Below are 60,948 nucleotides of genomic sequence, written 5' to 3' on the forward strand. Positions count from 1 at the left end.
AGCTTAGCTGTATGGCAGGTTTGCATCTACAATGCTGGAGATTCCTGGTAATTTCCAAAGGGACTCCTCCTCCTGGGAGATGATCCTGCACAGGTGGAAGGAACACTGGATCAGCAGAAAGCCAAGCTGGGGCCGGTTATACTAGGAAGAGGAACTTAAACTTTTTTGCAATTATGAGGAAGATGTGTTTTTTTGGCAAGCAAACCAGAGCATCCGAGGCTGTTGCGTGTCACAGCCAGAATAACGTTGAGACATGTATCATCATCATGTCTTGCTGAGAACGTTTATCCCTGCCTGTTGAATGCGGATGAAAGGAGTTTATTGTTTGAAAAAGAGAGAGAGAGAGGAAGCAAGAGAGAAAAAGCCGTGTGATTTAATATTTATTCCTTCTTCCCGTTTTTATCTCACCTTTCCTCCGATGAGCTCAGAAGAGGTCTGCGGGCTCTCCCTCTTCCCTACACGATCATCCCAATGGCCCTGTGAGGTAGGTACAATAAAGCAAGATTCGAACTCTCTTCGGCCTCAGTAAGGGTGGCAAAGGATGTCAAGGACGAGGGGACGGATGCTTCAACATCTGGAGGGCCACAACCTCCTTTCGTCAACTGCCTCGTTTAATGCCACTGCGTGCCTGATGGTATAATTAGACCTCGGAATATAATCACAAATACTGTTATCGTATGCAGGCTTTTGGGGGGGATTTTGTGTCTCTTCACAGCCTTTGGGGTTTATGAGCAGATTTTCCCTCCATATCTGTTTTGCTTCCGTTTTCCTGTGTGCCTTTTAAATTATTCTTTCCGCATGGTGTTCTGATTTTGGAGCAGCATAAAAAAAACTATACAGTGGTGCCTCGCTTAATGGTCGCCCCGTTTAACGACGAATCTGCATAGCGATTAAGTTTTTGCAATCACTTTTGTGATTGCATTGCGATGATTTAGATAGGAAAAAATCGCTTTGCGATGATCGGTAAGCTGTTTCGCTTACCGATTTTCCCATAGCGATGTTTTCCTAACAGCTGATCAGTGGTTCCATAATGGCGGCCGGGTTAAAAAATTGGCTGCCCACTGTGTTTTCGCGCTGGTTCCTCGTTTACCGGGCAGCGAAAATGGCAACAATTTTTCCGGAATGGATTATCGCTGCTATGCGGGGCACCACTGTATTAATAAACAGGATCAGGGCACAATACTGCTGAGCCACGTATACCTTAGCCCTACACAGCTTTACTGAGAGATTGCTCAGTAAAGTCGTACTTACAGGTATGGATGCACAGATTTCGCCACCAGAGGCCAATGGCAAAAAGAGTGTCATTGTAGGGGTAGCCATAGGCATCGGAGTCCTCCGCCCCCCTCACAAAGAGGGCACAGACTTGTACAAAAATCGCATAGGCCAATTTAGATGCAACTTTGGGAGTGATTACTAACCCGTAAATTGAAATACAGTACACACCATCTGAGGGGACAAGACTAGGCCCAGATGAACCTCCAGGTTGATCCGCTGTTCAGGTGCCACTAACGGTGGATAGGCAACGTCTAACTCTTCCGTCTTGGCGGTCTCTTTAGGCAAGAGGGGAGAAAAATATGTCACTGTTTTTCTGGTGAGATGACAAGAGAGACCTGTGAGGAATCTCCAAATTGCTCCAGGAGTTGTTATCCCCAGAAGATTGGGGGAGGGGGAGCGAGGGGAGAGAGAGTGAGAGAACTATTTTTACCTATCCACATTTTGCACAAAATCTCTAGGTGCAAAAGTGATGTATTTTCCTCTTTGGTCTAAATGGGTGGCGGAGAAGTCCAATAAAACCAACCAACCAACCAAACCAACCAACCAAACCAACCAAACCAAACCAAACCAAACCAAACCAAACCAAACCAAACCAAACCAACCAACCAACCAACCAACCAACCAACCAACCAACCAACCAACCAATCAATCAATCTTATAAAGTAAGCAAATACTAGGTCGGGGGACTGGAGTTATGGGACTCACTGTCAACTTGGACTTAAGTTGCACCAGTAACTCAACTCAACTCATAACTCGGAACGCACCCACCTTCCCTTTTTTTCTGGGGGGAAAAGATTGTTTTTTTCCATAGGAACCCGGACTTGGGACTTCGGAATCAGGACTTGGTACCAAAGACCTGCCAACCTCCTTGGTAAATAAATATACGCAGCCCACATGGATGTACAGGCTGCTGGATCACCGAGACGCAAACGAGGCCTCGCGTGCTGCTCACCCAGAACTATGGGGATGTAGCAATTGGGACACACAGGTTCAAAGGACACCCCGGGTGACTTTCGACCCTCACGCTCTCCCTCGGCTCGACCTACCTCGCAGGGTTCTTGTGAGGACAAAGGAGGGAGGAATCGAATCACATACATTGCTTTGACCTCTCTTGGTAGTAGTGGGATCAAATCAAAACGAATAAATAATAACATGTTTGGTACTTACTACTTTGGCCAGTAATGTGCCTTTTTACAGAAATGTGCGAGCAGCAATCTAAAGCCATGCAAGTATCTCCCTGAAACAGTCACAACCAGAAAATCTCTTGCTGTTTCGAGATTATTATTTATTAATTGCATTTTTTCATTTTACAAGTGAGAACAACACAGGTCAGGATCTCCTACAGTCAGTAAGACCTTCTGGGAGAACTGCCACCAGCTTGTGGTTGCGTGCTCTCTCTCTCTGTGAGTGTGTGTGTGTGTGTGTGTGTTTTCTCCCACTGGCGCCAGGGCTACTGGAAGGCTCATGAGTCATGATGCCAGCTCTTCATTTGTTCACTTTATTTTGTATTCAGCATCTCTGCTAATAAAGGGATTCCCTGTTTTCCTCCCAAATGGCACGATAGCCCCCCCCCCGAAGCATTCACCAGCCATTCTCTTTTCATCCCTGATTTTTTGGGGCGCCCGTTGTAAGCGAGCACCCACTGAGAGTCGGTAGAACTGGGTGCAGAGGCTTTAAATCCACTTCACTTCACACAAACACACACACACTCAAATCCACCACTTCACAGCCGTCACCCTGGGATCCAGCAATCCGTGTATCCTCAGGCAGCGTAATTCCTTGGGCCAGCCCTGAGGGGAAGTCACCCACCACAATTGATTGATTGATTGATTGATTGATTGATTGATTGATTGATTGATTTGATTTGATTTGTATCCCGCCCATCTGGTCTATATGACTACTATAGGCTGCTTGTGTAATGGGACACCCAGCCTCTTCCCCGCCTTGCCCACTTCTTCGGTAGGCCAGCTAGAGAGGAAAGCCCTCACCAGATGTGAGCAGCTTAAAAGCCATGGAGGAATTTCCGGCCCTCCATGATTTCACAGAGTAAAGCCACATCTGGGGGGGGAAATCGTCAGTCTGATTGTTGCTATGGCGATACATTCTCCCCAACATTCCAGAGACATCATCTACACACACAGACACACACACAGACACAGACACACACACACACACACACAAACACATATACAGGGAAGGTGGAGAATGAAGAATTACTGAAATAAATGAATGTTGTTGTTGTTGTTGTTGTTGTTGTTGTTGTTGTTGTTGTTGTTGTTGTTGTTATGAGCCGTCAAGGACCCCCTACCTTATGGCAACCCTATGAAGGAGCAATCTCCAAAAGATCCTGCCCTCTAAAGCCCAGCTCAGCAATTGCAAGCTCAAGACCATGGTTTCATTTAGGGAATCAATCCATCTCATAGTTGGTCTCCCTCTTTTCCTGCTGCCTTTTGCCCTTCCTAGCATCATTATATTGCCCAGGGAATCCTGTTTGCTCATGATGTGCCCATGTAGAATGTCATTGAGTGAATAAAGACCAAGAAGTCATATAATGCATTAAAATCAGAAAAGCAGAGTGCGGTGGTAATGGATTGAGAAACAGAAGGTTTGGATTGTTACAGCTGATCACTCTAGGCAAAATGCAGAGAAAAAGGTCAAAAGAGCTATAATGATGTTCAAATTGGTAGCATAAGAAGATCTGACAATTAACCAGCCACCCGTGTTAAAAAAAAATAATGGCAAGGATAACAATATTAATAGAAGAATTTATTGATTAATTAATTTAAAATATTTTAACCCATTTTTCTCCTTAAAAAGGACACAAGCTGGCTTACATAATTAAAAACGCAATACAGTATTAAAAGCTAAAAGCAGCACATTGTTCAGATATTAAAGAAAAATTAATAATATTATATTCAAATGTTAGGGCAAACCATTTCAAAAACAGATTTAGAAGCAACAAAATATAACAAAATATAAACCATCCTGTTTATTGTCTCCTAGACAATCAGTCACTATGGAAAAGCTTGCCTGGAAAGAGAGGTATCTGCCTGCTTGCAGAAGGACAAGATAGAACCAGCCTGGCCTCCGGTGGGAGGGAGTTCCAGAGTCTGGGAGCAGCCACAGAGAAGGCCCTCCTCTCCCATGTTGCCACCAAATGCACCTGGGAAGGCGGTGGGGCCAAGATAAAGGTTTCTTCTGATGATCTTGATACCCTGGCAGGCTCATAAAGGCAGATGCAGACCTTGGACCTAAGCCATTTAGGGTCTACGAACATTTTAGAAAGAGAATGTTTGATTCACGGATAAATAAAGTGGCCGTTGGTGCACTAAGGCATCAGTTAAATTAGCTAAGATCACCAACTACTTCTTCCTTCTTCTTTAACCACATTTTTGCACGTGGTGGGCGGCTGATTTCCATGCCCTGAGCTATTTTTGCCTGTTGATTTCTGCAGACTAAACTGATTTTAAAGCTGCACACCAGGCCACTTCTTAGAATCCTAAATTCTAAGAAATTCCATGTATTTCTAAGGGACCTTCTCAGCAAGTTGGCATAGAGCATTGTTTTGGCCGCTGTTTGGAAGAAAGCAATGTATTTTCCTGACCCATATGGTCTCAGCTTCTAGTTTCTTTTAAAGTTGATGATGACGGTGTGGCTAAAGTTTGGATTACAGTCGCCACTTTTTCTCTTAGCCTTGCTCATGTGTCTTTTACCAGGAGCCTGAGGCACAAATTTATAGTGACATTTTTCTCCATCTGTTTATATTACGGATCATCCATCTCTCAGAGTATTTGCACCCATGCGTCTGCTTCACATCCATGCCAGAAAAAGTTTTCCCTCCTAAAACTGCATAGTAGGTATCAATCCCTGGTTTGCACTTAACAGGTATGTCTTAGCTTCTCCAAGCCTTTTAAACTTGCAGGTTTTTGATTGAACGCTTCTACTTTATCCTTTTATCTTTGAGCTGACTTTTACACCTGACTTTTACATGGCTTCACACTGTTGTTGGTTTTTTTTTATTTAATGCTTATATTTATTTTCAAACTGTTGCCTGGAAACCTTTTTCTATAGAAGAGCTGGTAAAGACCACAAACAAAACACATTGATGGTAGTTGCCAAAAAATAAGAGCGAATCGTCAAGTCAAATTCCGGCAAACGCAGCACTCCGTTGCATGTCATCCTGTGCCTTTCGGGGAATAAATACCCTTGCATGTCCACCCTCAAAATTCTGTGTAGTTTCACTTGGAAATCATATGTCGTACTGGGAAAGCATCATGAAAATAATTGGACTTGGCCGAGAAAGGATTTGGGTGGGGCGTGGGGCTCCCAACCTACAACCACTCGTAAAATGACCTGCCAGAATAGTTCAGATTCCAGCCTGACCCAGGGCCCGCTGACCTTTCCCTGGCATCCTCATAAAGATGTTGGCCAGATCTCACCCCTGGCATGGGGGGCCTCATCCGCAGCACACTCTAGATAAGGCAGCCTGCCCTGGGGCGTTGCATCTGGTTTTTGACCGTTTCCAGCTGGCCACGGTAGGAGAGAGCCTTCCGTAAGCAAAGGGCTGGCAGTTTTACTAACGGGGAAAAAACAACAACAGCAGCAACCCTTCCTTTAGGAAATCTTCCCTCTGCATCCTGCAGCGATCGTCCCTGTAGCTTCCCTGGTCTGTTTTCCAAGAGGAGCTGGGATCTCAAATGAAGTGCCTTCGGCCAGCTGCTCCTGCTGAACGCTGCTGATTCTACCTCTGCTGGTTTGTTAGTCGGATTTGCTATACTGTGTATATATACCGTATCTTTCCACGTATAAGACTATACTTTTGTCAAAAATCTTTAGACTAAAAATTGAGGGTCGTCTTATACACGGAAGTAAGCTGAGGAGAGAACAAAAACAAGTGGAGGGGAAAGCAGGGCTCAAAGCGATCCTGCAGCACTTTGATCCCTGCTTTCCCCTGCACTCGCTAAGCCCCACTTAGATTTCTTAATTTTGGATTAGTAAATTGGGGGTGTCTCATACATGGGGGTGTTTTATACACGGAAAAATACGGCATATTTTTCTTCCAGGAAGCTGAAGGCGGCTTACCTGGCTCTCCTTCCCACTTTCACCTCAGGGCAGCAGCAGTGGGGAGACAGCTGCCGCCTTACTCCCCGGCTTTTGGCCTTGTCCAGGGAAACTGGCGAGCCACCGTGAGTGCAACGAGGGGCACTGGGAAGTCCTGTCTTGTGTTCCAATGGCCACTCTTTCGAGATTGGATTATTTCTTTAACTTTTTTACCTTTTTAAAAACGGAGAGCTGGTGTGGTGTCTAGTGGGTCAGACTGCAATTCGGGACATCTGGGTTCAAACTCCCAGGAAACTTAATGGATGTGTATGTCAGTGGTAAATCTGTCTCTCTCTGGGCCAAAAGGTAGCTGAGATAGGATGGATATTCTGGTCTACAGTGGGTGGCTAGTTAGTCATAACCATCCCCAAATTACTTATTTCTCTCTCTCTCTCTCTCTCTCTCTCTCTCTCTTGCTGTCATAACAACAACCAACACGAATGTTTTGGGTAAAGCCCAAAGGGGAAGTTGTGAGTAATTCTCTTGTGTGTGTATGTTTTTTTTTTGTTTTTTTTTTGGTACAGTCATAGAACTGGCTTCCGTTATAGCCTTCCTTGAGGGCTGGGTTGCTGCGGCAACCCAAGACAAAAGCATTTCGATATAACAACAGCAGTCCTGTGCCCGGGCAGGCAGCGCCCGGCTTTCATGAGTCATCGCCAGGACGGATGCGAGCCCATGCCGAGTCACTGGCCTTGTCAACGATGGAGAACCTCTGAGCCGTGCATGGAGGAAACGCCTCGTGGAGAAAGGAAACCGTTGCCCAAGGACTGGAAGGAAGGAAAAAGAAACTAATAAATAAATAAAAGAGAGCAAAGAATGGAGAAAGAGGTGCGTCAGGCTTCAGGCTGGCATGGAATTCACATTCTTTTATCCCAGTTTGTGTGGGAACCTCCTGGGGCAACTGAGGGAGGACGGCCGCTCGCTCTGCACATGCTCAGAGGTGCTGTTTGTCCAGTGATCCCGTCACATTTTTTGATCCGTCTGCATCGCTGGAAGGCCCTGGGTTTTGCGTGGCATGAGAGAGCTGTGGTGTACAGTGCCTGTGAACACACACACACACACACACACACAGAGAGAGAGAACACAATCAGGGCTGGGCTCATCGTGAAGAAGAGGGAGGCTGGTGTCTCAGGCAGAAGATTTTTGGGGGATCACGAAAAGGTGGTAAATTACTATTAGTTTTTTTCCCTGCCAGAGCAAGGAAGAAACATTTGTGGGATTTTTTTTTAACTTCAGGTGCCAAAATAACTTGGCTGCTGGGTAGGTAAGGGAGAACCAAACACTCTGGACTGCCTCTGAGTAAACCATGGAAGTGGGTTTTATACAGTTCTGGACAAATCAATTAAGAGAAATATCTTTGGATTAGACTGGGCTGCTACCTTGATCCTTATCCCAGAAGAGCAAGAATTTCCCAGGATCAGCTGACACGCGCCAAAGGGACTCCATTCCACTACCATTTAATAATAAAAAAACCTTCCATATGTTACCCCCTCATCCTATCTTAAAGAAACACTCCAAAGCTAAACCTTACAGAGCCAAACCAAGAATTTAGCAAGTTAGATCTGATGTGAAGATCTTAAAAAATATTAAACATTTTTCTTTTTTTGCAGGAACACATTTCCTACGATCATATTCAAGACCAAAGAGTAGACTCTGTCTAGAGGGGCGGGGTAGAAATCGAATAATAAATAAAATAAATAAAATAAACCTATTTTAAGGCATGCGTTAGCAGTATTCTCAGTCCACCTGCAGCTGATCTCTAGCAAAGCTTGCCTTGGCCCAGAGTGGCTTTGGCCAGATGGGTGGTATAATAATCAATCAATCAATCAATCAATCAATCAATCAATCAATCAATCAATCAATCAATCTGCAGAACAGCTCTTTCTGAAAGCATAGGCTGCTCAAGGGGGTGAAGAGCTTACACAGAAAAGCATTCAGTTTCAGCATGCCAAAAATCCATGTTTGCATTGAACCGCTTGCCCCTTGCAAAGTTCATCTTGCTGGCTTTAATTGCTGCCTACTGGTAAATATGAAAGCTCTTTGTAGTCTTACGTGGAGAAAGGAACGGAAGGCAGGAAAAAGCACCCCCAAAATGTAAGGGACGTTCTCCAGTCCTTGTTAGAGGTAAGGCTACCAGCCAAAGATGGGGCTGAGCCCCATTCCTCCAAAGGCTGATAGCCACCTGCCTCGTTTCTCTCATCGGATGATCTTCTGCTTCCTTGTAAACAATCTGGTGGCAGAAAATGACTCACTCCAGCGTGCCCAACATTTTAATTTAGCCACCGCAATAACTGGTTCTGCGTTTTGGAGGAAGAAAAAGAAAAAGGCTTTCCCCCCCCCCTGGCGTGGTGGGTGTAGGCGAAAGAAACCTGTGGGTGGCACCCCAAAGAGAAAGGTTTCTAAAAGGGGGGGGGCGTCTGATGGTTGCACAAGAGGGCCTGGCTTAATCCAGATGATTGTCTTGGCTCATATGGGTATCTCTCTGTGGGGGTGGCTGGGTGGGTAGTTTTACTGTTTCAGACTAGATTCATCCATTTTTCCTAGCCTGCCATACATTTCGGAGTTCTGGGAAATGTGTGTGAACAAATGCTTGTCCTTAAGGGACCACCGTCACAATATATGATTTGTCAGGGGGGTTCTGTTGGAAGAAAAGGTGGCAGAACGCTCCCATAAAAGAGTATCTCAGCCCCCCGACCTAGCCTACAGAGGACCCAATTCATTCATAACCCCTACCCTATCCATGTGCACTTACCCTGTTTCCCCAAAAATAAGACCTAGCCTGAAAATAAGCCCTAGTAGGATTTTTCAGGATGCTCGTAATATAAGCCCTACCCCAAAAATAAGCCCCAAGTTAAGTGAAACCCCGCTCTCCACTCTTGTGCAGCAACCAGAAGAAGAGGACAGGACTGTGTTTGAATAAATGTTGATTGTTGAGCATGAAAAAAAATAAAACATCCCTTGAAAATAAGCCCTGATGCAATTTTTTTGGAGCAAAAATTAATATAAGACCCTGTCTTATTTTCGGGGAAACACAGTAGTTGCATGCCTGGCGTGACAGAAAAGGACTTGCTTTCTGTGTAAAAATTGTAGAACAAGAAGGATTATTGATCTATAGGATTTTTTTTAAAAAAAATCAGAAACCCAACAACAGCCAATAAAAAACTGTGCTAGCTTTTGAGTTCTACAGAATTCTTCATCAAGCTAGTTTAAAAAAAAAGGGGGGGGAGAAATGGGGAAAAGCCACAGCTTTTATGCTCTTTATTCTCTTCTCTCATATATTGATGAATTCTGGACCACTCTGTAGTGTACCAATTTTGTGTAGTTACAGTGGATCCTAAGAAGAGCGTTGCCCACCTCTGGGTTTGGAATTTTTTGCCAGAAAAATGCCTCCAGGCCTATAGTAACCCCCTGGTCGGCCACAACCGACCACCACGTTGCTTATGTCCCTTGTCCTTTGCTTACCCCCCAGGTAATCTAATCATCTTCCTTGGTTAAGCAGCCGGAACCTGTAGGATGGGGTTCCCTTTTTTTCACAAAGGTGACCTATCTGATCCCCATCTACTGATGTAGGTGGCAGGATACTTACCAACCCTCTCATTAGGCAAAACAGCCACCTCTGAATCTTCACCCACAGAAGAGATTCTGGAAGGAGATTTGAGGGTAGCTATGCAGGTTTCCACCATCCGGTTAGCTAGGACGGCCAGGGTTTTCTTTCCCACAAACATATACAACATACACACACAAACACATATTTTCCCCAGTTCCTGCGCAGATGAACAGCAACATTTTGGGTAGGAGAAGAAAAAAAACCTTCCCATGCCAGGAAAAACTAAACATTGCTCGCTTGCTACCATCTCGTGCAGCTATATAAAAAAAGAGAGAGGCCTTGTTTAGGTTTTAAAACTTGGCTGCTTTGTGAAAAGTTGTGGCTTGGCAGCGAATAAGCTCGGAGCCGGGATGGAAAGGTGCCATTCCTTTTGTCTCGAAAGGGCAGTAAGGTTAAAGGGTTAGAGCAGAGGACAGACCGTTAAGTGGTAGCCTGGGAAACGAGGGTGGGTGGGTGGGGGAGAATGGACGAATTGTACTATTGTGTGTCAAAAGCAGGAATGGGACGGCGGAAATCCAAATTTTGGAGCCATGGAATTCACTTTGACCTTGCCCCTCTGGCCTACCACGCAGGGTCGTTGTAAAAACAGAAGGGGGGAGGAGGAAGAAGACCTAACTGGAGGAAACGTCTGATACAAATGAAATGGAATACATGAGATGGATAAACAACAGGGAGGAATCAAGGCAGGGTTCCCCCTCACCCCTCAGCTGCAAGGAAAGCACCAAGATTTCAGCTTATTATGCAGTTATTAAAGGCCACAGGAACTTTGCAAGGTGGAAAATTCAGAAACAAGAATTCTGAGCTGCGCGGAGAGGAATGAGGATCCTGGAGAAAGCGCGTCAGAATTAGCACCCTAGACTAGCACATGGTATAGCACATCAGTCCTTACTTTCTTAAGGTCCAACCTTCTATTTCCTACAGGAGACGGCAACCCACCACAGGAAAATCTACAAGCAAGCCAGATTCATTTCTCCAGAATCTGCCACTCAAGAGGTGGACTGCCCCGGAATATGGAGGCTCTCTTGTTAATTACTGTGGCTAACGCTTGCTCCGTCCCTTTCCCTCCCCTCTCTGAATTTGTAAAACCACTTTAAGGGCTATCTTTAAACTGGTACAAGTTGTACAAGGTGATTAATTATACAGGTAGAGTTAAAAAGGGCAACCGGTTTGGGCTGCCGCGAGGGGGCTGTTCCATCCATCTTGTCTGAGCCGTAGGAGTCAAGCCGACACGCACCTTTTTCCTGTTGCAATATAAGTTTTGCCCGCATTTGTTCCGGCGGCAGGAAGCTGCCCCAGGGCAATTTGCCACCACATCAGTCACGTGGGCAAGGCAAAGACATAGACTGGCCACCTAGGTCTGTCAGCTTTGGGTGACCACTTATGCATCATCAAAAAGAGGACATGCCTCCCCTGAGAGAGAGAGAGAGAGAGAGCATGAAAAGAGGATGCAGATTGTGCAAAACGTTACATATAGCTGTAAAACTGAAGGTGGCTTTTTGAAAAAGAATTTAAACAGAATTACAATACAGTATACCGTATTTTTCTGTGTATAAGACGCCCCTATGTATAAGACACCCAGTCCAAAATTAAGAAATCTAAGTGGGGCTTAGCAAGTGCAAGGGGAAAGGGAATCAAAGCCCTGCAGGATCGCTTTGATCCCTGCTTTCCCCTCCACTTATTTTTGTTATTTCACAGCTTACTTCCGCGTATAAGGCGACCCTCAATTTTTACTCTAAATATTTTAGACAAAAGTATAGTCTTATACACAGAAAAATACAGTAGCTCACTGAGTCAGAAAGTCTTGTGACTGGGTGTGCTGGCAGCTTCATGTCTAACTATCCACCTGGACTGTGGATGATGGAGAATTTCAAAGTCCCTGATCTGCCTCCTTCTGTATCTTTAAGAACAGATTTCGACTTGCTTCCAAAGGAGGCCTGCCCTCTGTAAAAAAAGGTCACAAGGCCACCATCTTTCAGCTTACTGGGCCTTTCTATCTTGCTGGTTTTAACTGGATAGTCCTCATAAACTCCCTTCAGCAGGCATGAATGGAGAAGGTGCCAAAGCAGTGCTTTTTATAAAAAAAGGGAGGTTCAGAAAGAGATAAATCTTGGAAGGGAGCAGAGGCAGGCCTGCCAAGGGGTTGGCCAAGACGCCTCTTAAAACATACACATGGTTGTTAAAGAAAAAGCTGTGTGGGGAGAGGGTGAGGCGAGGATGTGTGGGGGTTGAGAGCTGGCGCAGGCTCCTGCTTCCGACAGGTCAGGCTGGCTAAACCACGCTCTTTCCATGTTCCACTGAGGGAAAGAGAGAGAGAGCGAAAGAATTTGCTGTTGTTACATGCGGTTAAGTCTGACCCAGTGAATGAGCCATCTCCAGAAGGTCCTGTCCTTTTACAGCCCTGCCCAACTCTTGCAAACTCAAGGCTGTGACTTCTTTGATGGAGTCCATCCACCTCTATTTGGTCTCCTTCTATTCCTGCTGCCTTCAACTTTTACTAACATTATCATAGTCTTGCCTTCTCATGATGTGCCTGAAGTAGGAGAGCCACTGTGACGAAATGTTGGCCCATTGTATCACGCTCCATTCCTTTGTCCTTTTGGCAGCCGCTGTATCAATTAATGCTTAAAACCTTTTGAGCATCAAACTGTTAAAATGTTCAGAAGTTTCAAGCCAAAGAATGATAGTCTCTCCCCCCCCCACACAAAAAAACAAAGCCCCTACTTTAACAGAATGCACTCTTGTCAGCTCACAAGAATTGTCTTAGAAACCCATTTTTTTTCCACATGAGTTTTATGGGGAAATGCACAGCATGTGTGGCAAAGTAGTCAGGAAAAAACCCACATAAATGTTTTTAACATACAAAGAGGTTTCAGAATCATTGATTAATTCAGATGGAAGGGGTATATATAAGGCAACTGAGGCCAACCCTCTTCTCAGTGCAGGAATCCAAATGAAAGCAGATCTGACTGATGGCAGTCTAATTTTCTCCTGAATGCCTCCAGCGTTGGAATGCTCACCACCTCCAGAGGTTATTGGTTCCATCATCCTACTGCTCTAACAGTTAAGAAGATTTTCCTGATATCCAGCCTAAGGCTGGCTTCCTATAGCTTAAGCCCATTATTATGTGTCCTGCACTCTGGGATGATCGAGAACAGATCCTGCCCCTCCTTTGAATGACTACCTTTCAAGGATTTGAAAAGCGCTATCATTTATCCCCAGTCCTTTCTATAGTTGCTGTTCACCTTGAGCCCCTCCTGACTGGGCATTTTCCAAGACTCCTTTGCTGGCCATGCGGATGAAAATGTTCCCTACTTCCCTGCTTCCACTTTTTCAAAGTTCAGCCTTAGCACAGAAAACAGCATCCTTCAAGATTTTCATGTCTGCTTGGGTGAGAATTTGCAGATGTGAATTCTTGGTTAGGCCTAACTCACATGGGTATTAAGTGTCTCACTCACATACAAGTTGTCCCTAAATTTGCCACAGACTCCCATTTTCTGGTCCCTAAACTTTCCAGGTCAAAAGCACTCCTGGTCCTAAATACAATCGCGCCTCACTTTATGATTGCCCTGCATTACGATGAAACCGCATTACGACGATCTTTTTGCGATTGCAAAACGATGGTCTAAATAGGGCAATTTCACTTTGCGATGATCAGTTCCCTGCTTCGGGAACTGATTCTTCGCAAAATGACGATTTTCCTACAGCTGATTGGCTGTTTCAAAATGGCCACTGGGTAAATAAAATGGCTCCCCGCTGTTTCCTGGGACAGATTCCTCGCAAGACAGCCACTGAAAATGGCTGGCCTATGGAGGATCTTCACTGGACGGTGAGTTTTTAGCCCATTGGAACGCATTAAACAGGTTTTAATGCGTTTCAATGGGTTTTTTATTTTTGCATTATGACATTTTCGTTCTATAGCGATTTCGCTGGAACGAATTAACGTCGTAATGCGAGGCACCACTGTACAAAGTTTTTGTCCTTTGGCAAAGTTACCTTTGTGACTTTGAAAGGCTGAGGTTGGGATCAGTCTCCCAAGTCCTTGGTGGCTTTTTAAAAAACACGACCATAAGCATCATAAGGTTTTATGACATGTTGACAGTACAGTACAAATACATGGTGAATGGTTTTGAAAGGCGTTCCTCAGCAGGTTAGAGAGAGAAAAAGTATGGTCTAACACCAGTGTCTCCTTTAATGTAAATCCAATTCAAGGTCGTAATGTTTCAGGTTTTATGCCTTTATAACCAAGTCCTTCAGCATTTCACCCAGGAAAGGAGAGAAAGATGTTGTATGTCCTGCAAACTCAAGGCTGTGGGTTCCTTTTAGGGAGTCAATTGTCACAAGGAACGGAATGATTGACTACAAAGAGTAGGATGGACCATTTTATAACTGCTTTTTTGGGGTCTTTTCGGGGACTGGATTGCAACCATTTATTACACCGGGGGGGGGGGTGGAGAGAAGAGCTTGAGAAATAGCAGAGAACCACCACCACAAGCGAGCCTCGGTTTTTCCTCCTGCAAGATGGATGCGGTTGGAGTGGGAGCTTTTATTGACCGAGAATTTCATTTTAGGCACATTTAAACATGTAACAACGACCAGGCCTCCAATAAGAGGCTGCAGAAGACCTTGTGACTCTCTCTGCAGGCCCCTCTCTGTTTGCCATTGATCTACAGATGGCCAACGGGACCCTCTTTCCTTTCGCCAGAGGGCCTTGCCTTTCTGTTGCTGGTTAGGAGTTGTCGGCTGTTTTTCATTTTGTTGCCTCTTGTTTATTTACTGGTCTTGTTTACATTTACTGATTTTTTTACTTGAGACGTTAACTTGTTTCATAAGACTTGCATTTGGGTTATTGGTGGCTTGCTGTGTCAGGCCTCTAGAACAGAAAAGAGGTGGTCAGGAAAATTGACGACATATGGTCTATGCTGAAAGAGCATAGAGTGTCTTTTGGGAGAAGGTCAAGATTAAGTAGGAGTTAAGCACTTCTGCCTTTTCTTTGTCATCTGTGATCACTTTTCAGTCCCCAGCTAAGCCACTGTTTCTTTTCTCTGTCTTTTGCTATGCACGTATGTATCTGAAGAATGCTTTTTTTTGCTTTTAGCATCTCTCGCTAACCTCAGCTCATTCTCAGCGTTTGCCTTCCTAAGACTATCCCTGCAATTCTTTGCTACTTGCCCCAATTATATTAATCCAGATTCTCTTCCTTTGTAGCCTGGTGTTACTTCCACTTCCGATATGTGTCCCTTTTTTGTTTTCAGGTCCTCTCGGAACTTTTTGTGAAGTCACGCTGGCCTTTTTAAAAAATTGCTATCTTCCACCTTTATTTCTTGATGGAATTGTTTGTAGTTGTGCCTTTAGAATTGCCTTTTTAAAGAATTCTTCTATCCTCCCACTCTTCCTATTAGAATTTCCTGCCATGGGACCTTACCTATCGTGCTGAGTTTACTAAAATTGGCTTTCCTAAAATCCAGTGTATATGTGTGGCTGCACCCTGCTTTTGTTTCTTTTGAAATCACAAATTCAAGTACTGTAGAACATGGTCATTTCCCCCCAGAGTGCTTCTGGTCGCCACTTCTTCCACCAAGTCACCTCTATTGGTTAGAATCAAATCCAGGATAACTAATCTCCTAGTTTCCACTTTTTGTAAGAGAAAATTATCAGCCACACAAGTCAAGCATTTCTTGTGTCCCTATTTGGCAGAATTTGTCTCCCAACAAATATCAGAATAACCAAAGTCTCCATTGTATGTCTTTGAAATCCTTGCAATTTGTTTTTCAAAAGTTTCATCTGCACCCTCTCCTTGATTGGGTGGTCGGTAGTAGATGCCAACTACTAATTTCCTTTTGGGTTTTTTGCCCCAATTATATTAATCCAGATTCTCTCAGTGGAACATCCAAGTTCATCCTCTTGTATGGCTATGCAGGAAAATGTGCTTTTGACATTTTATGCTAGTTACTCCACCCCTCTTTCTATTCTTTCTGTTCCTTTTGAACAATTTATATCCTTCAGTTGCTCTATTCCCATCATGGGAATCCTCTCACGAAGTTCTAGTCATCCCTATCAAGTCATATTTGCCCTCCTGAACTAGGATTTCAAGTTCTTCTTGTTTCCCATCCTCCTGGCATTCATGTAGAGACACCAGAGATTGTGTGATTTGTGGCCTGCTTTATTTGCTACACTTTAAAAAAAAATTATTATTCGGCCCCATTCGAGGTGCTCAGTACATAAGCCTTCACCTGTCCTTACCTCTGAGCTTGCGTCTCTCCCTCCCCTTAATCTCCAAATTGACTTATATGGGGAAGACCAGGCTATCTGGTTACTTCTGTTCAATGCCATTGCAAGGGCCGCATCTTTGCCCAAAAGGCAGAAAAGATGCTTTCCAAAATTCTTGTTAGGCCCTTTGTCCCTAAGGAGAGGAAGTAGACCACTTAATGTCTCTACATCCCTTGAGGACGCCATACCTCAAACTGGCCCGCCAGTTGGTCAAACATGTGTTTGGCAGTTACCAGCCCCACCTCCTCCATGGGGGGCCCAATCAAACACACTGCCTGGACGAGGCAGGGTGGGGAAGCCAGGGTGCTTGCCTCTGAATGGGTGCCTTCCAGAGGAGGTGGGGCCGGGAATTGCCAATCACCTGTTAATCCAAAGGAGGGACTGGCAGTTTCGGTCCATCTCTACCTGCAGGCGTAACAGTCTCCATTTTGAAATTTAACTAAGTACAGCTCTCCTGGCTACCAGGCCAGGATACCGTGTTTCCCTGAAAACAAGACAAGGTCTTATATTAATTTTTGCTCCAAAAAACGCATTAGGGGTAATTTTTCAGGGGATGTTTTATTTTTTTCATGTACAATTATCTACATTGATTCAGATACAGTCCTATCCTCCTCTTCCGGTTGCTGCACAAGGGTGGGGGTGGGTGGGGTTTCACTTAATTAGGACTTATTTTTGGGGTAGGGCTTATATTATGACGAGCATCCTGAAAAATCCTACTAGGGCTTATTTTCAGGGAAACAGGGTAGGTGCAGTCCTTTTCCTTTCTAACATTTATATATAAGAGACTTTGAAAAACTCAAATCCTTGCTTTTTTCCATCCCCAGTTTTTGATTATTTGGTCCCCGCTAAACGTATTCAACAACTTTTGTGTTTTCTGTTTTAAAACATGGCAACCATGATGACGAGGAATTCCTTTTCAGGGCGTGGAGCGGCAAGTTGCTCGGAAAAGTTATTTTATTCTCCCAGACTACGGCTCCCCCAGCGGCTGTGCTGGCTTAGAGTGTCCCAAGCAGGAACTGTAGCTCTGAAGGAAAAAGGAGAAAAAATCCAAACATCGGCAATTACAAGTTTTAAAAGCAATTTCCAAGCCGCGCTAGGAATGCTCTCCTCCCTCCTCCCTGCCCCTCAACTTTTTTTCTCCCTGGGACAAAACTCTCAGAGCTGAAGAAGACTGTTGGGAGAAAAGCCCCCCAACCCACCCGGTCCCCCCAGGCCAGAAGCTTCCAGCAGAACTTTTGGTTACTGCAGAGAGAAGGGGAGGAAAAAGGGAGACCAGAATGCTCGAATGTTTTTCAGGCCAAGAAATCTGGGCCAGCAAACAGGAGACGGCAATACAGTAACACATTATTATTATTATTATTATTATTATTATTATTATTATTATTATTATTATTATTATTATTATTATTATTATTATTATTAATAATAATAATAATAATAATAATAATAATAATAATAATAATAATAATAATAATAATAATAATAATAATAATAATAATAATAATGTGCCATCAAGTCAATTCCGACCCCAGGGTTTTCCAGGCGGAGAATACTCACAGAAGTGCATTACCCTTGCCTTCCACTGGGGGCATTGGGACTGCGCAGCTTGCCCAAGGCTACACAGGCTGGCTCTTCTCCCGGGAGGCCCAGTGGGGGAATCGAACTCCCAACTTCTGGCTCTACAGCTAAATATGTAAATCCCTGAACTATCCAGCCAATACAGTGCATCCTAAATATTCAGTTTTGGGGCAGGCCAGCACTATTATGCGGCCGTGCTCCATGTTTTTATTTTCTTCTATGCTTTTAATTGTATTTATTGTATCATAATTTTATCCTCGCTTCACTTGATGATTTTTGGTTTTCACCCCTATGTATTAATGTCAGTATTTGCTATTTTGTTACTCTGTTTTTATTTATTTATTTTTTGTTTGTTTTGTTTTGTTATTTGTTGCAAACTGCCCAGAGTGGCCTTGGCTGCCAGATGGGCGGTATATAAATCAAATAAAGAATAATAAATACTAAATTCAGGCAGTATTTTTTGTCACGTGGACTTCAGTGCCACAAGATGTGGGCAGATGCAATGGATACAGTGGACCCTCGACTTACAGACGGCTCGACTTACAGACTTTTCGAGTTACAGACTTCTCTGGCTGCAAAATTTAGATTTGACTTGCAACCAGAGAATCGACTTACAGACCAGGAAAAAACCAAAATGGAATAAAAATAAAATAAAAACCACTGGTTATGGGATTAATTGGTTTTCAGTGCATTGTAGGTCAATGGAGATTCGACCTACAGACTTTTCGACTTGCAGCCACTGTTCCAATACGGATTAATTCTGTAAGTAGAGGGTCCACTGTATAAACAGGATTGGTTCAATGAAGGGAAATATGTATTAGAAAAATAAAGAATGGATCCTCCTTTGCCAGAAGTGTTTCATCGCTGAATATCCTGTGATGTGGACAAACAAGAAGATACGACTTTTGTTTCTATACGTGTATGTTACTGTGACCGTCCTGAAGGAAAGACAAAGACGGCGGTACCTCGATTTACTAATTTAATCTGTATTGGAACAGCATTTGTACATCAAAAAGTTCATAAGTCGAGGCAAAGTTTCCCATAGGAATGCATTGAAAACCATTTAATCTGTACTGGCTGTTTTTCGTTCTTATGTCAAGGCGCTGTTCGCAAGTAGAGGCATTAATTCCCATAGCAATTTATGCAAAGTCAGTTAATCTGTACTCTACCACTGGGGGAGCATTTCTTTTTTATTTTTTCTTCTTTTGACCTAAGATGAATTTAGGTCAAAGAAAGGGCAGGAAAGGCTTTTTTTCATTCATAAGTCGAAGCTCCATTCGCAAGTCGAAGCAAAATTTTGCGAACGGAGCTGTTCGTAACTCGAAATGTTCGTAAGTGGAAACGTTCGTAAGTCGAGGTACCACTGTAGATAATAAAGACTGGCTTCCGCCACATTTAATGCCTAGGCTGATGCCGCACAGCAGCTCAGAGGGCGATGTGAACTCTGCACGTGAACAGATGCCAAGTATCTGCATTAGAAATATTCAAGGGCCTCAGCTTGTCTAGCAGGGCAAATGTTTAGCTGGGGGGAAAAAACCAACACTTCTGCAAACAAGCACCCCTAGCCTGGCATCTTCTACCAGATGACATTTCTGGCTGCCCAGGCCAGAAATGTGGCTCTTGGAATAAATTAAATCCGAGGTCCCCAGTCTTAGTGGCTTCAGCCTCCACACCATTTCTGGTTATGGAAAAGGCCTGGAAGAGGATACATAGGGAAAGGCGAAAGAAGGATGGGAGACCAGGTAGCAAAAGCCGCCAGGAAGGAAAACCGCGGGGAGGGGTCGTCCAGGGAGCAACTTTCTCAAAGTCCAAAACAATTTCTGAGCAGTCCAAACAACGGCAGGAAGGTGCAGAGGGTGGGGCTGCACACGCCGGCCCGCTCTTGCTGGGAAGGAGTGGCCGCTGTGGCCTGGGCGTGTGGGGAGGCGAAGGGAGAGAAAAGCTCGAGTCCCAGCTCCCCAATAGCTTGGCCCCGGCAGCGAGAAGAGAGGGCCATGCCGAACAGCACACATGCTCCCCCCCCCCCGTGTTCGCAGCCCTTCCCTGCCTCTATCCGCGCCTGTTATGAGTCACTGCAAACCCTGATCCCTTTGCTACACACAGAGAGGAAGAGAGTGGCCGGGCTTGGGTGGGGCCGGCATTTGAATTCCAAAAAATGAATTCCAGATGTGCCTGGAGGAGGACCAGCTTGCCCTCCCTCTCCTGCAGCTGGTGGCCGTCTCTGAAGCAAACCCCCCCCCCCCCTTTGTGCCTGGGGAGAAAGAAAACCAGAACCCACGGTCATGGGTCAAATGCCATCTTGGAAGAAAGCAGGAAGAGACCTGCAACTTCAAGCTTTAACTCTCTCCCGCTCTCCAAAATGAATAAATAAATAAATAAACTAGACACACATTCAGATGTTGTACATGGCATGCACACCCACACACGCATGCGCAGGGTTGGGAAAATGGAAGGAAAGTTGAACTTTGCTCAGCGTTCTATCGAGAAAGCCTGGACAACGGCCCAGATTCCAGAATGAGCCACAGATTGGACTGCAAATTCTTAATATTTGCTGCTATTTTTCCACTCCTCTCACAAGCCTAGAGGGTCATTTCGCAGCAAGCCAAAATACTGGAGCAGAAACCGAGCCCGCCTCATTTTTTAAAAATGCCCCACTCTTTTCTTGTCAGCTGTTTTTGAACAACACTGGTTTATACAGAAAAAAAATTATCCTTGGACCTGCTTTCTTATGTTTTTAATCTGGACAGGTAGACCTCAAGGCTTGAGCGGCAGCAATATTGGAAAGCTGATAAACAAGAATAAGAAAAAATGCACGTGTTTGCAAAGTCCTTGAAAAAGCTGTTATTCACAAAACAACTACAGAGCTACAAATGCAGGGAAGAGTTATTAAAGAATTCTAATTCTGTCAGAATGCAAATCAAGATCCTCGGAAAGATTCTTGCTGAAAAGCGAAGCAGCACCAGCAACAAGGACAGGAAGGGCCTGATTCACCAAGAACCAGGCGGTGGTATCAGGATTACATCCGGATGGGAACCGGAGAGGTTTCATGTTCTAGCCCCCACTCAGCTCTGATGCTCCCAGGCTGACTTTTGGGCCGGTCCCTCTCTTGGCCTGGCCCACCTCACAGACTGTTGTGAAGCTAAAATAGGTAAAGGTTCCCCTTGACCATTTTTGTCCAGTCGTGTTCGACTCCTGGGGGCGGTGCTCATCCCCTTTTCCAAGCCATAGAGCCAGCGTTTTTGTCCGAAGACAATCTTCTGTGGTCACATGGCCAGTGCGACTTAGACACGGAACGCTGTTACCTTCCCCCCGAAGTGGTCCCTATTTATCTACTTGCATTTGCATGCTTTCGAACCGCTAGGTTGGCGGGAGCTGGGACAAGCAACGGGCGCTCACTCCATCACGTGGATTCGATCTTACGACTGCTTGGTCTTCTGACCCTGCAGCACAGGCTTCTGCGGTTTAGCCTGCAGCGCCACCATGTCCCATGAAGCTGAAATAGGGAGGAGGAAAAGCCATGTTTATTGCCTTGAACTCACTGGCAGGAAGTCAGGCTGTAACATAATAAATAGGAGCCAATAATTTAATTGAGGAGAGTCAATCCCTCTGCCACCTACTCATTGCAGACTCATCCAGGGCATAGAATGGGACCTAGCAGGATAAAAAAATAGGCTAAGGATTCAGAACCGTGATGTGCACTTCGGAAGAACCTGTGGCTGGAATCTGTTACAGTTCAACAATGTTTTAAGCTTTCCAGAGGAAAGGGGAAATATGTGTCAAATAAAATAACAGTTTATTTAGGGTGATTATGAGCAAGAGGTGCTGCTTCTGAAGCAACTACTCAAAAGCAGTTCATTGTAGCGTTGGGGCTTATAGAAAGTAGGTTTCTACGAGTTACACTTTTTACAAACAACTCTTTGGCTTTCTCCTTTTGCAGAAGTAACACAAGTGATTGTTGTTGTTGTTTTATTTAGAAATACAAAATCCTGAATGCCACAGCATGAGGAACAAGCCTCACCCTTGTTAAGCAACACTTGCATTACAACTTAGTCATACGGGTTCTGGTCGCCACTCGAATTCAAGCCCTGATTTAGAACTGAAAAAAAAAAACCTCTTCAAAATACTGTGTTGCTGCTGGGAAATTAAACTTAGCAGATGTTTTAATTTGGAAGGGACCTATGGTAACAACATCAGAGCTACCCTGTTTTTACGAAAATAAGACCTAACCTGAAAATAAGCGCTAGTATGATTTTTAGGATGCTCGTAATATAAGCCCTACCCCAAAAAATAAGCCCCAGTGAAGTGAAACCCCACCCTATACCACTGTACAGTAACTAGGTTTTGGCTTAAAACTTGTACAGTCGTGCCCTGCTTTACGATTGCCCCGCATCACGCCGAAACTGCATTACGACGTTTTTGCGATCGCTTTTGCGATCACAAAACGATGGTCTGAATAGGGGTTTTTCGCTTTGCGATGATTGGTTCCCTGCTTTGGGAACCGATTCTTCGCGAAATGACAATTTTCCTACAGCTGATAGGTGGTTTCAAAATGGCCACCGGGTAAATAAAATGGCTCCCCGCTGTTTTCTGGGACGGATTCCTCGCTGCACAGGCACTGAAAATGGCCGCCCTATGGTGGATCTTCGCTGGACGGTGAGTTTCCAGCCCATTGGAACGCATTGAAGGGGTTTCAATGTGTTTCAATGGGCTTTTTATTTTCGCATTACGTTTTCGTTCTACAGTGATTTCGCTGGAATGAATTAACGTTGTAATGCGAGGCACCACTGTATTTGTTATGTAATATCAGTCAATGTTTTTTTATAATTTTGATTGACTGTAACTGGTGTTTTAAAATAATAATAAAAATTAAATTAAAAAATATAATACTAATAATATACTAAAAATATAATACTAATAATCCATCAAGTCAATTAAGAAATTAAGACTTATGGGGACCGTTTCCAGGGTTTTCCAGGTACAGAATACTCAGAGGTCCTTTACCCTTCCCTTCCTCTAGGGAGGCTGTGGATCTGTGCATCTTGACCAAGGCCACCCAGGCTGGCTCTTCTCCCTGGACGCACAGTGGGGGAATCGAACTCCCAACCAGATACCTAAACCTATCTAGGCAGTTGTGATAACCTTAAAGACTATCACATTTTTCATAGAATACATGGATCTGATGAGGTGGGATGTATTTCATAAATATTCATGCTATCATACGTTCATTCATCCTTAAGCTGCCATAAGATTCCTTGTCGCTTTTCCTATTGCTAGAAATGTTACCATTTATGGCGAGAGCCAGAATCCTCTTCCTTATGTACGCTGGTGTTAAGTGCAACATCACCGCTTGAAGTGCAGATTGGCACCCTTTGAGGAACTGCTGCTTGTGTCGGTATCATGTGCCAGTCATGTGACAAGGAACAGGGTGTAACTCCTTATCTAGCAACAGTTCACTACTGAGAGTCATCCTATGACAGGCAGCGTATGAAATAGGATGCTCGACGATGATAACCAACATTACTTTTGTGAAAGGAACCTACCGCATTTTTCTGTTTATAAGATGCCCCCATGTATAAGACGCCCCACACTTTTCTAACCCAAAATTAAGAAATCTAAGTGGGGTTTAGCAAATGTAGGGGGAAAGGGATCAAAGGGCTGCAGGATCGCTTTGATCCCTGCTTTCCCCTCCACTTGTTTTTGTTCTCTCCTCAGCTCACTTCCGTGTATAAGACGACCCTCAATTTTTAGTCTAAAGATTTCAGACAAAAGTATAGTCTTATACATGGAAAAATCCAGTTATGTGATCAAGGTCTGACCTGATATTTAAGGGAGCAGTCACTCTGCCACGGGGCAACAGGCAACCCATGCCCAATGCTTTCTCTTGACCTGCTCTACCTCTCAGGGGTGTGGTGAGAATAAACAAATGGAGAGAAAGTGAAGAATGCATCACTGTGTTTGGGCTTCTTACAGACAAAGCCGGGAAAGAGGAAACCAGTCAAAATGCTTGTAAATGTTTGCTTTCTGCTTCCTTAAAGGCGGCGTCTTTGTGTGCATGCATGAAACTGGGCATGGGCTGGAAAAGCGTTGCAGGAACCACACAGGCATTTAACATGGCTAGTCAGGTTGCATTCACATTGCAATTTAGTCTGTTGTTTGCACCTGATTCGGCATGCTTAAAATAAAAGCATTTACCAGTGACCACATGGAGGGATGTGGTGGTGCTGTGGGTTAAACCACAGAAGCTTCTGTGCTGCAGGGTCAGAAGACCAGCCGTCGTAAGATCGAATCCACACGACAGAGGGAGCTGCCGTCGCATTGCCAACTTAGCCATTCGAAAAACATGTTAAAAATGCGAGTCGATAAACAGGTACCACCTCGGTGGGAAGGTTACGGCGTTCCATGTCTAGTCGCACTGGCCATGTGACCACGGAAACTGTCTTCGGACAAACGTTGGCTCTGCAGCTTGGAAACGGGGATGAGCACCGGCCCCTAGAGTCAGACGCGACCGGATTCAATGTAATGGGGAACCTTTACTTTTACCTTTACATGGCATAAAATGGATTCCCAGTGCAGTGTTGTGGATAGAATGATGGAGAAGGTCTCTGGAGAAAAGGGTTTGAATCCCCACTCACACACATTCAAGATCAAACTAAATGTGGGGAAATTTGGTCTTTTTTTTTTTTTCAGCCAGCAGGAGGTGGTTCATTTTGCATGGATTCGGCTGGCGTAGCTTGCCTACCTGTTCTGCCTGTGATGCAAAGGAGCCATTACAGGGGTGTCTATGGCAACATTTACGGAGGGGGTATGGTATTCTTGCAGGGCAATTCCCCCTCAATTACGTGCTAACTATGAACAATTTTTCTGTTCTTTTACTATGCTCGCCAAATTTAGCACTGAATCAGATAATGGGCGATGCCCCTTCTAAAAGAAAACGAAAAATGAGGAACAGGGCAGTATGAAGATGGCCTGGCTGGGGTCTCAGTGGAATCTGAACTGGTTTGGGCAGAGTGGTGTGGTCTGTTGCAACGGGCGACTTGGTCATACCGGTGTGGAGGACTACAGCAATTGCACCAGAAAAAAACACCAGGAACCTCGTTAAAAAAGCAAAACATCAAAGCAAACCAGGTGTTTCTCCCTGTGTAGTTGTACACTCTAAAAGGCCTGGGTTCAAGTCTTTGCTTGCCAGGGAAACTCACTGGGGGAAATGGCAATGGAAACAAGGGATCCTTAATTATCTCACATGCCTTGGGAACTCGACTAGAGCCACTGCAAGTTGGAATCAACTAGCACAATCAGTTGCAAAGGATAGCTGGGTTAATTTCTTGCTGCAAACACAAGGCGGTTCTTGTGACATTTCCAAACTGCAACACATTTAATTAGGAACAAACTTTCCTAAATAGTGCAGCCTGCTTTGCATCTTGATCAGCTGGTCCCTAGCCAGCTAGAACCGATTAGCTTGTTAGGTGCTACGATACTGTCATTAAGGGGCTCTAATGAGAGGGGACCAACGTGATGTCCCCAAGCTGTGAGGGCCAAGCAGGTCTGGTCTCAAGACAACCAGCCCTGGGCTCTGCTCCCTCCCAACACTGCACGCAGCATGTTATGATCTATTCAGAGCCTCTTGTGGCCGAGCCCCACCCGTGAGCAGGATGCATGCATGATTCACTCTTCCTGAAGGCCCCCGAGGAACCAGATGAAGGCGATTAACTCAAGCCATTCCCCTCTCTTCAAACTCTCCCCAGCCCTTGCCCCAAACAAGCTGTCACATCCAGAAAGAAAAAAGATACCGTATTTTTCTGTGTATAAAATGCTCCAAGTATAAGACGCCCCCACTTTTCTAACCCAAAATTAAGAAGTGGGGCTTAGCAAGTGTAGGGGGAAAGGGATCAAAGTGCTGCAGAATCGCTTTGATCCCTGCTTTCCCCTCCACTTGCTTTTGTTCTCTCCTCAGCTTACTTCTGTGTATAAGGACCCTCAATTTTTAGTCTAAAGATTTTAGACAAAAGTGTAGTCTTATACATGGAAAAATAGGGAAGTATATTAAAAGCCCTGTGGGAGAAAAAGGGGGAGCAGGCAGTATGAACTAAGGAAATAAGGAGGGGAGAAGCTCAGAAAGTAGCTAGAACCTGTCTCTGGACAAGGCTACGGTAAGTGGCTTTGAAGGTATTTTTCGGAGGCCAGTAAAAGAGGTCAAGATAAAGACAAAAGGCCTCTGCCTGCAGGTTCCCATGAGAACTGTTAACTCTGGATCTCAATGTCAAAGCCAGTGTACTGAAGTGGATGTACCATCAAACCAGGACTCAGGAGGCCTGGGTTCAAATCCCTACTCAGCCATGAAAACGCATGAGGGAGAGGTGGTAGTGGACAAACCACCGCTTCAATCTCTCACCTGTCCTGCAAACCTAATTTAAGGGTTGCCTTAAGTCGGCATGGACAGTGCATGAGACCCATAAACCTGGTAAGTCTACTGCAGAAGGAATGATTTGCTGGGACCTTAAAGTGAACAAGGAAGAAATAAGAGATCATTTAGTGATGCAGGGTAGCCAAAAGATAAGAGAATCCGAAACCCATTGTGTAGTGTAGTACAGTGGTTCTTAACCTGGGTGATAATGCCCCCCAGGGGGCGATTTCATTTTTCAGGGGGGCGGTAAAACGAAAAGGGGTGGCATGGGGGTGCTGGAGCAGAAGGGGGGCAGTAGGGGGGCGCTGGAGCAAGCCAAACCTGTGAAGATGGCTACAGCCTTTTTACAGTGTGCATGAATATATATTTTCCTCCAATCTTAATTTAGTTTCAGAGTTTTTGTCTTGAAATTTTTAGTTCCTGTATTGTGGTTTGTTTTTATGCCCTTTTAATATTTCTTTTTGCGTCTTAAAATTCGCTTGCAACTAAATCATTAAATGTTACTTTTTGGGGCCTTTCATTTTCTTGGAATTGAATTTTGTTTTCAGGGGTCATTGGATTTAAGTGTAATAAATAAATAAATAAATAAATAAATAAATAAATAAATAAAATATCATCACTGCGGGGAGGGGGGCGATGATAACTTCCTCAATGGCTCAAGGGGGCGTTTCTTTCAAAAAGGTTAAGAACCACTGGTGTAGTAGACAAGAGTGACAGACTAGGACTCGGGAGGCCTGGGTTCGAGTCCCCACTCAGCCATGGAAGGTCACTGGGGGTGCGGAACTGTTAAGCCATTTCTCAAATGTCTCGCTCACCTTGAAAGCCCTATTAGGGTCTCCGACTAGAGAGACCCTAGATGGCACCTAACAACAAATAAAACATCAAGTTGTGCTGATGGTCCTACATTCCACGCCTTTCCCGCATGTCATGGACTAGGGTTCATGCCACAAGACCACACTTTGGTTAGATGTGGGCAAGGGACTCACGCAACCACCTTCTTAGGGACGTAAACTGGCAACGATCCGCCAAAGGAATACCCGAGACCCCTTACTCCCCTGGAGGCTGGAAAAGCCTTTGCTGTTCCTAGGTGACAAAACTAACAGTCTGCCTTCTTTGTGAAGGCAAGGCACCAATCGATATGAAAGGTGTGCCTTTGTTTGCCCTGTCGCGGCCTTTACACCTGCTATCAATGAGGAAAAGTGTGTGTCGGGGTGTGTGTGTGTGTGGCAGAGACACACCCAACTTTCACACAGCCTCCTGTGTCCTTTGACACACTAACTAGGGAGCCATCCCTGCTTCCGCCCATAAATAGCTTGGCAGAAGAAACTGGGAGGGGCTGGGAGCAGAAACCTGTTGAGCAGCTACAGAAGTTGCCGCTCTACCTATTTTTTGTTGCTTAGTCTTTAAGTCGTGCCCGACTCTTCGTGACTCCAAGGACCAGAGCACGACAGGCCCTCCTGTCTTCCACTGCCTCCCGGAGTTTGGTAGCAAATTCATGTTGGTCGCTTCTATGACACTGTCCAACCATCTCGTCCTGTCCTCTCCTTCTCCTCTTGCCTTCACTCTTTCCTTACGTCTTTTCCAGGGAGTCTTCTCTTCTCATGAGATGGCCAGAGTATTGGAGCCTCAGCTTCAGGATCTGAGCACTCAGGGTTGACTTCCTTCAGAATGGATAGGTTTGGTCTCCTTGCACCTATTTTAGGCCCACCCTAAGCGAGCCAGCAAATCCAGCGTTAGTGGCCTGGGCTTGTGCAGTCCCAGAAAGCAGGCTGCCATTTTCTCCTGGAGGTGAAAGCATCGAACAATTGGGCTGGGGACAGTAAAGCAGCAGACAAAGGCCTCTGCGTGGGGTACAAGTATCTGTCGGGTGCGATAAACACACCAAGAAATGAAAAAAAGATCGGGCACCAGATTGTTCTTTCTCTGCCAAGGACTTGAAGAGTTGCTTGCTGCTGATCAGAACAGGCCATCTCGGGAATGAACAGAGATTCCTGATTAGCAGCCCTAGACCAGTTGCCGCCAACTACCAAATGACGTTTCAGATGTGGTTCTCCAAGGATCACGAGCTTGTGCTGAAAAACAGGATCTGAGAATCAGGACAAGAGGTGGGCTTGGATTAAAGCCAGGGCTGGACAATTCTGGCTCTCCAGCTGCGCCCGGACTGTCTTTCCCATCCGCTGAGCCGGCACAGACAATGAAACTAAAATCGACTGTGGGAACTGTGGACTTCTGAAAGCAGAGGACAACCCAAGCCTGGTTTTAGCAGCCAATGGACTTTCTAGCTGACAGGAATGAGATGCAAAGAACCTGAGCTGAGCTTCAAAGCTACTTTTAATGCCCCCCCCTCGGGCCCCGAGATGTGGCCACTGGGTGCCGACGGTGCTGTGCGCACAACACTCTTGCATCCACAGATCTGGCTGCCGCAGGAGGTGTGGGAAGGATGTCCAGCGAATCACATCCCTTGAGCGGCACTCGAGAGGAGAAAGATAGCAGAAGCCTGCTCCCACGTGCCGGCCTTCTCTCTCACTCTTGCGGGCTGTGTTCGTCGGAGGGTTCAAGCGAGAGCCGAGCCTTGCTTGTGTCCACGGAGAAAGGGAAGGCGAACGAATACCGGCTGGTTTCTTTCTTTGACTACATCACAACCCAGAGGAGAGAAAGCCCTCCCATTTCATTTGTTACAAGTTTGGGAGATGGGAGAGGGACGCTTGGAGAAAGGTGGCTCGTAAGCTTGGGGCCACTCGCAACGGCCCTCCAACATGGCGCATGGAAGAACACCACTGCCAGAAGCAGAAGACACACATACACCGAGACAGACAGACAGACAAGAGCTAGTAGCACACTCAAGTTTTTAATTCACATCTTAGAACATCACGCTCTCTCTCCTCCTGCCTTGAGTTGTTGTTGCCACTGGTGGTGGCGGTGGCGGCAGCGTCCACTCGGGGGGGGGGGGGGAATGTCCCTTGATAGGTCCGTGTTTTGGGAACAGTTCTGGCCACTGCGTCACTTGAAGATCTTGCCCTGGTTGAACGCCTTGCCAACGTGCTTGAATTCTCCCTCCCACAGGAAGTACTCCTTCACCAGCGTCTTGCACTCCTCACTGCTGGGGTCCAGCTTCCTCCAAGTGTAGGATTCATAATCCACCTGCCAGTCAGGGCTCAGCTGGAGAAGACACGAGGAGACACGGTCAGTAGAGAGGAGGGTGGCCTCCTCCCTCATGCCCCACCTTACTTGTCAACCCCGTGGAGCAGCCCAGCCGTGCACATCTGGACTGCACAATTTATTATGTGGTTCCTGTCTTCTCCAATGCTCCCTGCGCTCACCTCGCTCCCTGTGCTTCACATCAAGAATTGAGCTTTTGTTATTACTGCCAACAAACGTTTGTCTCACATGGTTACCATGTTCTGGGGGGAGGGCAAGCCCATGCCAGTCACCATGTGGGGCAGGGACGTGGCTACTGTTTGCTCTTCTTTTTTTTTTTTGCCAGAAATGATGGAGACCTTTGGACACCTGAATGCTCATGCGCTTTTATGTGCAATCAAATGGGACAATGCGGGTTTTACTACAGCGTATCTAAGTGACTCCTCTTTTTCTTCAATTCTGCCAAAGAGTTAAAAATGAGTGACCTAACTGGGGCTGAACCAGGTCCCGGTTCAAATCTCCACAGATCCATTAAGTTCACTGAACATGACCAGCCTCACAGATTGCGGCGAGAAGTGGGGAGGAACAAGCCCATAGCGCTCACAGGAAGGCGGCGAGGATCTCCTTTTCTGAGCCTGCTTGGTAAAATGAGGATCCCGCTCACGGGGCGGGGGTGGGTGGGATGTGTGGCCTGCGTAATTAACTTGGAAACCACCCCCAGACGGCTAATGGGGCTCAGCGCACGTTGGTGTTTGTGATTTGCAGCCCAACGAAACCTGCTCATGCCCACATGGGCTCCACCCACCCTTTTCCTCTCTAGAACAGCCTCTCCTGTACATGGCAGAGGATGATGGAAATTGTAGGACACAAAGCCTAGGAGTGCTGGGAGCCTGGGAAAGGCTGCTGCAGCTCAGGCAGTGCACACCACTCCATCTGACTTACCTTTGTTTGTTTAGGTGAGACCAGGCTTAAGACTTACCCTGCCTGGGGAAGGTGTCACTCTAGAGGCTCAAAACCCCATTTCTGTTAAGTCTTGAGATTTCAGAGGTGCCTGCTTAGAAGTTTGGGGTTTTTCAAAAGTGTCCCCCTATCCCTCCCTTTCATCTTATAAACTTTAATTCTTCTGTAAAGTTTAGAAGTATCCCAAGCAAGTCAAGACCACCATGCTGGGTCTGTTGTGGCGGTATTTCACCTCCAAGCTGATTGTATCTGTTAGAGGAAGTGGTGTGTAACACACAATAAAAAATATCCCTCTTATGTGAAGACACCTCTAAGGTGCCACCTGCTAGAAGGCATGAGTGCAAAGAACGACCTTCTTACTTTGGACATTTAGTCTGGCCTAATTAAACGCCAAGTCAAATGAGGGGCTATGAGCCAACTGGGTGACAGCAGCCTTATTACTGCCAACATGCTGAAGAGCGAATGTAGCGTAACGGTGGGCAGTTCTGAGACGGGACAAGGGAGAGCCAAGTTCAAGACCCCACTGAAACCCACTAGGAGAATCTGCCCAGAATTACACAGCCCAGCCTGATCCATCTCACCACACAGTTGCTGGAGAAACAGCAGGACAGGTGGCAAATAAATACTGCTGGCAGGAGATGTTATTCCCCCTACACGTCTGGAGAGTACCAAGTTGGGAAAGGCCTGGTTAGGAAACAGGGCACACATAAAGCACTTTCCACATTCCCCCCATCCCCGTGGGATGAGACTCACTGTGAAGGCCAGCTCTTGCCCACGGAAAACCCAGATGCCCGAGATGCTGCTGGCGTTGTTGGTGCCAAAGAGGATGACGGAGGCAAAGGCATTCTTGCGCAGCTTATCCAAGCGCTGGAACATGCCTGTTGGAAAAGGGGGGGGGGGGAGAGCAAAGGCATTACTTGGGTTGCTAGCCCAGGTTCAAAGCCTTCCCACCTGGGTGGGAGCGGGAGTGTGTGTGGGGGTGTTCAGAGAACACAGAACTGGTCTTGGCAGCAGCGTTACCTGTGATTAAATTGCAACTCATAAAGGTCTGCGTGAGCTCCTCCGGGAAGCGATACTCTGCGTACCAGATGGACCAGCCCTCTTTATCAAAATGCTCCCAAAAGTGGGGTAGCGCCACCGTCAGGGTATCTTCGTTCGAGTACTTCCGCTTGAATTCGTCCAGGATGAAGGAGCTGGAAAGCAGACAACAGGAAGGAGCCCTCCATCAGCCCTCGGCGCACACGCGCACACACACACAAAGGACGCCTGCTCTATCTTTGATTAGGGTGGGGAGCCTGACTTAGTTTTTATCCAGCCTTTTCACAAGACAAGCCTTGACAACACACACACAGAGAAACAATGCAACAAAAAGGCCAATGCCAACTACCCTTAAACAAAACGTTCCGAGTCCGGTCGAAGGCTGTGCAGAGCCGGGTGTGGCAAGCAGAGCCCTCAGGGAAAGTGAATTCCCTGAAGGGACAGACATAAAGCCTTCTGCCCTTCACTTGTCATGTTAAAGAGGCTGGCTCAATTGCTCAGCACCTTAAGAATCTGGCTGGAGAACCTCAAGTTGCGAGTTTGACTCCTCGTTGTGCCTCCTGCGAGTACAGCCCGCCTGTGTGGCTGTGGGCAAACTGCACCGTCCCTGGGAACCCCTGGGAAAAGGGAAGGGTAAACCACTTATTTATTTATTCAATTTATATCCCGCCTATCTAGTCGGTTAGGACCACTCTTGTCAGCTTACTTCTGAGGAGCCTCAACCTGTAAAATCCAGGAAAGGGTTGGGGGTAAGTCAGAACCGACTAGATGGCAGTTGATTATAATTTACGTTGTAATTATACAACACTTTTCACACTTCTTTAACTGCTATGGTTCACCCTGTGGAACCTGGGAATGTGTCGCTTGACGAGGCTAAGCATCCTCTGCTCAAGAGCCCCCTTCTGAACTACTCCAGAGAAGCTGAAGTGAGCTCCCAAAGGACAGGTCCAAAGTTTCCAGGGGATAATGGCACTAAACTGATCCAAAAGGAGAGGAGAGAAGCACTCCTATTCTGTCTCGGGGGCAGGCCAGAGAGCAAAACCTCTGAGGCGGGCCGACACCCCCCAGGACAAGCTCTTCAGGGCTCTAGCCAGGCCCCTAAGGCTGCTCAGGGCTCCAAAAGAGCAATGGAGTCTAGCAATAAACGGGTACACCAAGCAACAGAGGCAAGTGCAAGAAGAATGGAGTGGGCTTCGAGGCTGGGGTTTCAAAGGTTTGGCAGGACAAAAAACAGACCAAAAACAAGTGGCACAACTCCCTTCAGTCCAGCAGCGACAGGACTTGATGATGATGATGATGGTAACTCAACCCCCAGCCCTCCCACACAGAGTTAAGGCTCACTGCCGAATGATGGAAAAGCTAATGGGGGCGGGGGGGGGGGAGAGAATCTCCCTGCAAACTGGCTCTCTCAGACATTAGAAACCTCATGACGGTTATGGCCCATCTACTTCCTGAATGAGCACCATCAGTTATGGCTGGTAAAGAGCAGTGGCATGGCAGGCTCTCTCTCTCTCTCTCTCTGTTGTGTTTCCAAAAAAACAAGTCTGTGACTGTTGAGGACAATGTGGGCTCACAGTGTGACAGTTTGGTGACAGCTGATGTTGCAACACAGCCGGTATAAGCTACCCATCAGTGTTGCAAGACACAAGACACTCACACAAGGAGAGGAACCCTGGCTCTGTGGGTTTTGGGCAGGATGTTACCACCCCTCACTAAAGATGGGCGGGCCCCAGTTTTGGTGGCCTGTGAATAGAAAAGAGCCCCCCTCCCTCCCTGTCTGGGGTTGCAACCTCCAGGGTCTAACAGAGCAGCCATGCAGGTGCAAGCCAGGCGAACAGTTCCAAGACAAAGCTTGTTTTCTCCATTTCACTCTGTTTCTCATTACCGCACACGCGAGGCCTCTTGCCATTTCACATGCACGCAAACTTCACTGCACAGGAAAAAATAAAGGGGGGGGGCAACCTCACTTCATGTTTTGTCCTGTGACTGACAACAACTATTCTCCCTCGGCCACAAGTTTCACGCGGAGAGGCACTGAGAACACTGGATCTCACAGCCATTCAAATTTCTGGACAAGGCGCTGTCCTCCCCAAGACCTTCTAATCAGACGTTTGCCCCCCCCCGTTCTTGGCCCAGCAATGTGGGCGCAGCATGGCGGCAGCGGCGAGAATGGAGGACAAAAGCCATCGGAGGAGGCGGTGGCACTCGGCAGGGCGGGGGGGGGGGGGGAAGAGACTCACTGCAGCCCAGACACGTCCCTCTGCTGCCCCCTAAGGGGCAGCTTCCTTTACTCCCAGGAAGACGTGGCTGGCTGGCTCGCTCTCGCACTCCCCGCTAGCTCTACCAAAATGATGAGCTTTGCTTGGCCATCTCCTTGAATACGAGACCCTGGGCTCTACGGCTTGCTTATATTCTGGGAAGGTCGAATGTCATGCCAAGCCCTTCTTCCGACCCTGCACAGTGGCACTTCATTCCAGATGTGGGATGCTGGTCTATGAACCAATCAGACCACCCCCAGCGGGGCACACTGAAGGAACATCTAAAAAACCTTTGGTCCCCACAGTGGCCAAACAGACGGGCAAGCAAGCCAGGAGCGCAACAGCGCGGCTCCAGCGAGGAGCGCTCAGGGACCTTCTCCTCGAGTCCACAGGAGACACGCGACCAGGCAGTCTGACTAGGCATCGCTGATGGGGCTCGTTTTTTATGTATCCATCTAACCTGCCTTTGCAGTTTTCCAAGCTGACAACCACCAGGACATGCGGAGGGAGGAGGTAGTAAATACCGCTGTCTACTATGTGTGGTGTGAAGTCCTTTCCTTTCATCTGCTCTAAATCATGCACCAGTTTTGGTGGGTGACCTGGAAAGGGCGGGGGGGGGGGGGCTTCCAGAAGCACAGAGGTTTCACTGCACTGACCTTTCCTGCCTCCTGCCGTTTCACGTCCCTCTAATCACTCCACCAGCCCACCTTTTTTCAGAGCCAAATAGCATTACATTGGCACCACCTTTCCTCTGAAGGAGGGAGAACGGTCCCAGCGCCCAGATCATTTTACCTGCCTCTTCTCAAGCTCCACACTTAGCTGAGATGGAGTTCACTGAAAAGGACTAGAGTATTCCAGGCATGATTGTACTACAGGCTCCTTGTACAAGGGCAATATGATACTGGCAACTACACACGGCTTTTGTAGTTGTGCCCAACAAGAAAGCTGCCTCTTCTTTTGCATCTAACACACCGCAGGCCAACAATAGCACCACCTTACTTACTATAACCCCAAGACCTCTTGCTCGGCCAGGGCCCACTCGTTCAGAGGCCATCCGGGTGTATGTTTAAGTTAACACAACAAAAACATCTGTGTTTTCATTAGGACTAGCTTAAGCTCCGCAAAAGCGCACAAGCTTCTGAGATAATCAGGCAATAATAAAAAAATGGGGGGAGGGAGGAAGCAGGGAAGGAAAAAGAAATCAGCAACAAGTCATGGCCAGATATTCTGCCGTTAAACTGAATCCCAAAGGATCAAACAAGGCTTTCTTTGATAGACAAGCAGCGATCAGATGACAACTAGCCACACTCCTGGGAAGAAAGCTGTTTCTGGAAAGAATGCCCCTGGCTGCAATTCTTGAGCTGTGCCCCTTGCTTTAAGTGAAGAATGCAGGTTCCCAACGACAGCACATCTGTGACACCCTGCCACGCTCCCTACATTTCGTGAAGGTTTTGAGACACACAAGGGTTTTGAGACATGGACAATGTTTCCTCACTCTCCCAGACTGCACTGCCCGTTTCAGAATGGATGCTGGGAATGAAGGCACCTGCACTGACCCCAGAGGGCAGGCAAGGACCAGTTCTAAGGGCTGGCACTTGCCCTGACCATTCTGTCAATTTTCTCACCCTGAAAATGTCTCATGCAGGCAGAGCTCCACAAAAGGACACTGGCCAGGGCTTCTGATTCATTGCCAGGAATTTAATGCCTAGCCAGAGTTTTCCAGACAGTATTCTATGAAATCCTCTCATCATCCAATTGTTTAGGGTTAGGATCTGAAATGTTTTATGATTTTACATTCCGCACATAATCTTAGGAAGATTTACTGCAAAAGACTAGTTTATAAATCCTTTTTTAAAAAAAAAGCAAAGGTGCTTCTCAGTGCTTAAACCCTCCCCCATCAGTACTCGGGAGGCTCAAGGGGGCTACTCATTTAGCTAACAGATTATATTCAAGGTGTGAAGTCTCAGAATCCAACTCTGACATGTGTCATTGCTATGCCTTAGATCAGAATGGTCAAAGTCCAGAGATCTGATGGTTGCAGACGCTCCTCCGAGGATCCTAGAGAAATGCACATTCTCCTGCCCATCCCAGAATTTTTCCATTTTAAAAGGGATTTTTTTTAAAAACTAGGGAAGTCTCTTCATTCCCTCCAGTGGTCAAAGTTATTTTTTTTTCATAGAAAATTTTGGCATGCCTATGGGGTGGTGAAAATATGGCAGCACATCCTCCTTCTCCTCCTAGAGATCACAAGGAACATTTTAAAAAGGGGGGGGGGGAAGAGGACGCTGGGTGTGTGGCCTGGTGCTATTTGCAGCTCACAAGCCACACTTTCCTCTTGAGCACTTGAGTCCCTAGATCTTCTTGGGAGTACAACTCCCGGAATCCCTGGGGACCTAAGGCTGGGAACCACTACTCTACATCCAATGACTGCCAACTCCTCCCGCTTCTATGTCAGATGAGGGCGACAGGAGTGATGCGCCCTCAAAGCTTTATCAAAGCCATGTGCTACCTTCTCTTCGAGACCTCATTTGTGACCCAACCATCATTTCAGGCACGGGCACAAAATCACCTGGAACACAAACAACGTTGGATCCCTGCTTTAGTCACTCAAGTCCCCAAAACAGGAGAGCACTTCCCACCAGCCTGGAGACATTCAAAGGGGGTTACAAGAAGGTACAGATAAAAGGCTACCAACTGCAGTTTTCCAAGTGAAAGAAATACATACATTAGTGTCTGTCTATCCATCTATCTATCTATAGGCCCAACCTTCCCTTTCCTGCCTGTTGACAGCCTTCACCATCTTCCAGAGCTTGGCACTAAACTGTCGTTTCCTAGCTGCTACTCAAATAAATACAGCAACCTGTATTCATTTGAGTAAAAGGTAAAAAGGTAACCGTTCCCCTTGACAATTTGTCCAGTCATGTCTGACTCTAGGGGGTGGGGTGCTCATCATTTCCAACCCATAGAGCTAGCGTCTGTCCGCAGATAATCCTCCGTGGTCAGGTGGCCAGCATGACTAGACACGGAATAGCAGCAAGGAACTATAGTTAGCAAAGGAAATCAAGTACGCCCTGCACAGTACTCAACTTTCACCATCTATCTCAGTTTTTTTGGACCCAACCCACGAAGCCACACCTTCTCTAGGACAACACAAAGCGTTACCTCTTGGGGAGGTCAGCAAAGGGGTCTTTGGATTTCGGCTCAGCGGCCAAAGCCTGCTCACACTCGTCCAATTCCTCTTCAGGTTCTGGCTTCTTCTCCTCTTTCTTCTCGGACTTCTTCTCCTCCTTGGGCTGCTTCTCCTTCTTGGGCGCATCCTTCTTGGGCTGATGCTCAGCAAACTTCTTAGCTGCAGGAATGGGAGCAGGGAGTAAGCTACAGAGGAGCCCCGAGTCAGAGACAAAGCACAGGTTTTGCACCCAAGAAACCCTTCCGATTCAGTCTCTGGAACGCTGCGACAGCAGGCCAAGACTGCCTGGTAGGAACCCTGACCAGATCATGTGAGACACGCTTGCTGGAAAAGATGATACTTGGCTAGATGAATCAATTATTCAATGTCAACTTAAAAAAAAGTTTCATACAAGTGTGGAAGACAAACTGTTCCAGATGCATCTGCTCTTAAGCTTAACATGGATCAGGGTGTTTGCTGCACCCTGTATCAGATACAGTGGTGCCTCGCTTAACGATTTTAATTGGTTCAAAAAAAAATCGCTATGGGAAAACATCGCTAAGTGAAACGCGTTTTCCCATAGAGATGCATTGAAAACTGGATAATCTGTTCCAATAGGAACGGATTATCCGGTTTTCTCCCCCACCATCGGGCGCAGCGCTTTCGGAGAAGCATCCCGGTGGGGGAAAAAGACAGGATCGGCTTCAGCCTTCCTTCCCCGCAGCCCGGCTCCTCCCAAAAGGCTGCCCCGATGGTGCTTGCAGCAGCGGAGGAGGTACCCGGTGGGGGAGAAGGCAGGAGCCAATCTGGCATTTCTCCTCCACCGGGCACCTCCTCCGCCGCCGCTCAGCTCGGGGAAAATGACCTTGGTAGCCTCGGGAGGACCCTTCCGAAGGGTCCTTCCGAGGCCACCGCAGGGATTCCACTTCGGAGCCGGCCGAGATGCGGATCCAAGCGGCGGCGGCAGGGTGGGAGGGATCCAGATGCCTTTCAGTGCTCCGAAGGGGAATCCCGGCGGTGGCCTCAGAAGGACCCTTCGGAAGAGTCCTTCCGAGGCTACCGCCGGCATTTTCCCCCAGCTGAGCGGCGGGAGCGGTCCTTCGGAGGCTCCTGCTGCTCAGCTGGGGGAACATGGGGCCTATGGGGAAAAAATCGCAAAGCGATTTTTCCCCATAGGCAACATCGCAATGCGATCGCAAAAAACCCTTCGCTATGCGGATTCATCTTTCAACGGGGCGCTCGTTATACGAGGCACCACTGTACATGTTAAAAGCAGCATCTAACTTTGCCGTTCTCCTTGAAAATCCTACATTAGCAAACAGAGCTGGTTAATTGTTATGGATTTAGAGAATCAATGTACCACACAGTGTTTCATAAGACTCAAGACTACGATGTACCAAGTCGGACCCAAATTATAGCAACCCTAACAGGGTTTTCAAGAAAAGTGAAATATTTAAGGAGTGGTTTTTGCCACTGGTGAGTGCACATGGCTGAGTGAGGATTTGAACCCAGGCCTCCTAAGTCCTAGTCCGTTTCTCGGTCGAATACACCACACTTGGGTGGGTAGGTGCTGCAAGGCACAAATCCTGCCTTTTCACACTATGGTCTTTCTGAGACAAGTTCCCTATATATATAAAACAAGGCCATCCTTCAACAGAGGAGAGTTTGAGAGCCTGAATGGGCTCAGTTGTTTCTTTACCATCAAACTGTGCCATCTTCTCGCACAGCTTCACTTCTCCCAGGACAGCCTTGAACTGTGGCTGATTGATACAGGTCACAAACCAACGATTCACATTTCCATAAGGTTGGCGGAAGGATGGCTCCAAGACCTGAATATGAAAAAAAAACTTTTTAGACAGGCAACCTCAGCTGAAGTGCATGCAAATGCCACGTTATCCACAGTCACAGAAAATCTGTCTTGTATCCAAATACTGGTAACCACATTTTACTTGCTTATCTAATCTTCCTACTTCCCTTTGGACAGGAAGTGCCAAGTTAGGTGGGAAGGCAAGATTCTGAAACATTGCCTTACCCCAAAATATTTCAGCTTCACTCTGGATTGAACCCGAACTACAAAAACACGGTCTAAATACCAAACAGAAAGTTGCCACCAGTAATAATGTATTTAAGAAATTCGCTGCGTCAGACTCAGGTGCACAACTACAAAAGAGAACATCAGCGTGGTCTGTGCTACTCCACAGCAGAATTTGCTAGTGTTGTATGGTATAATTCAGCACACGCCAAACAGATGTAACTCTTAATGAATCACACAGGATTATTACTGGCTGCCTGCAACTTGCCCCATTCCCACTGAAAACGTCTATTATCGGCTGGCATTGCTTCTCTGAAAGTCGAGAGGTATATAATACAGCATTAAACCTGCCCACTTCATGGACACCAATCCCCTAGATCAGTGGTTCCCAACCTTTTTTCGAATCGCGGGCTGGTTGGGGGGGCAGGACACATGTGCGTGCGAGGGGGTGGGTGGGAGATCTGTCTCCGCAGCCAAGTTGGGGACCCCTGACCTAGATGACGGCTAAAAACAGGGAACAGTTTTCTGCAACCGTCTCTAAATATTAACCAGAAGAGCTAGGTTATACCTACGGAGAACAAAAACACCACGCTTTGCTGAATAGATGGATGCTAAAGAGTGTCTCCCACCAGGACAAAACTTTGGCTGGACCATCTGGAAGTCCCTTAATAGGACTTGGAAGTGAAATAGGATGATCAAAGAATAATCAAGCAAAATAGGGCTACTTGGATACAGGGTAACTTTTCTGTGATACAGAGAAATTCAATCAATGCGACATTTATATGCATGCAACTTATGCCCCATGATGTGTGCGAAAGATCTAGTAAATGGCCAAGATAACACTACTGAAGTAGCCCACTTCTGGATGACAAAGGTCTAAGTATCTTAACATTTTAATCTGTTTGAAATTTTACCTACATTTCATACACATCCATGTTTTTAAATTGTGCAATAAAGCTTGATTGGCAGAGGCTACCACCCCAATTTTCATCCAAACTATACAGCACCTTGTACTGATAAAGGGGTTTTTGGATACTACTGAAGAATGGTTTAATATTATGTGAACAAGGTCTAGATTCTTGCCCCCACGGTGGATAATGGAAACTTTCAACTTCCAAGACATCTAGAGTTCATCAATGCACCAGGAGGATCCTAGTCAGTTGAAACCATGATTTGTTCAGATAAGTTTTAAACTGTGAGTTAAGGACCTTTGCTTAACAGTTCCAGTGGACCTGAGTTCTCCAGGACACACTGATGAACTGATTTCGGGGCAGAAGAGAAAGTAACAAGATTCCATTTCCTCCTGAGTCGTGACAGAAACAGGAAAGGAAGACAGAAGCAAATAAGCCCAAGATTCATTCACATAAAATTTGTTCTACTCTGCCCTGCCTCCCCAGCTAACAGAATTAGATTTAACAAGTAGAACAAAACATGGATTATTTCTTTACTTTCTTCTATGTGATGACTCAAGGAACTCGGACAAAAATATGGATCTCTCTCCTCATTTTATGTAGAATTAAAAAAAAAAAAAGATTGGGAACATTTTCCAGATCTCCCAACAACATCTCAGGACAACTCTAGTGCTCAAGTTCAAAGAGTAAGAAAAAGGTAAGAAGGTAAGAGTGTGCAGGTTTCCAGGGGGGCCACCAAAAATCTTATCCAGGACTATCTTTTGAAGTCATCATGTCATGTTTTGCCTGTCCGGGCTCACCAGCAAAATACTCAGGGAGGAGTCTGCACAATGGACAGATGACCATGAAAAGCAAGGGCAGCCTATGCTTGCTGGTTCTCCCCCATCAATGGGAGGTAAAGAGCACCCATTTTTCCAGCACCACATAGGCAGCAAGCAAGGAAGATACCCCAGCCCTTTAGCTCCTTAGCCGACTACCAGCGACTCACCTGTTTGTACAGCCACAGCAGAGTGCAGGCAACCGTTATGTCAGCGAGGGTGATGCGCTCCCCAACCAGAAAAGTCCTGGTTTTCAAGTGGGAGTCGAGAATGTTCAAAACTCGCTTTACTTCCTCCTTGGCAAACTCTGTGGCCTGTTGGAGGAGAGACAGGCACATTTAAGGGTACTACCCAGAGGAACAGCTGTGGCAAACAAAATATATGCCAAAGCAAATCCTCTTATACACCACAAAGCAAAAAACAGGGAAACATGAGACAAAGGCTTTCTTGAAAAATAAAGCTCACCAGCAAATGTAATTGTGTTGTTATGTGCCATCAAGTTGCTTATGCTTTATGACAACACCGTGAGAGTGATCTACAAAATGTCCTGTTCTCAACAGCCTTGCAAACCCAAGCCTGTGGCTTCCTTTAGCTAGTCAGTCCATTTCGTATCTGGTCTTCCTCTTTTCCTGCTGCCTTCAACCTTTCCCAGCAACACCGTCTCTTCCGGAGAATCCTGCCTTCTAATCATGTGCCGAAGGCAGGACAGCCTCCGCTTCAACATTTTTTTGTCCTCCAGGATAGTTCATGCTTGATTTGATCTAGGACCCACTTGTTTGTCTTTCTGGCAATCCAGGGTATCCACAAAGCTCTCCGCCAGCACCAGATTTCAAACGCACACACCCCTTTTTAAAACTTAATGTCCAGCTTTATCACCCACACATGGTGATCGGAAATGCAATATAATGAACACTAATGAAATGTGACATGCTGTTCCCTTTTTCAACCTGCCCTTCTTGACCCATCTGCATCTCACTGGTAGCAGAGTGCACGCTCAGCACAAACAGGGGCTGGGGACGCTTTCCGCAGCACTGCCTATGAAAAAAAGATCTGCACCAGCAAAGCATGAAAAATATGGCACTCAATGTCAGGCATGGCCACTGGCAGCCTGCCAAACCTGAGACTCGCTGGCAAAAAACCCTACTGTCGGCGGAGCAAGGAACTGCTGAACATTTCCAAGTCTTGGCTGACAGTTACTTGTGGGTTGCTGACTCTTGTACAGCTTTGTCTGGAACAGATGCCATCTCCACTGATTTTGTAACTTGAAGCCTATGTTGTACCCTTTACACTATTCCTGGCCAGAGGATTTGGGACATGGAATTGTCGAGCGGGAAGGTCCACCAGGGTCAGCTCATGCAAGACTTTTGCCAGGACCAGAAATCCACAGGCACAGCACTCTTGGCAGGGGCCCATCCGGCCCCTATGGGAACCACCTTAAGAAATAAGAGTCCATGAGATGCTGGACTACAACTTCCTCTCAGCTGCAGCAAGCACTCCCGGGGCTGGCAGAGGTCTGGAAATCCGCGGACTAAAGGCATGGCATGCCAGCTGCTCTGGCATAGGCCGTCGGAGGCTGCAGGGCTGCCTCGGTGGCAGGGAAGGCTTCAGCCAGAAACTCTGCACGGTCAGTCCACACACATGGTATGGCAACAATGTTTCTCAACCCTTTCCACCCATTCTCTCCTTTTGGAAAAAAACAGAAAAATTCATACTCGTCCCCCAAGACCACTTCCCTCAATACACTCTATGTGTCACAACTAAAATAATTCAAGGCACCTGGAAATTATTTTGAAAACATATTTTGATCTTCATTTTCAAAATCTGTATTAAGAGGTACCGCCTTGCCTTGGCTATAATTTTATGGCAAATTTCTGCTTGTTCACAGGACACAGTGTAAGTCCTGGGGACAAGTTCCCACATGAATGAAGTGCTCCATTAACGAGCGTCCACTGGCCCCCAGGTTCAAGCTATTTCCCTACACAAGTACAAATCAGCAATCAGATTCTGGACAATGTAAACTGATATGACTGCATAATACTGATGTTGTAAATGTAAATACCCACCCACACCATTTCAGATAAAATATTGTACAGTGGTACCTCAACTTACGAACTCCATCTGTTTTTGGAACGACGTTTGTACATCGAAAAGTTCGTAAGTTGAATTAATCCGTTCCAGCATTTCAAAAGGCAAAAAGGCAGGGTGAAAGGACTGGAAATTCCAATTTCCCACCTTTTATCCCTGCCTTTTTGGCTTCGGAGATCTCAAAGGGCTTCCTTCGATGTCGGGGGGGGGGGAACCCTTTGAGAGCTCCGAAGGTGCCGATCGCAGCGGGGACCCCCAGGGAGGTCTCCCATGGTGGCAGGCAAGCCCTGGGAGACCTCCCTGTGGGGCCCCGCCGCCGCGATCGGCAGCTTCGTAACTCTCAAAGGGTTCCCCCCCCCCGACATCGGAGGAAGCCCTTTGAGATCTCCGAAGCCAAAAAAGCAGGGATAAAAGGTGGGAAATTGGAATTTCTAGTCCTTTCACCCTGCCTTTCTGCAGGAAGCCATTTATGAACGGCTCCGTTGGCAAAAAATGGCATTGACTTGCGAACAGAGCCTCGACCTTGTTCGTAGGTCGAAGCTCCGTTCACAAGTCAATGCCAATTTTTGCCAACGGAGCCGTTCGCAAATCAAAATGTTTGTACGTAGGGATGTTCGTAAGTCAAGGGTTGATTGTAGTACAGTATTCAGCATGTATTTCTTTCAAACTATATAGGCCTCTTCTAAAATTCCTCCAGTTATGGCTCCAGGTGGCACTGCCCAATGGCTGAGACTCAACAGACTGCAGCAACGACCTCTGTACAAGCACTGCCTCCCTTAGGATCACGACCCACCTGCTTATTATAATGCATGATGCCCAGTGTGGGGAAGACCCAGGTGCTGGCTGGAGGGACAACGTCACTGTCTGCAAAGCTCACCCACTGGATGACCTGGGCTGCAGTTTCCTTGGTTGCTCCTCGAAGCTCATCATTGCTGACTGGAGGAAGGAAGCAGATGGTAGAGAATAGGACGATGCTTGAATGACCAGACAGTCAAGAGGCCAAAAAGCTGGAGCACAAGAACAGTTCAAACAATTATATCTGATGTCGGCAACAGCCCAGCTTATGCTAAATAAAATGTTCCACGAGACTGATGCTTTAGTTCAGCCCCAACCTGGGGTGGAATCACAAAGTCTTTGTTCATTTGTGGGGGCGGGGTGTCCACAAGTGACTTTGTATGTGTTGCAGCCATTGTTAAATAATTTCTTCCTTGACCTTTCAAGAGTGGGGCATTAAGGTTAGTGTGTATACCTGAGAAACAGGTCCTTTGCGGGGAGAAAGAAGCCTCTACCTTTCTGAGGAGGGATTTTACCTCATCAATAGTGCCTTTTTATGCAAATGTGGCAGGGGGAATCACAAGTTATTTTGCTATTATAAAAGGGCCCCATGACTCAAAAAGATTAGGAACCACTGCTTTAGGTAGAAATTCACCTTCTGAATGACTAGAGATTTTAACACACTTCCAGAAGAGTAAGGGGGAGGGAGTGGATCTCTCTCTCTCTCTCTCAAGAGGCTTTTAAAGTGTCATTTTCAGTAAGACCATGCTGAAGCTCTTACTCTTACACTGGGAAGGCAGATGGACATACACAAAGAGTCAATCAAGCTGCGACACCAGATCTGCAAAACCAGATTGGCAAGCCAAGAATTGACACTTAAAAAAGTAATGAAGCTCATACAAAGGAGCGAGGTCCAAAGCAGCCAGAAAGCTTCTGCTCCCTCCACATGCAGCATCCTGTCATCTACCTTTAAAAGCTAGAAAACCTTGCTCTCCCTGCAATTTAAGTGCCTTCTGTCAGTCATGAATCTAGTGTTTCTTTACTGAATGCCACAATCTGTACACCCTCATCCTGTGACGTTAAGAAACAGAAAAGAAAGAAATGAGAATTACCATAGTGTGCAATGGCGTTGCTCTCAAACACACAGAATCCATCATCCCCTTCAAAGGCTGGGACCTGCAAAGAACAAGAGGCTTTCTGAACACAACAGATGGCACCAGGAAGCGGCGCTACATTCATTGGGTGCTCTACCAAACTTAACACCACCCTTCCCGTGCGTGCTGGTGGCAAAGCAGAGTTAGCACACAGATCTTAAGTCAGACGTTTCAGCCTGAACTCCGAGATCTCCACTGTATGGCAAAAGGGTGGCCCTTTGTGGGCTGTGAAATGTCAACACCATTCTGGCTGTACAAACCAGCCCTGGATTCATAACGAGTGACGAGGCTTTCCCCTGAATTACCTGGCTGCAAATGAAATGCTAGAAGCATGAATGTTCTCCCCTTACAAACTCGTAACTCAGCACAGGCATAAATCTAAAATGTTGGGCTAGTTCAGCACAGCCTTACTCCACTGGCAACATGGAGGTTCTCTCCAAAGGAGATGTTCAGGATTGTTAAGTCTGCAGACTAGTTGTTGCCCTTAAGGACTCTTATTGGCTTTAAACTATTGGCAAGACCTCCACTGCAGATGCTTCAGAGCTAACAAAAGCCTGACCAAGGGCAATACAATATGCTACACATACAGTACAGAACTCCCAGAATCAGCCATGGGGAAGCTCTGTTTAAATGTATGCAGAGTCTCCAAACCTCAAGGTTAAGGAGTTGCCCACTTCATTAAACATTAGCTGCATGAGGTTAATAGAGAGATCGGATGTGATATAATGCACACTGAAAAGCCCTTGTATCTATCTTTTGATTTTCCAAAATATTGTACAGAATAGGTTTGTCTGAATAAGTGTGGCAATGATGCAGACATAAACATTCTACTATGCCTTGTTGTATATAATGATTGTGTAAACCATGTGTATTTCAGAAAAGAAATGAAAAATAAGAATACAGTGGTGCCCTGCTTTACAATTACCCCACATTACGACGAATCCGCTTCACAACATTTTTGCAATTGCTTTTGCGGTCGCAAAACGGTCTAAATACTATAGGGTTTTTTCGCTTTGCGATGATCGGTTCCCTGCTTTGGGAACAGATTCTTCGCAATACGATGTTTTTTTAACAGCTGATCAGCGGTTTCAAAATGGCTGCCGGGTAATGAAAATGGCTCCCCGCTATGTTTAGAGACAGATTCCTCGCTATACAGGCACCAAAAATGGCCGCCGTATGGAGGATCTTCGCTGGACGGTGAGTTTTTAGCCCACTGGAACGCATTAACTGGGTTTTAATGCGTTTCAATGGGCTTTTTATTTTTGCTTTACGATGTTTTCGCTTAACAGTGATTTTCCTGGAGAGGCAAATACTTCAATGCATCCTCATAGTTGCCCTGAAAGTGAGCTGCCAACCAAACGCCTCCAGGCTGGAGAGCACCTCTGCCATAAACATATCAGGTGACTCTTAAGCTACTTTTGGTTGATGAAGAGATTTTGTTGGGTTTGTTCCCTTCCCATGCCCTTTAATGGGGATGGCTTTTAATTATCCCCATTAAAGGGAATAGCAAGGAAAAAGACCCAGCAGGAAGGAAGTTATAGATAGCTGTTGTTTCCCAGTGAGGGATTCTTCAAATCATGGGCCAAAACCCTGTGAAGTAAACTAGATTTCTGTGAGAGTGATGACATCACAGAAAAAGAGAGACTGCGGTAGGTAAAATACTTCCTACTTTTAATGGGGCGCAACTGCAATAAGACCAAGAGCAGGAGAGTCAGGCGAGCCACAAGATCAAAGCAAAAACTCTTTAATTACCAGCAATCTCCTCCTGTCATTGATGTCATCACTCTTACGGAGGTGTAATTACTCAATAGGATTTTGGACAGAATGTACTACTGGACAATCTTTGTTGACTGACCAGTATTCCACTCAGTCTGAAATCTCCACCACAGGATCATATTTCACTGCAGATCTCACACACAAAACACGTGGCTTAGTTTCTGGACGTTTCGGGGCATTTCTATCTTTCTTCGTGCTACATATTTCTGTAGTCCTGCCCCCCTTGAAGAATTCTAGAAAACCCCTTGTAAGCTATTGGTCAGCTCTAAAAAAGGCTAAACAAACTCTGGATTTTGTTCTTACTACATGGTGTTCTGTCATCTACATCCGACCAGCCTTCACCATCATGTCCTGATTGCTTCCACTAATCTTCAGCCAGATGGGTGGCATTAACTTGGATGAACTGGGAAAAACTAAAGCAACCTCAACAGGCAATACCCAGTTCCTATTTAACCGACTCACAAAGATCAGCAGGGAGGGAGGGAGGCTGGCAGCGGTAGGAGGGTAAGCCAAGCAGGCAGAGTGGCTCACCTTCCCAACTGGGAACTTCTTCAAGAACTCAGGGGTCTTGTTGGTCTGTCCGAAGTGAAACTGGGGCGGAGTAGAGAGGACCTTGATCTTGGCACCACTGTACTGGGCAGCGATTAGGGCCTTGAATGCCCGCCAGTTCTCGGGATAGGTGTAGAGAGTCTGCAGGGAAAGAAAGACGCATGAAAAGCTAGCCCAGCCCACAAGAGGGGACTCCACATTCAGGACACTACCTTTTCCGCTCCAGGCAACCTATTGGGAATATGAACGAAGACATTTTGGGAGACAGGTCCACAGAATAACCACTGATGGATTTTTACAAGTAACTGGTGATTGATTTTGGTTGACGGAAATGGGAAACAGCAAGCTGCGCTGATGATGTAGGATGCTCGGCTTGCTCTTTCCTGTCCACCGCTACTGCAGTACTGACACTGCAATCTCTTCCAGGAAATCCTGGAAAGCTCTTCCATGACTTAAGAAAATAAAAGTGCTTGCGCTCACTCTGCTCACCTTCTCCTCTGCCAAGCCATCTGAGAGATCTTTCCTTACACTGGACCACACCCACCGAGCACAAGCCGCTTCCAAAGTTCCTGGTAGTGATGCACTGCAGCCTGCTATGCCACCAGGGTGCCACGGCCACATCAGCACCCACTCCCACCACACACGAAGCTCCCTCTTCTAGTGTCAGGTGATGCATTCGTCCTGCTCTGCTATCACCACTGACCTACGGCTTTCCAAACAGCTCCGCATCCGGCAGGCCACCAACCACAAAGTACTACATCCATTTTCCAACGGCAACACAATGGGCCAAGTGTGCAACCAAACCGCTCTGACACACCCCCTTCAAAGCCTTCCTCATCACGCCCGACTAGAGGCCTACCAAGCCATCCTCACCACTCCAACCTTCTCCTCCACCAAGCAGCTCTGACTCGGGGTCCCATCCGGCCACTGTTGTGTCACCCACACAGGAGGCTCTGTTAACTCAAATCTGTGAAAGCCATATTTCATGGGAGGGACAAACGGGTCCCTCTTCAGACACCAACGAACCACGACTGCCACCATCCCAGGCTGGTCGGGCCCGATGGGAACTGGAGTTTTGACAACAACGACCAAACTGTACCTTTGCCAACAGCCCCTTTCCTCCTGCTCGGTCCCCTCATCATCAGCTACTAATAACCTACCACTGAAATACACATAAATATATTATTATTATTATTATTATTAAATTAATTAATTTATACTATCTGGGCGACTCGTTCACTCTAGGCATCCTCCCCCCCCCCAAAATTCCAACACCCAAGGGTGTTTTCCAACACTCCAGCAATCCCATAAAACAGTGGTCCCTAACCTTGGGACCTCCAGATGTTCTCGGACTACAACTCCCAGGACCCTTCACCACCACCACCTCTGCAGACCAGGATTTCTGGGAGTTTGAAGTCCCAAGAACCTCTGGAGGCCCCCCAAGGTTTGGGGGAACCACTGCCTTAAAGCACTGATGAGGGAGGCAGGGCTTCCCAGATGTTATGGATCCGAATCCCCAAAATCCCCAACCTGCACAGCGCCCACGGTGAAGGACTACTGGCTTTGTTGTCCGATGGAACTGAATACCCCAGGGGTTTCTCTTTTCCGTAAAAAAAGACTCAAATCCTGTGTAACCCCCATGATAAAGACGGGGAAGCCTTACTGGGACCTCCTGTGTCATCGTACCAGATAAAATGCTTTTATTCCAGAGGGTTTTATTCCCCTTTTTTGTGCCCCCTCCCCCATATATATATATCTATCTCCCGGCGGCGGAATTTCAATCCGAGCGGGGAGGGAGGTGAAGAGGCGCCGGTCACTCCCCCCTTTTCCTCCCAGGCCCTCCCGGCCTCCCCCTTCTGCCACGCCGGTCAGTCTCAGTCCAGACCCCGTTCCTTCCCGATATCTTCCCCGGAGGTCGGCCCGAGGCCTTCTCTTCTCACTCCCCCCGTCGCCGGAGCCCTCCCGCCACCCGCGGAGGCCGATGCGGGCGGATTAGCGGCGGGACCACAAGCTTACCCCGGCCGCCGCCATCTTAGCGAGGAGAGGAAAAGGAGGAGCGCCGAGCGAGGCGGCCGTAAAGCAAGCCGCAGCACGCCCTGCCGAAAAAATGCGACATTCCTCCCAGGCCACGCCCCTCCCGCTGATAGGACACGTCACTGCAGGGAGGCAGGGCCTCTTGGCGACCAGGCGGAGGGAGGCGGTTTATGACGTCGGAGCAGGAACACAGAAATAAAAAAAAGTAGAAAACCATCCTGTGTTCTCTTCCGGGTTCCCAGGGGAAGGTTTCCCAAACTCTGTAAAAATGAATGGGAAAAATTTCAGATTTTGGAGTAAATGGCCAAACACGTGATAACAGGGGCTGGCACTTCTTCTTTTTTATATAATTCAACTATTATTTCATGCAGCATATTTTTAAAGTTTGTCAGCAGGGGAAAAACAGACCTGGTCAAGCAAATTCTAATTTAAATGCAGTCATTTCAAGCCTAAGATTGTGGCTTGGGAAAAGTTGCGCTCAGAATGGCTTACAACCCTGCAGTGTAGTCCGGTCATATTGTATCCTTATTATGGTTTGGGAGTTAAAGACAACTCCGGCCCTGTAGTAGGAGCTGGAAATAAGACTGAAAAAGAGGGGCTCTCACGCCAGCCCTGCAGTGTAGTCAGCTCTTAATTCTGCAGGTCAGAGAGGTGGGAAGGAGCTGGCCTGTATTTTTTCCTACAATTTTTCTTGTGCAGCTTGATGGGAAAGTGGGCACACCCACATATGCCAAGTCAAATCTTGGGTGTCTTTATTCGTTTCTGCTGAAAGATCTCTCTTGCAAGCCCAAACAAGGAGGAAAATTAAAAAGAGTCAGTGTGATATAAAGATTAGGGTAGTGGATCAGGGTTTGGGAAGATCTGGATTCAAATCCCCAATCTGGTCACGAAACCCCCCAGGCGACCAGCCACTCTTCCTCAGCTGGACCTACCTCACAGGGTTGTGGTGAGGAGGAGAGCCCTGTGTGCTTCCTTCAGCACAGCAGGGGAAAAGTAGGATATAAATATAACTCCACACTGTTGAAACTGCCTGCTTCTGTGCTGCTAGTTTTGGTGTTGAATTTGCCATCCAGACAATGCAAAGCACTTATCTCTGCTTTTCTGATTTTTTAAAAAACAAAATTCTCTTGGAATTATTTTATCTTAGAACTGCAGAGCTAGAAGGGTCCCCCCAGGGATCAGCCCCTCGCCAGCAAGCCTAGTTTATTTTATTCCTGTTGGGTGTGGACATGCGCACGATGACCTTTTTTCAGTGGGCAGTTTGTTAATGCATCAGAGTTTTCTGATCAGAAACCTTTAGCTAGGTTTTTAAGTTAAGTTGATTTTAAAAAAAACCCTCAACAGAATTCTATCAGGGAAGGTTTCTTGCAGAAATAAATGGTTTTAAAGGAGTGTCTTCTTCACTGCAGTGCAGTTATGTGACTCTTGGTAATCTTTGACAAGGACTCCAGCTGACCGTGATCATTTAGACCAGCAAAGCTTCTGCCTGTCTGAATAAGCTTGAAGTGGTCCAATTAATACATATACTGTACTGTATAGGTTATATATAGCCAACCGTAGCCATATTGCCTTTGTAACAGCTTTGCTGCATGATTAGGTTTTTGCTTACTAGACAAGAATACAGTGGACCCTCTACTTACAGAATTAATCCGTATTGGAACGGTGGCTGCAGGCTGGAAAGTCCGTAGGTTGAGTCTCCATTGACCTACAATGCATTGAAAACCGATTAATCCATAACAGGCCATTTTTGTTCCATTTTTGTTTTCTTCTGTTCTGCAGGTCGATTCTCCGGCTACAAGTCGAACCTAACTTTTGCGGCCAGAGAAGTCTGTAACTCGAAAAGTCTGTAAGTCGAGCCATCTGTAAATTGAGGGTCCGCTGTAGATAAAGAAGGGAGGCCACCGTTACTTGTAAGTAACTGGTCTAATGAAAAGTCTTTCCTTAGGAAGCGGACATGGAGAAATGATTTACTGCTCAAAGCTGGGTTCATGCAGGAATGTGTCCCAATTATAGAGCCCCCTCCCATTTCTCCATCTCCTCCCGAACCCCTTGGTCCCTCTTTCATGGTATGCCTTATAAAAATGTATATTTTTGTGTCAGGGGGTGCCCTTCTTCTCTGCATGTTTTCTGTGTGTGACGTTTGCACCTATTTTGCTTGCTTTCAGCTGAAAATAAACTATCTATTGGATCTCTCTGTCTCTGGCCGGTTGATTAATGTGTTTAGAGACTGGCAAAATCCCAGGAACTAGTCCTGGGTCCTTCACTGATTAATTTTGGGACCCTTCAAGCTCTCAAAGAAATAAAACAGAACTCTGAAGGGGGTGTCTCTTTATTTTATTATCTGGAGTAGCAGGAAGTGTTGGAGCTTTTACAACCTGGCATGGTGCCTGTAATTTGAGTTACTGGGAAGGTCTCTACTGGTCTGGGGTGTCTTGTCAATCTATCCAGCGCTAACCAATTGTTCCATCCGGCCTCTGAACTACAAGAAAGCCCCACCTCTTTCCTCAGTGTTCCGTTTCATCTCGGTTGGAAGCAGATTATTTGTTTGTTGATCCATTCACAACTGTCAATAACGAAACATTTAAATTGCTTTCTACAACAAATGTCTCAAAGCGAGTTATTGAGACTGTAAGTGCCAGTTAATGAGAAAGGTGTGGGCTTTGGGGAACTTGTAGCAATTGTCTTCTGTGAAACTCCGTATCTCTACTGCATATCAGAAGGAGTTTTACCAGAAATCCCAAACTCTGCAACAAGGGGAAAGTGGGGAAGAAACTTTGGTTTCCATATTGTTCTCATTTGTGCCGAGAAAAACAGCAGTATCCTTAGGCTCATTGCAGGCCAGAAGCCTATTGGTAATTTATACCTGTATACAGGAAATCGTGTAAATCTTGGGAGCAAATTGCTGCTTGTTTACAACAGATTGGTTGTGTTCCTGGATATGCGTACGGTTACACAGCGGGGCACACCAAGAATGCAAACAGCACCTTCTTAATGAATAATAAGTTTGTAATTCATTAGTGACAGTTTGTCACCACAACTTACATGATTTCCCTACCACGTCCAACATATCAGTAGGATTCTGGCCACAGTCCTCCATGGTTAGTCCTGTGATATCAGACTCTCAACTGACTTTGTTATTGGATTCCAGTTCCTTATTCCCTTGAAAGGGTCTAGAGCAGTGGTCCCCAACCTTGGGCCTCCAGATGTTCTTGGACATCAGCTCCCAGAAATCCTGGCCAGCAGAGGTGATGGTGAAGGCTTCTGGGAGCTGTAGTCCAAGAACATCTGGAGGCCCAAGGTTGGGGACCACTGGTCTAGAGGAAGATGCCAAGCAAATGGCTTTGTTGGTGACATGCGGTGTGAACGTTTTCATGCTGTAGTAAGTGAGGGTTCTGCAGGGACATCAGGAACACCCTGTAGGACTGGATATGAGGCCAGTGTTTTATTTTGATCATTGTGATCATCCATAGTGACCATACTATCATTAGCATTGCCTTATCTCATCTGATTTTGGAAACCAAGGATGGTCTATACTGGTTGCTACTTGAGATGGGAGACCACCAGGGAATACCAAGGGCTGCTTGGAGGTGGGGCTGCCGTCCCACCTTGTATGCTGAAGTTCTCAAGGTCAGTCCTCAACATCTCCAGATGTCCTCCTTAAAGTCTGCCAAACTGCTTCTGACTTATTGTGATCCTAGTAGGGCTTTTGAAGTAGGTGAGATGTTCATGGAGCAGCTGACCATTGCCACAATCCAATGAATTTCTAAGAGTGAGAATGGATTTGAACCCAGGTTTCCTGAATCCCAGTACAGCCCTCTGTCCACTAGACCACACTGGCTCTGACATCTCCAAATTGGGATAGGAAAGGATCTAGCCTAAGAACCTTTAGAGCTGCTGCCAGCCAAGGTGTGATTGGGACAGAGAATCAGGATCATGTTGAGTTGCACTGAAAAAGTCCCATCCGTGGATGTGATCGCTTTTCAAGCGACCCTTTCATGCACACACAATCTGGTGCCCATCGCTCCAGCCGAGCTCCACAAAAAAGCTTGCATTCAGAGTAAACCTGCCACTGAACTGGAAGTGGCCCAGATAGGCACCAAACAGGATCGGGCCGGTCCTCAATTTCCTTGAACATTGGCTGGTCACTGGAAATAGATTGAACCGGCTCTGCCAGGAGCAGTCCAAAACATGAGCTCAATTGCTATCTGATTGTACCCGCAGAGTTGACCATACTGGGCTAGAGGAACCAAAGGTCTTGTCATCATCATAAACATCATCTGGAAGGGACCCTATGGGTCATGAGGCGCAGTGGGGAATCGAACTCCCAGCCTCTGGTTCCTCAGGCAGAAACCTAAACCACTGAGCTATCCAGGAGCTTTTCCTTTGGCTTTGTGTGTCCCTCTGTGACCACATGCTTACGGGAAGCACACCAGCAGCACAAAAGGGCTACAACACCCCTTGTCTCACATTCTTTCAGATACAGAGGGTCTCTTGTGTTAACTGTACTGCCTGTTTTGGCTGATACTGGAGGTGATTTATAGCCATCTTGGCTTGTAGCCGTGGGTGGCCCTAACCTCTGTGAACACATCCAGTTCCCTTATAAAGCGGATGATGGGCCAGCCAGCAGTAATTTCTGCTGCCTGCCGTAAGAAAGCCTTTCTGTTTAAATGTGGGCGATGCGCCTCCATATTATAGAGCTGAAAATAAAGTCTTGTATTTCCAAGACTTCCCAAGTTTCCAGCCCTCTTGTTTCAGAGGAAGCTAAACAGAGTTGCTTTTCTCTTCCATTGGAACACACCCTTATGAATTTTATGTAGTATGCTAGGTGCATTTAATCTTGGAACAGATGTACTAAAGTTTACAAAGTCTTGGACATAGTGTTGTTGGTAGCCCTTAATGTGCTGGGGGCTGGGGCAGTATGCACAAACTTAGAAACATCCTCATCTTCAAGGTCATAGTTTCATAGATCTTGTGACTTTGAAGTTGGCTTCCTCTACTTTAGCTGTAAATTTTCCCTGGCTTTCTTCTTACAGATCAAGGCAAGCTCTTCAAATGCCATGCTTTGGTCTGTTCTCCACCCAGCTGGTTCCAGCATCAGATCAAGTGTCAGGTTGCTTCAGTCTCTACTTAGGAGTAGTTTTTTTAAAAAAGAAACCTTGCTGCACACTTGCACATAAAAGTCCGAACAGCCACCTAAAGGAGGCAAGACTTCACACTCCCTCCTCTGCAGGAGAAACCCTGCCCAGCCCGATCAGAAGGAAGGTCCGTCCTTGATCTCTACCTGGGGTGTGGCTAGAAGAGTCATCCCTCTGCAGATGAATCCAGAAGAGGAGAGGAGCAGACGCTGTCCGGGGCTCCAAGGGAGACAGCAAAGATAAAGCATTTTCCAGTTTCTTAGACGAAGAGTGAAGGATTTATCTCAAGAGCGATAAAGCACTGCGAACAGAGTGGACTTTGGTTTACCAAGGCACGTGTCCTGCATGCCTTTCTCACACGCAAACGAATATCCATTGATTGGGTTCATGATTCTTTCCTGGAGTATTGCTACAGGTGGTTGATTTGCTGGACCCTAAGGAGAAGGAAACCTTCCACGCCCAAGATGTCCAGAGGCTCCGTGGCTGAAGCCACCCCACTGTCGTACCTTTCATCCAGTCCCTTCCCTTTTGCAAAGATGGAGGCGAGTGGACTCTCCGAGACTCTTTGGAACCACGGAAGCGTCACGGATCCTGGCCTCTGGAACGGGTCCTCCGAGGGAGATTTTAACCTTGAGTGGGACGACGGTGCCTTGGGATCCTCCGACGTGTCCTTCGGCTTGAGAATATTCATCACCGTGGTCTACTCGGCGGTCTGCGCAGGGGGACTGCTAGGAAACGGCCTTGTCATGTCCTTGATGTGGCGCCAGAGGAAAAGGGGACCCATGCCTGTCATCAACATTTTCGTCTTCGCTTTAGCAGTGGCCGATTTCCAGTTTTCCTTGACGTTGCCCTTCTGGGCGGTGGAAACCGCTTTGGATTATAGCTGGGTGTTCGGCCAGGCCATGTGCAAAGTCATCCCTTCCTTCACGGTCCTGAGCGTCTACATCAATGCTTTCTTGCTCACCGCCATGAGCGTCACACGCTACTGGTCAGTGGCTTTGGCTGTCAAGGGTGGCTCGAGGCTGACCTCTGACGGGGCCAAGTGGGTCAACCTGGCTCTCTGGACCTTGGCGCTGGCGGCCACGATGCCCACCATCATCTATGCAACAGTCGTGGACGTTGCCAAGGAGAAATTATGTATTTTCAAGTTCCCCGCCCCTTATCTTTTGGGCGTCTACCACCTGCTGAGGGTGGTGGTGACTTTTGTGCTTCCGTTGTCCATCATCTCAACCTCCTACCTGCTCCTCATCCGGTTCCTCGGGACTCATCATAGGAGAGGCGACCACTCAAAGAGGCAGAAGCAGGTGGCCACCACCATACGTCTGATTGTTGGTGGCTTCTTTCTCTGCTGGTTTCCTAACCACGTGGTTACCTTCTGGGGGGTTCTGGTCAAATTCAAGGCTGTGTCTGTGGGCAAAAGCTTTTATTTCCTCCACACGTACATCTTCCCGCTTGCTACTTGCTTGGCTCACTCCAGCAGTTGTCTGAACCCCATCCTTTACTGCCTGATGCGCCGCGAGTTCCGGCAAGGGATGAAGGACATATTTAGGAGATTCTCCTCAATGGCTTCCTCTTATCGGCCTTTTTCTTCCCAGAAGCCTTGGGAGGACGTTGTGGTTCTGCCTCTGAGTCCAGCGGTAAATGCCCGTGATCCTCAAATGAGAGGAAAAGAAGACTCCACTTTCTCCACTATTTTGGAGCCAGGAGCCGCAGTACGAAACCTGAGCCTGGAGATGATGCCAGGGGTCGAAACGCCATTGTGACTCTCTGGATATTAATATTCCTCACGTACCTCTCTGGAGTGATTGGGGAGCAAAGATTACTGGATCTTCAGGAACATTGGTTGGTAATAATTTTGCCAAACTCTGGCTGTGGATTATGGAGGAGGAGGGAGGATCAGGGAGGCTACATATTTTTTAAAAAATCATCAACTTTTAATTTTTTTAACTAAGGGATAGGGTAGGGACTACAAAAGATAAAAGGAAGTGGGAGAGGAAGGAAAAAAATAGAGGATAGGAGAGCACAAAGTATACAATCATCCAATCTTTTCATATTTCAATAAGAAAATCAACTACTTTTTCATTTGATTGCCCTCCAGATATCAACTTATAATTATATTTAACTCTATGTTACACCATCAGGATATCAAGACCATTTAGAAAATACATCCTGTCGTTCAAGTTCTTTCTGCCTTAGACACATCTACAAATATATCCATTTCTGTCATTTCCCATATTTTTTTCGGTACTCTCCTTAGAAGAAAAACATAGATCCCAGACTCTAATCCAGTTTTTGACATAACCATTTCTGACTGTGGTGTCTGAATATCACACTGGGTTATTCTTCTGCCCATCTATTTTATCTGGTGTGGCAGTCAATACCAACAATTCTGGACTTAATACAGTTTCATTTAACTTCGGTTTAGTCCCTGGTAAATCCTCTTTCATCAGATCTTCCATCTGGCTGAGATGTTCATTTACCTGCTGGAATCCTGTTATTACAGTATTATCTTTTGCATGTCAGAATTTTGTTCCCCTATTCCCATATTTTGGGTTTGGACTCAAAATAAGGGAGGCTACATTTTGATGACCTAAGTTGTAAGATCCTGCTCTACAATTCAATTTATCCTGCATCCACCCTTTCAGTAGTCTTTGGCCCGGTGTGATTCGAAGTGCCCTTCTGTTTTCACCATTTACACTGGGTTTCTGTCCCAACCCCTCCGCCCTGATAATTTTGGTGCCCGGACGTCTTTCAGTGGCATCCAAGAAAGGAGTGGGAGGGGAAAAACGCTTTGAGAATGTTTATAGTTGTGAAAACCCACCTGACCTACGATTTTATGGGCTGTTTTGAATCCACTTTTATATGTCCAAGTGCTGTTATAAAACAAAACACACAATGATCTCAGGGAATGGTCCGGAGAGCTTGTTTAAGAGGTGTGGGGGGCCATAAAACATCATTTAAAAACAAGAATGTTTGTGCCATAGGTATTATGGGCCTTTTCACAAGAAACCCATAGGTTGTAAAACCCAGTTTTTTTTTAAATTATGCACACAGTCTCCATAGCAGAAGGCTCCAAACACACAAAAATCTATTCACTTCCCTATGTTTATCATTTTTAAAAAATCCTACTCCAATTCTTATAATTTTTGGTACAAAATTTTATTTATTTAAAATATTTTAGCCCATCTTTCTCAAAAGGATCCATGCCGATAAATGCTTTTAAAAAATTGAATAGATTACCTTGCCTCAGAAGGTTTTTTTCTGTTCTAAGTAAGAAGAAATCTCCTTTTTTGGGTGAGAATTTGCCAAAAGGAACTAAAATTAAATACTTAACATCTTCCTTTTCATATTAACACAGCTAGCAGGGGTGTGCCTGGATGCTCCTGGCCTTAGCCTAGCCCTCCTCCCCTTTGTCGCTCCTATGGCAGGTTCGCTTCCTATTTGGAACTGGGATATTTTTCACAGGGAACTCAAAAATAACCCCCCGACCCCATTTTCTGCATGCGTTTAGACTCTTATCCTTGATCTACCAAGCTCAAAAATTATATATTTAGTTTTTGGTCAGACTGGCTGGCACACTCCCAGCCTTAATATCCTTTTGTAAAGTCCTGTTAAAAAAAAGGGAAATGGGCTGTTGAAGGAAAAGGGGGGAAATATCCAGCACTATTAAAAAAACCTTCAGGATAGCTTTCTCAGAATGACCTGTGTCCGATCAAAGTGTTTTGCTGTGTTATTCCTCTGATATAAGGTAATTGTGTTCTTAGGCAGCCTGAGATTCATATCAGCCTTGGCGCTTACTTGCATTCTCCAGGCCCGATCAACCAAAACAAAAATGTCAAAGGTAGAAGACACACAAAAGACCAGCTAATGATACTCATCAATCACAGTGACAGATAATCTCTCCTCCTTTTCACAACAATACACCCAAAACAAGACACACTAATCACCCATCTCCTGAAAAGGACAAAAGCCCATCTCACAGCCATAAATACTCCACTCCCAAAGCCAACTACACGAGAGCGCAGAGTGCTGTCCTCTGAAGATGCCAGCCACAGAGGCTGGCGAAATGTTAGGAAGAACAGAACACGACCAAAGAGCCCAAAAAACCCACAACAACCATCAAAGGTAGAAGACTGGAGAAATGGATGGTCTCCTGTAAAATAATCCCATAGAGTTTTTTCCCCCACTTCATGTCTAGCTTTTTTGGCTGCTAACTAAGCAGTCAGTCTCACGTCTGGACCTCCTTGTGTCCTCAGTCGTTTTAACCTTCTTTTGATTTCCTCACAAGAAACCTCAGGTCCCCCTTCCTCCCCCCCCAAAAAGAAATATATATATATGGGAAAGAATTTGCGGTGGAAAAAGGAAAAAAGGGACAGAGAGGAGGGGCAGTTGACCCCCCTAAAGAAGACCAGCAATCGATCGCCCTTTTCCAGATCCGAGCATGCAGAGAATCCATAAGAATGGGAAAGAATAAGATTGCTGGGTCCGCCGGCCCCTCTTTGCTGTGTGTACAGAGCTGTCAAGGGAGGATTTACAGAAAGCAGCGACCATAAAAAAAGATCCATGACAGGAGAAATCATAGCCATAAGGCCAGGAGCAAATACAATAAACCTCAGCTCTTGTTTCCTCTTCAAAGATATTAAACTTGTGACGGGAGCGAAGAGCAGGGCACGGATTTCTTCAGAAAACACCAGCGGCTCTTTCTTTGCATTTCATCTATTTGTGGTCAATTGTGAGGTGCTGGGTTTGTTCTCCTGGTGCGCAGCAATTGTTTTGCTAGACAGCATGAGGTGCCTGTTGGTCGTTTAGCTCCCCTGCCATCTTGAAATCAATGGGATGATGTTTCAGGGTTTTTAAAAAATTCAGTTTAAAGTCATGGGGTCCTCACACGCTTTTTGGGTCCGTGTACTCATCCTCTTGGGAAAACTTTTAATCTGTTTTTAAATGATGTTGTGTATTGGTCACGGAGGTGACACGGGCTTTTAGAATAGTTGCATATGAGGTTTTGTCCTGCGCCCACCCACCGCCGTGCTGGCTGCCTTTCACAGCCTCTAGCCACTACTGCTGTGGTGCCATTTTAAATAATTTTAAATGTTTTTCTTCTTCTTCTTGCAATAGTATAGAATGACAGATTTTAAAAAAATTAAACAGAGGTCTCCTTGCCTGACAGATGTGCATGGAGACAGATACGAACCCATACAAACCTGCCAGGAGCAGACTTTGTCTAAAAGGGCAGGATAGAAATCTAATAAATAAATAAAAATAAATAAACAAATAAATACTGGGTGTGTGTGTGTGTGTGGAGAAGGAGAGGGAGCATGAAAGGCACAGCAGTGAGTGGCAAACCCCACAGCCTAATTTACACCAACACAGGTATTTACAGCTGCCAGAATGATAGAAAATAAATTGATTTCACAAGTGATTTAAAACAAACGACCCTCTTATAGCTGAGTAAAATAACTTGCTTTCCAATTTAAAAAAAAAGCACAATTCCCAGGCAACGCCCCCCCACACACACACACAATAAAAAATTCAAACATCCTAAACCTGATTCAAATAGGTAAAGGTTCCCCTTGACATTTTTAGTCCAGTTGTGTCTGACTCTAGGAAGTGGCGCTCATCCCATTTTTCAGGCCGTAGAGCCAGCGCTTGTCCGAAGACAGTTTTCCGTTGTCACGTGGCCAGCGTGACTAGGGAACGCCGTTTTACCTTCCCACCGAGGTGGTACCTATTTATCTACTTGCATTTGCATGCTTTCGAACTGCTAGGTTGGTGAGGAGCTGGGACAAAGCGACGGGAGCTCACTCCGTTGCGTGGATTCGATCTTACGACTGCTGGTCTTCTGACCCTGCAGCACACAAAGGCTTCTGCAGTTTAGCCTGTAGCAGGTGTTTTTTTTCCTGCATGTAGCCACGCTCTTAGACAAAACTCAGATAACTGCTGGGTCAATGTATTCTCTAAGGCTTTCACGGCTGGGATCCAATGGTTTTTGTGGGTTTTTCGGGCTCTTTGGCCGTGTTCTGAAGGTTGTTCTTCCTAACATTTTGCCAGACTCTGTGGCCGGCATCTTCAGAGGACAGAAGTCAGATCACAGAGTGCTGTTCTCTGAAGAGGCCGGCCACAGAGACTGCCGAAACGTTAGGAAGAACAACCTTAAGAACACTGCCAAAGAGCCCGAAAAACCCACAACAACCATCAGATCTGTGTCACTTAGTGACCACGGAACAAGAATCCACTCATACGGAGAAAAGGTCTTATTTTGAAATGTCCACTGTGTATGTTGATTCAGCGTGTCACCGCAAGGATGTCTCTGTTACCATCCAATAATTTTTTTTTGTCAATGACCGTTTCTGTTATTTTTGCCCGTCACTTCTCTCTGTCCCCTGTGACTGCATTTCCCAGCCACTCATCCGAAGGGGTGGCTAATAACCGGCCCACTAAGGCAACTTTCTGTGCTTCTGAGAAAGTGGGCTGTAGAAAAGTCATGCCAAATAAAACCTACTAGTCTTTTGGTCCTTGGTGTATAGAGACAATTTGAATCACTAGTCCAGCAATAGGGTAGCCTTGGTTCCTTCAAACTCTGCCTCAAGTTCAGGCAACACAGAGAGGGAAATAAGTTGTCCTGAACTCAGATAAGCACTGTGGAGTAAAAGAATAAAAGAAAACATGATGTTGCTACTCCAGAATCTATGCACGCGTCTTTCTGTACATGGAGGATCTGCCTGTATGCACGGAGGCTTCTCCCAAGATCTTCAGAATCCTGCCTTCCACGTTTAAATGAATAAATACATGAAATCATACGGGGAATCCCCACATGTACATGGAAACAGAAGCATACAAGGAGGTTGTAGGGTCAGTGCCTTTCATTTCCTCCCCAGAATTATAATGA

At 46.2% G+C, this 60,948-nt stretch overlaps 2 protein-coding genes and 1 long non-coding RNA gene across 3 annotated transcripts; 1 reads left to right on the plus strand and 2 right to left on the minus strand.

Annotated features, from left to right (window-relative positions):
• Positions 1 to 14,744: 14,744 nt before the first annotated feature.
• Positions 14,745 to 24,328, minus strand: LOC144584864 (uncharacterized). The gene is made up of 2 exons (XR_013539337.1): positions 24,020 to 24,328; positions 14,745 to 17,273 (listed from the first exon to the last, which is right to left on the minus strand). It is a non-coding gene; the product is annotated as an uncharacterized LOC144584864 (long non-coding RNA).
• A 4,729-nt stretch (positions 24,329 to 29,057) lies between these two features.
• EEF1G (eukaryotic translation elongation factor 1 gamma) lies at positions 29,058 to 49,062 on the minus strand. The gene is made up of 10 exons (XM_020814128.3): positions 48,907 to 49,062; positions 46,873 to 47,031; positions 44,524 to 44,587; positions 43,431 to 43,573; positions 40,723 to 40,866; positions 38,491 to 38,620; positions 36,785 to 36,971; positions 31,347 to 31,519; positions 31,080 to 31,204; positions 29,058 to 29,387 (listed from the first exon to the last, which is right to left on the minus strand). The coding sequence occupies exons 1-10, from the start codon at positions 48,919 to 48,921 to the stop codon at positions 29,229 to 29,231; spliced, it is 1,299 nt and encodes a 432-aa protein (XP_020669787.2). The 5' UTR covers positions 48,922 to 49,062; the 3' UTR covers positions 29,058 to 29,228.
• A 4,451-nt stretch (positions 49,063 to 53,513) lies between these two features.
• RXFP4 (relaxin family peptide/INSL5 receptor 4) lies at positions 53,514 to 60,643 on the plus strand. Its single transcript, XM_020814132.3, has one exon. The coding sequence runs from the start codon at positions 54,524 to 54,526 to the stop codon at positions 55,820 to 55,822; it is 1,299 nt and encodes a 432-aa protein (XP_020669791.3). The 5' UTR covers positions 53,514 to 54,523; the 3' UTR covers positions 55,823 to 60,643.
• Positions 60,644 to 60,948: the final 305 nt, after the last annotated feature.

This window comes from Pogona vitticeps, chromosome 15 (assembly GCF_051106095.1).
Source record: "Pogona vitticeps strain Pit_001003342236 chromosome 15, PviZW2.1, whole genome shotgun sequence".
In the NCBI taxonomy this organism is placed as follows: domain Eukaryota; kingdom Metazoa; phylum Chordata; class Lepidosauria; order Squamata; family Agamidae; genus Pogona; species Pogona vitticeps.

Bases quoted from the DNA above. Each gene is read 5' to 3' on its own strand.
- EEF1G (XM_020814128.3), bottom strand. The intron at 44,588-46,872 runs GTGAGCCACTCT...TGTTCTTTGCAG, and splicing joins AGAAGTTCCCAGTTGGGAAG to GTCCCAGCCTTTGAAGGGGA. The intron at 38,621-40,722 runs GTGAGTCGCTGG...TTTCATATTCAG, and splicing joins TGCTGTGGCTGTACAAACAG to GTCTTGGAGCCATCCTTCCG.
- RXFP4 (XM_020814132.3), top strand. From the start codon at position 54,524: ATGTCCAGAGGCTCCGTGGCTGAAGCCACCCCACTGTCGTACCTTTCA.